At 34.5% G+C, this 72089-nt stretch overlaps 1 protein-coding gene and 1 pseudogene across 1 annotated transcript; one reads left to right on the top strand and one right to left on the bottom strand.

Moving 5' to 3' along the window:
- Positions 1 to 47843: 47843 nt before the first annotated feature.
- On the bottom strand, positions 47844 to 49988 carry CSNKA2IP (casein kinase 2 subunit alpha' interacting protein). The gene has a single exon (XM_054585298.1). The coding sequence runs from the start codon at positions 49986 to 49988 to the stop codon at positions 47844 to 47846; it is 2145 nt and encodes a 714-aa protein (XP_054441273.1).
- A 10755-nt stretch (positions 49989 to 60743) lies between these two features.
- Positions 60744 to 61284, top strand: LOC129079963 (ADP-ribosylation factor 4-like; annotated as a pseudogene).
- Positions 61285 to 72089: the final 10805 nt, after the last annotated feature.

The following is a 72089-nucleotide window of genomic DNA, read 5'->3' as shown; positions in this document are numbered from 1 at the left end:
CCTTGGGGAGGCCAGTGACACTAATGAAACAGCTGGAGTGGGAAGGTACCGCTTCTGCATGTCTTTTACTCAGAGAGTGGTAGACAAACCAATCTGCAACTGTCAGTCAAAAACATAACCTTCACACTCACCTTTGCAAATTATCAAGACTATATCCTCCTAATAACGGGCATGTCCGCCCATGGATATGGATTGGAGTGACACCTGACTTGAAAGGTAAATCCACATTTTAAAATGAACGTCTTATGCTGACATCACACACAATGAATTATTTTAACATTTATTTTTTCCCTTTTTATACTTTCCCCAACATAATTAATAGACTTTTGATCTCATTCGTTCCCTTTCTATCTTTCCCTCTTCTTCTTTCCCTCTTACTTTTTCCTTCCCCCAAAGTCACAGGTCAAAGAGCATGATTAGACGAAGACAAGAGGATACCTAAGCAAACTCATAATTTTACAGCTTTTGCAAATATATGGATTCTGTATATTTTCCCAACATTTCTGGGTTGAACTTGGGAGCAATTGTTTGTCTCTCTATGAAAATTAAAAGCCTCTTTATTTGCTACAACCCACAATCAGGACATCTCTTTATGTTCTGGCTCCTCCAAAACAGCTTCCCTTTGTAAGAGCAGTTGCAATTGCTAGAGATTTACCTAGTATTCTAAATGGAGCTGGAAGAGGGAACGTACTAACAAAACACAACTTTTTTCTTTTTTAAAATTCCCAAGAGTCTCGGTCGTCAGCCTCCAGCCAGCAATCCTCTGCTTTGTCTTTCCCCGCCAGCACTCAGGCTTCTGGGCTCCCGTGACTCCTTTTGATATCTCAGCTGTTCTGGCGTTTCTCGACGTTTTGTATCTTTTTCTCACCTTAATCTCCAAAGTCATATACACAGACCCACTACTTAATATTTTTTTTAAGTATGGGAAAGCCAGTAGAGCAGAATGAAGCTTAAACAATAGACCCTGATATAGAAATTCTATCAAACCATGAGAGTGTATGCCGAGGAAGGGGAAGTAGAAGTTTTGGCACCTCAAGTTTTAAATTTTAGGGAGAGTGGTAGAATATTCTGTCAGGCTGATTTCTTTTGCAACACTCCTGCCCTTGAGAACTGCATACAAGACTGTCTTTATAATTTTTGTGCCTATTGAATTAAATATATCTGTGTATATGTAAATGTAGATGTCAACCCAAATAAATGTAGCAACTGGTTTCATATTGAGAAATCAGTATGGCATTTATTTAACTGCTCTGTAATTAGCAAGATGTATTCCCTTCTATGGCATTAGTGAGTTTTATTCTTTTTTTTTTTAATGTAGCAAAATTTATTAATAATTACATTTATGTATCTGGTTAAAAAATCCCTCCCCTAATTGGGTGTAATTAAAAAAAGAACCCTCTGCTTTTAATTCTTTTTTTTTTAAATTAATTTATTTACTTTTTAAATACATTTGTCTCTGCCTTCAGTGAGTTCTATTCTTATGCCAAAATAGTTTTGGATTTCTGCTGCTTTTTGAGCCTGCTGGAAAAAATAAAAGCACACTTTCAAAGTTTGCTCTTTTTACAAGAAAGATTCTGATTTGCAAATCCTGGTAAAGACTCAAAGCGTTTTGTCTTGGTCAGACTCTCCAGTTTGTTGATGTGTGGTAGAGGTAGGGAGAGGTGAAGAAACAAAGTGACTAATTAGTCCAGCTACAAAGGCAAAATCTGACACTTTCCAATTGGTTAATATTTTTGTCTATGCATTTTTACCAATTTTATCTCTAATTGTGAATTTTCTAGTCATGAATTTTGCTCATTTTCATATTGGGGCATTAATAATTTTCTTTTTTAAGTGAATAAAGAATTTTATTTCTTATGTAAATTTAACCTCTCTTGTAACACTTGCTACTGATCCATGTTGCCCATTCATTAGTTGTCTTTGTTTTGATTCTTTTTTAAATATATGAACAGTTATGATTTTATAGAATCAATTCATATCTTTATGTTGTGAATACTTGTATCATTCCCAAGTTAACATAGAAAGTCACCTAGGCTTGAAGATATAATATTGACAAATTTATAATGAGATCATGTACATGTCCCAGGTATAAATTAGCTGTTCCTCAATTCTACATCTGCAATCCACTATTCTGCTTTGTGAAATCTGAACTGGACTCTGTATACATGTCTCCTTTGCAAGCTGACACAATGCTAATGTGATCAGTAGAAGGACGTGGAGGGGTTATTGCAGTAAGGATAATCTTCTCTATCTGCTTCCATTGTGCTTACTCTTTTTTTGCTCCTATTTCATAATTGCCAGCAATATTATACCAGAAACCCAGTGATTCTTACCCTCCAGCAAGTTGTGGGGTTTTTTTTCATTTTTACAATTCCCAGCCCCTGGTTCCTGTTTTCAGAAAAAGGTTTTATTTTTTTAGCAAATGTATTTCTTTTTTTTAAAGATTTTATTTATTTATTTTTTAGAGAGAGGGGAAGGGAGGGAGAAAGTAAGGGAGAGAAACATCAATGTGTGGTTGCCTGTCTCGGGCCCCTTACTGGGGACCTGGCCCACAACCCAGGTATGTGCCCTACTGGGAATCGAACCAGTAACCTTTAGGTTTGCAGGCCAATGCTCAATCCACTGAGCCACACTTGCCAGGGCCAAAAAGTATTTTGTTGATAACATTTTTTTGGTCCATTTTGTCTGGGGTTAGAGATAGTTAGATGTGCAGTTCTACACTGATTGATTGGAAATCAATAATTTGGCTGAATGACCTGAGACTTAGAACAGGATTAGAATATTGGTAACAAGGAAGTCTCGGGAAAACAGATATGGCTGGAACTCTCAAAATGAAAACAATGAAGATATTTTTGCTTGTGTTGTGAATGCCTGCCAAAGTGCATCTACCTCAAAGGATGCTCTTAGTAACCAAGTAAAAAAATGGCAAGTTGCATGGATGATTGTCAACCTCTTTCTCAAGCCATCCCAAGACTTGCTCAATGTACAAATGAAGAAAAGTGGCTATGGTGCTATGAGCTGAACAATACAGACTTCTCCTCACCAAAACTGACCAGCATAACACCAATGATCATTGGCTGACCTCTATCAGCAGAAACCGACTAAGTCCCAATATGGTACTAGTTAAATATAAAATATTTATTTTCCATTTACCAAATAGTTAAAGATTTAAAGTTGTAACTATAAGCAGGTTGACAAATCTAGGGAAATGTGTCTTGATATCTTTTGTCAGTGGGTATGTAGGTTGGTATAATTTCTGGTGGCTAAATAGAAAAAGTGCCTCCTTTTCCAATAATCTAAGGATTTTCTAACAACCCACCGAGGTAGATTTACTCTGAAGGGTAATGATGCGAAAGCATAGCCTCACACTGTGCTGAATGTTCTCCAAGACTGGGAGGGTCTTAGCAAGTTATTCATATGGTCACATGGTTGTGGAATTTTGCAAAAGAGGTATCTGTATTCTTACCCACTGAATATTCCCACCCAACAAAATTGTGTCAGCCAAAACCTCACAAAATTGAATTTGGCCCGAAAGTACATTTATTTATTTATTTATTGTTTACATATTTTATTTATTTTTAAAGAGAGGGGATAGGAGGTGGAAAGAAAGGAAGAGAAACATCAGTGTGTGAAAGAAACATTGATCAGTTGCCTTTCGCAGAAACCCAAACCAGAAACTAGCCACAGCCCAGGCAGGTACCCTGACCAGAAATCAAACTGGGGATCTTTTTCTTTGTGGCATTTGGATGACACTCAACCACATGAGCTACACCAGTCAGGGAACTTTCTCATTTAAAAAAGGGAAAACAAAAAAATTCAATCAGAAATTCCTCAATGCAGTTATGTTTGGTAGATAATTTTAATGGACTTTTGAGAGGCCTAAAAGATCCTTTGGGGGATATCAAAATATGGTTTCACTTTTATTTAGCTTTTTAACATTATTTTTACTATGTAAGCATTCTTTTTTTATTCATATGGCCCTTTTTTACAATGCACTTAGCCTGCTTCTATGTGCGTTAAGTTAGAAAAAATCAATATGTAAAGGATAACCAGATATTCTGAATTTATATAAATATTCTTCTTACTCTATGAAAAAATAAGTATAGGGTTGCTCTACAAATGCAGGGTGATAACATTAGTATTCATGAAAGCACATACAATGAGAACATGAGGCTGTTCTTACTTCTGTGGAAGAATGACCTTGACTATGTCCACAACACAGGATTAATTTACCACAGATGAGTTTACAAATACCAAGGAAAATTAATATTGCTATTCTAAATACCTACAGATTCTGAAAGCCTTACAGAATATCAGGCATTATAATAATTTTGCATACTGATTTAAAATTGCATAATGATATACAATTTTATAAAATATTTGTTCTCATTGTCTTATAAGTATTTATAAAAGCCTTTTATGGGCTTGCCAAAGTATCAGTGATTTCTTGCTATCTGCAGTAGGTAGCACAATGTTAAGCACGAAGTGTCAAGGCAGTCAGAGCTCCCCTTTGGGGATGACAAGTGACAAAAGCCACTTTAGACTGAGGGTTCCTCCGTTTTGCAAGGGATCAGAATACAGAAGAGTACCGGTTCCTCCCATCTTTCATGCAGACACATTGCAGGTTGAAAGCTGGCTTTATGAAAACGCATCATTTTCTCTTTTTCAACAAAACTGCACTGGATATTTTAAAACTAATTTTGCTAGAATAATAATAAGTGTCAGGGGAAAGAGTATGATTTACACTAGAACATATAGCTTTTCAGAAATGGCTTTAATTACAACTATAATATTACAAATAGTGGGCAATTCTTCCACTCTTTTATAAGTGAGGGTTGTATCTCACACCCCCAAATCCTAATGGATGCAAAATCTAAAAGATTGAGAGGCATATTCATGAAATATTGTTTTAAGCCAAACTTCCATGTTAATGTAATTTTTCTCTTTGCAGTACGGTTTGTTCAGTATTACCCTGGTTTCTATTATATTCAATACTCAAGTGGATTTTGTTTATTTCAAAATTATCACTTTTACATATTAAATCTATAAACTAATGATACAAAGAGATTAAACAACCCGTAGAGCAAGAAATAAATGTATTTTCTTTCATATAACATCTCTACATGTAACAAATTATCATGAAAGAACATATTTTTTCAAAATAAACAGATCCATAAATATTTTTAAAAGTGAAGTGAAAGCATTTAGTTCTTACAGTTACCACTTGCTCAAATATTGTATCTTTTGAATAGAAAACTTTAAGGGCATAAAAAAAAATGAGTGAGATATTATGAGCCAATGCTTTTCTGAGATATGAAATCTGAAAGTTTGGGAATCTTCCCAGACTAAAACTTAGTAACAATTTATATTAAATTACCACAAAATAAATAATATAAAAGAATAGCATATTATAGGGTAAGAACAGTAATATTGAAAAGGATCAGATGAAAATATAATTATCTCCTGGTGAACACACACATACACGAAAGAAATATAAATCCACCTCTCCTGCCAGACCATTTTTCCTTTTTATGAAACAGGAAATTTAAAACACACAATTTATTCTACCTGTTGAAGTAATGTAAATGAAGGTGGATCCAACCCGATAACTGCATTCCTCTTTAGATTTACCGAATGGAAACTAAGCAATTGTTTTGCATATAAGCCATCAAATAAGGCTGGCGTTCAACCAAAATCTTGTAAGATATCATGTATCATAGGAGAAAAAAGCATAAAGCAATAATCATAATAGCTAGAGAGTGAATTGTGAGAATTTGAATGTTTAGCCTTCCAGAAATAAGAAGAAGATATGCATGTAATTTTAGTATTTGCAGCAAATTATGTGACTTAAACACTCCGAAAATCAGTTTTTATATCTGTAAAATGAATTTAATAATATCACTTCCTCATATGATTACTGTAAAGACACATAAGGTAAAAACTGCAAAGAACTTAGGACAGCTAATTCACATTTATAAATATTAATTGTTGTTATTTGGTAAATTAGTTTGCTAAAAAACAAAGCCAGGTTTTTCTGTCCCCATATCCATGATACTTCCATTGCTTCTATTGGTCAGAATAAAGTGGGTTAAGTATATATTGGATTTTTTTCTTTCTTTAAATTCAATTAAACCTGAGTTTAAGTATGGTATTCCCAATATCCATACTATCTGGAATAAAAATAAACTTTCGTATCCATTAATACACACACTTTGTTATCTCTACTTCCTGTGTACTCTCCACTTATTGAAGTACCTAGAAGAGACTTAAAGTTAATAATCCAATAGAAGCCTATCCTGTCTGAAGCAAATCTTAACCATTGTATGTGTTAATCATGTCCAAAGAGCAACCTTGAGCACCTATTATTTACAAAATACTCTGTAAGGCATAGCATGAAAAACAATCCAAAAATTTGATAACGCACTCTGTTGGTGAGTGTGTGGGAAAATAGATAACCTCGTCTATTACTGAGAGGGTATTTGTACAATCCTCATGGAGGCCAACTTTAAAGATTTCTCACTAAAATTTAGAGAAAACATTATTTATAATAGGAGATGTGGAAACATACTAAATATACATCAATAAAAGAGAGAATATGTAAATTATATTATAATCATGTAATTGACTATAAAGCAGCTTTTTAAAGGAAAATGCATTGTATGTAGTAATAGGAAAATCTTTTTAAAGTACATATTTATTACTAACAAATATGATGCTGTGAATAAATAAAAATACGCAAAAGTTTAGATAACATGTCAATAAATTAAAAAAAAAAAAACTCTAAGAAGAATTGTACCTATGGAGAGCACAATAGGAACTAGACCAATGAGAGACTGTTTTTTTTTACCACATGCCCTTTTTATATTTTCTGCATTTGGAATACGGTAAAAATTTTACTTTTTCAAAAGAAAATCTTCCTAAAAGTGACTATTCTGAACATTAGTGGCTGCTACTGAAGAAAAAAACTGTAAGGAAGTAGGAAGCAGAACGATCAGTTAGGATGTTATTTCAATGGTTAGATAACAGACAGTAGAGTTGATTCTAGGTGTATTTCAAATAAAAGCAGGAAGGATTTGGTGATGATTGAGTGCAGGGTTTAAAACAAAAAAGAGAGGAAAGGAATACATAATGGATGATATCACAAAAAAAATGGGCTATAGAAACAAAAACTTTCAAGTCTGTACTTTGTATATATGATGCTAAGAATAAAAGAAACTGAAATTAAGATGGCATCGCTGTGTAGAATGAACTAGACAAATTAGTGGTTAAAGATAAAACAATTGAAGATTATTTTATTCATAATTTATAATTATTACATCTTTAATGAGAGTGGGAAGTGGTAATGTAAACAAAATAATTAGATGAAATAAATTTCAAGATATCATGGAATTGTTTATTTGTCTAACTATCCATTTATATATTTGTTCATTGTAGTTATTTGCTTACATGTCATTACAAACTTTGAGAAAAGTATCACATGCTTCCACAGTTTGAATTTGTCTCAGGGATGTCATTTGTTGGTTGGACTGGAATTCTAATTGAAGTCATTTGAATTTGAATGCATTTGGATATGGAAGTAAGCATGGGTTCATGGGGCCTTCCCTCACTTTCTCATACCACTAGTAGTTACATACATTAATGTCCCTTCCATCTATAAGCACTGAGTGTATGACTCCAATTTACACTCTGCCTTTACTCAATGATTGTGATATAGTTTTAAAAATGTATATGTATGTATATATTTTGCAATAAAACATGATAAAACTAAGGAAAATGAAAAGAGTAGGAAAGTTCTATGTAGTTTTATTCTGAAAATACATTCTATATGGCAGAATAGAATTTTTACTTTGCCAGCTACCCACCCTGGGAGGAAATCCATGACTTGTAGTACATAGGGGATAAAAACAAAGAGAATTCTATAAGAAAAATAATTTAAAAAATAAGGAATGAAAGTAGAAAGATCAAAAAATAAAAATAAAAAGATTTTTCTAAACTAAGATATTTAGATAATTCTCCAATGAGCCTTTACAAATATCATCAATAACATTGCTGGCACAAATGTAATATAAACATTTGGAAATAAATGTCAAGATACCTTTCAGTGTAAAGAAGCTAAAGTTCAATTTCTTAAGTGAAATTATGTAAAGGGTCAAAATGTGTCTTAATAAGCAGTTCAGACAAAATAAGATTGGTGGAATGGGAATCTTCTAGATATCTATCCATAGAAACTATTTATTTGAATTACTTTTTTAAAGTTTTTATATACCAAAGGTTTTGAAAGTGCCTGAAATTATTTATCTGCAGATTAAGGCAGACTTAAGTTTTTTTTCTTTTTTTGAGGTAGTCAAGCTAGGTAAAGATTAAGTGCTGGAGATAGACACAAACAAACAAACAAACACCACTGCTTTTTAAAGTACCAAAGTCTGTATCATCTCTGCAGAAGATTACTGGGGAAAATATTCTGGGTCTGTCCAATGGGTAATTAAGGTTCCCAAATTCCAACTGATATAACTGCATTACTTAAAGTGTTGAAACACTATAATGCATTGTTATTAATTCTGAGGTATGTATTAATTAATGTGTTAAAATATAAAATACAAAAGCTTGTGATAGATGACAAAAGAGTAAATTTTTATAAAACATTCTCATTAATTTAAGCTAACACTTCAAAAGAGTTACATACTCAAGTTTTCAAAAGATATGATATTTCCAGTTCCCCATACCATCCACTAACTCTGTTGTCTCATTTGAGGCCAAAGCCAGTTGCCTTTTATCATAATGCTTACATTATTGTTTATTTTAACATAGGGAAATCTTATGAATACCTAGGTATTTAGCAAAAGAGAAAACACTACATAGAAGTAGGTCAAAAAATTCAATAAAAATGGAGTAAGCATATTTCTTTTATTTTCATATATAACCATCGAAGCATCCTACCTCATTTGATTCCCACAGGCACTTCAATTTGTCTAAGTGCTTTCAGCCAAGGGAGAGAAGTAACTGAAATAATGTCATGTGGTTAAACAGTAATAAATGAAGGTAAGAAGTGTCAAGAAAGCAAAAGAGAATGCAGATCTCTAACTTTTAAGCCATCATTATAGCCAAGTTGTGCAAAGCAAGTCAATGTCACCTAACACTATACAGAGCCTTCACAGAAAGCTTCACAAAGAATGGTATCCTGGAAGCTCATCTTATACAGCCAAAGATCATACAAAATTTTGTTTGGATCATACAAAATCAAGATACCTCCAAAGTGCTATAGATTTCAAGTGACTGGTTAACAGTGTGTAATAGTTATGGTTCTCCAGAGAAATGGAAACAATAGGGTGTATATTTATATGAAGGAATTAGCTCATATGATCATGGAGACTGGCAAGTCCAAACCCTGCTGGTGAGCCCACAGGCTGGAAAACCAAGAAATGCCCATGTTGCAGTTCAAATCTGAAGGCTGGGCCCTGGGGAAATCCCATCTTGCTAAGGAGAGGTCCATCTTTGTTCTTTCTAGGCCTTCATTTGATTGGATGAGATCCACCCACATTATAGAGGGAAATCTGCTTTACTCAAAAATCTACAGATTTAAATGTAATCTCATCCATTTATACCCTCACATAAATATTCAGAAAAATATTTGATCACATACCTGGCCACTGTGACCTAACCAATTTGATGCATAAATTTAACCATCACATAGCTCATCTTAGCAAATTCTACATCAGCCAAGAGTTACAGTCTAATGAATGTTCACATTCTCCTTCATGTAAAAAATTTCTTGTGATACATGACAATATGAAGAACAACATTCAGTATAGAAAACTTCAACCTCCCAGAAATAGTTCATGTGGATGTTCCCCGGAAATCTTGAAGAAATATCAGCATTTGTTTATTTATTTAGCTGATTCTAATTTGCAGATTTAAGTGTTCAGTGAACTATATAAAAAATTCACATGACATCAATGTATGAATTTATTATTGCCACTAATATTTACCTTTATGAAAGCATCAAATAGTATTAGCTCTAAATTGTATCTACATATGTAATTTTATTAATAGCTATAGCATGTTTTCCTGACCCAGTTCATAACATGAAAGATTTTTCAGGTGGTGTGAAATAAGCATTTTTATAAACCAAATTCATTTCAATGTGTGCTTTAGAGATGTTAGCATTTCCACCAGTGGCTTCTGTTTTGAATTTAATAATGCTTGTAAATATTTCTCTTATAAAGTGATGCTGTGTGGTAATAATTAATTGTGCTAATTTTAGACTGCCACTTGAATGAACTTGATAATTATTTAGAAACTTGGATTTAATGGACTTCATGCTTCTAGTTTTCAGTAGTTAGAGATGTGCTGGCAAAAGTAAGTTTATTTAGTCACCTTTGAATATAGTATAAAATATTTCAAAGCACCAGTATTATTTACAATAGCAATATTACTGAAAAGTTATGTTGTCATTCTTTCATTTTTAGGTATGACTGGGAATTCATAAAGATGATTATGCATGAGAAATTATGGCAGATATAGCTAGATTTGTGGATAGAAAAAAGACATTTTTACATCATTTAGTAAAGAAAGGATACTAAATGAGTAAATTCTATAGCATGCTAGCGCAAAGATCTCCAAAAGTACTTAAAAAGTGTTATTTAACTTGCCCACCAAAATATAATGTATAATTATTAGTAGTAGTTTCCACAAATTAAAAAAAAAAATGCAAAAAGCTGTTGCCATTGTTTTTTTGTATAGAAGTATTCACCTAAAGAGGATTTTAAGAAAATAAGTCATACAACAATTTTCTTTTAAAAAACATTTTCAGTATTTAGAAATAAAACATTTTATTTTGTTTTTACTATTTATTTATTTATGTAATTTTAGAGAATAGTAAAGGGGGAGAGAGAGAGGGAGAGAAACATTGATGCGAGAGAGAAACACTGATTATCTGCCTTCTGCAAATAGGGACAAAACTTGCAACCTAGGCATGTGCCCTGACCAGGAATCAAACAGGGAACCATTCAGTTTGTGGGACAATGCTCAGCCATCTGAGCTACATTGGTCATACAACTATTTTCTAATATACTTTTCTATATGTTCGTTTCCTCTTAAGCTTTCTTTGTTGTCAGCGATTTTATTAGATATTAAAGATTCATGGTCATCACATAAAATCTTTAAGAGCATGATGTTATAGCGGTTTGAGTCTCCAAAGTATGAGGCTTTAAAGAAGCATTGCTCTCTTTTAATATATTAACAAATATTTCCTCTATTTTTTAGTTTAAAAATTAGATTTCCAGTTAAATTAAAATTAAGTCTCTCGGTGGATCTATTAACTCTCCCATATTAGAATATTTATAGAAATATATGAGTTAAGTTATTAATTCTGATCATTAACATTATATAAATATGTTGTGGTCTAAGCAGATACAGGAAAAAACTTAGAACTATAATTATCTTGCTTATCTCGCTAACTTATATAAAAAAGGAATAAAAGTTAAGAAATCTTCTTTCTCCTGCTGGAGTCTGACTAGTGTTTAATTTGTTTATTCTTTGTCAAACAAAATAACCATAATTCAATCAATATCAAAAGGCTGAACACCTGAAAAAAAAGAGGGTATCTTACATTGGTGAGGCTAAGAGAGGTCTAAGATTATGGAGGAGTAAGTGGAAGCTACACAAACATCCTCCCAGCACCAATCTGGAATTACAACTACGTTGTAAAAAGATCATCCTGAATAATGAACTGAACACCAGCTGGAAAGAAGCCTTAGAACCAAGCGTAGACAGAAAAAAACACTTCACCACAACAAGACTGGTAGGGAGTACAGAGGAGGTGCAAAAGGGTTGGGTGGCAACTGAAGTTCTGGAGAGATATTTCAACAGCCAAGGGGGTTCCCCCTGAGAAGTAAGGTCTAAACCCCAAACTAGGCTCCCCAGCCTATAGCACAAGAGCAAGAAATGAACCGGGATAATGTCTATCTATGAAAAGCAGCAGAATTTCTGTCTGCCAAGGAGAGATAGCTGAAGATGCAGAGTCTCTAAAGGACCAATGTACAAAATTCTGCTTGCAGCTACTTACCTTGGGGTTCTGGCAGAGAGAGGGCAGAGTGGACTAGAGATGCTTGAGGAGAGATTGGGGATTGGTGGCTCTGGGGAAAAAAATGATGCCAGGATCCGTGCTGAGTCATTCCCCATACTGCAGAAGCCATCTCTCTCAGGCAGAACACTCTTCTCCAAATGGCATCAGCCTGAGGGGAAGCAATAGCCCTGCCCACAGCAATTACTCTGCCCCACCCCGTGGAACTTAAGCCCAGCTGCTGATTACAGCTTGATTAAATTAACAACTGATCAGCTTGACAGCTGATTAGTTTAACAACTAAGGTTTAAAATATAAAGAAGTAGCCAAAATGGGCAGACAAATAAATATTCCCTAAACAAAAGAAAAAGAGAATTCCCTCAGAAGAACTACATGAAATGGAGGCAGGCAATTTATCAGGTAGAGAGTTTAGAGTAATGATTATAAGGATATTCAACAGGATGAAAAAAAAAAAAGATAGAAACCATAAAAAAGGACCAGTCATAAATAATGAATTCAATATCTGAAATAAATAATACACTGGAAGGAATAAACAGTTGGTTAGATGAAGCAGAGGATCGAATCAGTGATTTGGAAGAGAAGGTCAAAAAAAACACCCAGGCAGATCAGCAAAAAGAAAAAATATTTTTTAAAAAAATGAGAAGAGTTTAAGAAACATTTTGGACAACATAAAGTTTAACAATATCCACATCAAGGGAATGCCATAAGGAGAAGAGAGCAAGCAAAATACTGAGAATCTATTTAAAGAAATAATGTTCAAAAACTTCTATAATCTGTTGAAGGAAAGAGACATGCAAGTCCTGGAAGCTCAGAGATTCCCAAACAAGTTGGACCCAAAGAGGTCTATGCCAAGACAAATCATAATGGAGAGGACAAGGTTTAAAGATAAGGAGAGAATCCTAAAAGCTACAAGAGAAAAGCAGGTAGTTACCTAAAAAGGAGCAACAATTAGACTAGCAGATTACTCTGATTACTCAACAGAAATATTTCAGGCCAGGAGGGAATAGTGTGAAATATTCAAAGTGATGAAAAACAAAGACCTACAACCAAGACTACTTTATCCAGCAATGTTATTATTTAAAATCGAAGGGGAAATAAGGAACTAATCAAACAAGAAAAAGCTAAAGGAGTATGTTAACACCAAGCCTATCCTGCAATAAATGTTACGAGCTTGCTTGAAGAAGAAAAAGAAGAAAAGAAAACAGAGGAAAACAGGCTAACAATAAAATGGCACTACATACAAATCTATCAATAATCACCTTAAAGATAAATGGTTTAAATGATCCAACAAGAAGACAGCATTGCTGAATGGACAAGAAAACAAGACCCATATATATACGGCCTCCAAGAGACCTATTGCAAATCAAAAGATACACACAGACTGAGGAAAGAGTTGAAGAAAGATATTTCATGCAAATGGAAATTTAAAAAAGCTGGTGTATCAGTATTTATATGTGACAAAATATACTTTAAAAACAAGGCTATAGTAAGAGACTACTACATAAAAATAAAAGGAACAGTCGAACAAGACATAACTCTAGTAAATATGTACACACCCAACATAGGAGAGACTAAATATGTAAAGCAAATCTTGATGGACATAAAGATAGAAGTCAAAAGAAATACAGTCATAGTCATAGATTTTAACACCTGATTGACTTCAATGGATAGAACTTAGAGGCAGAAAATCAAAAAGGAGACAACAGTCTTAAACAACACCTAGATCAAGTGGGTTTAATTGATATCTTCAGAGCGTTTTTTCCCAAAGTGAAAGAATATACATACTTTTCAAGTATACATGGAACATTTTCTAGGATAGACTACTTGCTAGGACAGCAAATAAGTCCCAATAAATGTAGGAAGATAGAAATCATATCAAGCATGTTCTCTGACAACAATGCTATGAAACTAGAAATCAACCACAAGAACAATGAAAAACATACAAAGACATGAAAGCTAAATAATGTGTTATTAAACAATGAATAAATCAACAAAGGGATCAAGGAAGAAATCAGAAGATACCTTGAAATAAATGAAAATGAAGACACAACAATCCAAAATCTGTGGGACACTGAAAGCAATTCTAAGAGGAAATTTCATAACATTGCAGGTCTATCTCAAAATACAAGAAAAGCTCAAATAAACAAGCTAAATTTAAACTTAAAGGACATTGAAAAAGAAAAACAAACAACACTCTAAGTGAGTAGGAGGAAGGAAATAATAAAGATGAGAGCAGAAATAATAAAATCAAGTCTAAAAAATAATACAAATTTCAATGAATCCAAGAGCTAGTTCTTTGAAAAGATAAACAAGATCAACAAACATTTAACTGGACCCATCAAGAAAAAAAGAGAAAACAATCAATAAATAAAACTAGAAATAAAAAAGGAGAAATAACAAATGTTACCAAAGAAATACAAAAGATTGTAAGGAAATATTATAAACAACTATATGCCAACAAACTGGACAACCTGAGAAAAATGCATATACTGCTAGAAACCTACAGTCTTCCACAACTAAATCAGGAAGAATCAGAGAATCCAAATAAACAGCTTACACCTAGTGAAATTGAAGCTGTAATTGAAAAGCTCCCAATGACAAAACCACCTAGACTGGATGACTTCACAGGTAAATTTTACCAAACATCCCAAAAGAACTAACACCTCTCCTTCTCAAAGTAGTTCATAAAATTAAAAGGGAACGAAGGTTCCTAAACTCATTTTACAAGGCCAGCATTATCCTAATTCCAAAACCAGATAAAGACAATACGAGAAAGAAAACTATAAGCCAATATCACTGATAAATATACATGTTAAAATGCTAAACAAAGTATTATCAAACCAAATACAGCAATACATTAAAAAGATCATATGATATGATGAAGTGGGATATATTCTGACACTGCAAGGTTGGTACAACATTTGCAAATCAAAAAATGTGATACACCACATAAACAAAATGAAAGACAAACACCACATGATCATATCAATAGATGCAGAAAAATCATTTGTTAAAATCCAGCACCATTTTTGACAAAAATCTCTCAGCAAGGTGGAATAGAAGGAAAATACCAAACATAATAGAGACCATATATGATAAACCCACTGCCAGCATCATGCTTAATGGGCAAAAACTACAAGTGTTTCCTTTAAAATCAGGAACAAACAAGTATGTCTGCTTTCATGCCTCTTTTTCAACATAGTACTGGAAGTCCTAGCCACAGCAGTCAGACAAGAAGAAATAAACGGCATCCATATTGAAAAGGAAGAGGGACACAGAGAAGGCAGTCCTGAGAGGGAAGTTCATAGCAACACAGGCCTACCTCAAAAAGATAGAAACAATTCAAATAAACAACCTAACACTATATCTTCAAGAACTGGAGAAACAGCAACAAACAAAGCCCAGAGCAAGTAGATGGAAAGAAATAATCAAGATCAAAGTAGAACTGAACGACATAGAGACGAAAAGAACAATTCAAAGGATCAACAAATCCAGGAGCTAGTTCTTTAAAAAGATAAACAAAATCAACAAGCCTTTAAGCAGAATCATCAAGAACAAAAGGTAGAGGACCAAATAAATAATATCAGAAATGAAAGAGGAGAAATAACAACTGATACCACAGAAATATAAAGGATTGTAAGATATTACTATGAACAATTACATGCCATGAAATTTGAAAACCTCGATGAAATGGACAAATTTTTAGAAAAGTATAATCTTCCAACACTGAATGAAGAAACAGAAAGCCTGAACAGACTAATAACAACTGGGGAAATTGACGCAGTGATCAAAAACCTCGAGGCACACAAAAGCCCTGGACTGGAAGTTTCCACAAGAGAATTTTACAAAATATTTAAGGAAGAGCTAACCCCTGTCCTTTTCAAACTATTCCAAAAAATCCATGAAGAGGGAAAACTCCCAAACTCTTTATATGAAGCCAGCATCATCCTAATCCTAAAACCAGATAAAGACACAACAAAGAAAGAAAACTACAGGTCAATATTGCTGATGAACATAGATGCTAAAATCCTCAACAAAATATTGGCCAACTGCATCCAGGAATACATTAAAAATATCATCTACGATGATCAAGTGGGATTCATCCCAGGGATGCAAGAATGGTTCAATATTCACAAGTCAATAAACGTAATACATCACATAAAGAAAAGGAAAGACAAAGTCACAAAGTCATATCAATAGATGTAGAAAAAGTATTTGATAAGGTACAGCACCCATTTATGCTAAAAACACTCAACAAAGTGGGATTAAACGGGGCATGCCTCAACATATTAAAGGCCATATATGAAAAACCTACAGCCAATATCATACTCAACAGGCAAAAACTAAAAGCTTTCCCACTAACATCAGGAACAAGAAAAGGGTGTCTGCTTTCACCACCTCTCTTCAACATAGTATTGGAAGTCCTAGCCACAGTGATCAGACAAGAAAAAGAAATTAAAGGCATCCAAATTGGAAAGGAGGAAGTAACACTGTCACTATTTGCAGATGACATGATAGTGTACGTAGAAAACCCCACAGACTCCACCAAAACACTACTCAACCTAACAAGTGAATTTGTCAAAACAGCAGGATACAAAGTCAATATTCAGAAATTGAAGGCATTTTTATACACCAATGATGAAATATCAGAGTCAGAAATCAAGGGAAAAATCCAACTTACTATAGCAACAAGAAAAATAAAGTACCTAGGAATAAACTTAACCAAGGAGGAAAAAGACCTGTACTCAGAAAACTACACAACACTGAAGAAAGAAATTAAGGAAGACACAAATAAATGGAAGCATATACCATGTTCATTGATTGGAAGAATTAATATAATCAAAATGTCCATGTTACCCAAAGCAATTTATAGATTCAACGCAATCCCTATTAAGATACCAATGACATATTTCACAGAAATAGAACAGACATTTCAAAAATTTATATGAAACCATAAATGACCCCAAATGCCGCAGCAATTTTGAGAAAGAAAAACAAAGTAGGAGGGATCACAATACCGAACATCAAACTATGCTACAAAGCCACTATACTCAAAACAATCCAGTACAGACACAAGAACAGACCCATAGACCAGTGGAACAGAGTAGAGAGCCCAGAAAAAACCCATGTCTCTATGGTCAATTAATATTTGACTAAGAGGACAGAGGCACAAAATGGAGTAAAAATGGCCTCTTCAACAAATGGTTTTGGGAGAGCTGGACAGGTACATGCAAAAACTTGAAATTCAACCACCAATTTACACCATACACAAAAATAAACTCAAGGTGGATAAAAGATTTAAATCTAAGTTGTGACACCATGCGGAGAACAGAGGAAGGAAGTTCAGATATTCCAGGCAGCAGTATTTTCACCAATATGTCCTCTGGAGCATGGGATATATGGAAAGTATAAACAAATGAGAATTCAACAAAATAAGAAGCTTCTGCACAGCAAAAGAAAACATCAGCAAAATGAAAAGGGAATCAACTGTATGGGAAAATATATTTGCCAATGATACGTCAATCAAGGGTTTGATCTCCAAAATATATAAAGCTCACATGACACCACTCCAAGAAGACAAACAATCAAATTAAAAATGGGCAAAGGACCTGACAGACACTTCGCCAAGGAGGACATACACAGGGCCCAGACACATTCGAGAGGATGCTCAACATCATTAGCCATCACAGAAATGCAAATTGAAACCACAGTGGGATACCACTTCGCACCAGTCAGAATGGCCATCGTACGCAAATCAACAAACAACAAATGTTGGCGAGGTTGTGGAGAAAAGGGAAGCCTAGTACACTGTTGGTGAGAATGTAGACTAATGCAGCCACTGTGGAAAACAGTTTGGAATTTCCTCAAAAACGGAACTTCCTTTTGACCCAGCAATTCCACTCCTGGGACCATACCCTAAGAATCCGAAAACACCAAACCAAAAGAACCTATGCACCCCAATGTTCACAGCAGCACAATTTACAATAGCCAAGTGCTGGAAACAACCTAAGTTCCCATCGATAAATGAGTGGATCAAAAAACTATGGTACATTTACACAACGGAATATTATGCAGCAGAAAGAAAGAAAGAGCTACCACCCATCATAATAACATGGTTGGAAACTGGATAGCGGAATAAGCCAGAGGGTGAAAGACAAATACCACGTGATTTCACCTATAAGTGGAACCCAATCAACAAAACAAACAAGCAAAAAAAATATAACCAGCAACATTGAAAGAAAAAACAAACCAACAGCAACAAGAAGGAAGGAGGGACGTGGGTAATGGGAAAACAAAGGAGGAGGGTCAAATAAAGGAACATGTATAAAGATCCATGGACAGAGCCAAAGTGGGGAAGGATTGAGGGTGGGAGGTAGGGGTGGGTGGGGCATGGAAAAGTGGTAGCAGGAAAATGGAGACAAATGTATTTGAACGCTAAAATTAAAAACAAAAAAGAAAAGAGAAAGAAATGTTAAGTAAACTGGGAAAAAATAAGAGGTAAAACTGTCTTTATTTGCAGATGACATGATACTGTACATAGCGAAGTCCAAAGGTCCCACCAAAAAACTACTAGAACTGATAAATGAATTCAGCAAAGTAGCAGGATACAAAGTTAATATCCAGAAATCAGTTGCATTTTTATATGCCAATAACTAAGTAACTTAAAGAGAAATTGAGAAAACAATCCCATTCACAATTGCTTCAAAAAGATTAAAATATCTAGGAATAAACCTAATCAAGGATGTAAAAGACCTGTACCCAGAAAACTATAAGACACTGAAGAAAGAAATTGTAAAAAATACAAATAAGTGGAAGCATATACCAGGTTCATGGATAGAAAGATTTAACACTATTCAAATCCGTGCCATCCAAAGCAATCTCTAGATTCAAAACAATTCCTATCAAGGTTCCAATGATATATTTTACAGGACTAAAATAAATATTTCAAAAATTTATTTGGAACCACAGAAGGCTCTGCATAGCAATAACGATCCTGAGAAAGAATAACAAAGTTGGAGGGATCGTGCTACCTAATATGAAATTATACTTAAAGACCATCGTAATCAAACCAGCATAGTAATGGCATAAAAACAGACACATAGATCAATGGAACAGAATAGAGAACCCAGAAATAAATCCATACCTTTATTATCAATTGATATTAGACAGAGTAAACAAGCACATACAATGGGTTATAGACCGTTTATTCAATAAATGGTGTTGGGAAAACTGGACAGGTACCTGCAGAAAAATGAAACTAGACCACTTTCTTACACTGCACACAAGAATAAATTCAAAATTGATCAAAGACTTAAATGTTAGACCGGAAACCATAAAATCCTTGAAGAAAACATAGGCAGCAAAATCTCAGATGTTGATTATAGAAATTTTTTACTTCATATAACTTCCCAGGCAAGAAAAAATAAGCAAATTGGAATGTATTGATCTAAACAGTTTTTGCACAGCAAAGGAAAACATCAACAAAATAAAAAGACAACATATAGAATGGGAGAACATATTTGCCAATACATCTGTAAGTGGCTAATATCCAAAATTTGTAAAGAACTTACAAAACTCTACACACACACACACACACATACACACACACACACAATTAAAAAAATGAATAGACGCTTCTCCAAAGAGGACATACAGATGGCCAATAGACATATGAAAACAGCTCAATGTCACTACTCATCAGAGAAATGAACATTAAAACCACAATGAGATACAACTTCATACATGTCAGAATGGCTATCATCAATAAGTCAAGAAACAACAAGTGCTGGCAAGGATGAAGAGAAAGGGAACGCTTTTGTACTGTTGGTGGGATGCAGACTGGTGCAGCCACTATGGAAAGCAGTATGGAGAGAACTCAGAAAATTAAAACTAGGTCTGCTTTTTGATCCAGGGGTCCCACCTCTGGGAATATATCCAAAGGAGCCCAAAACACTAATTTGAAAGAACACAAGCACCCTTATGTTCATTGCAGCATTATTTGCAATAGCCAAGATATGGAAGCAGCCCAAGTGTCCATCAATAGATGAGTGTATAAAACAATTATGAGATGCTTATAGAATGGAATTCTACTCAGCTGTGAAAAGTAAAAATGTTTACCCTTTGCAACAGTATGGATGGACCTGGAGAACATTATGCTAACTGAAATAAGCCAGGCAGAGAAAGACAAATACCATATGATTTCACTGATATGCAGAATCCAATGAACAAACTGAACTAACAAGCAAAACTGAGACAGACTGATAGATGGAGGGCAGATGACAGCCAGTGGTGGGAGGTTAGGCTTTGGAAGGATTGAGCATAAAGGAAAAAGAACTCATGGGCATGGACAACAGTGTGGTGGTGGCCAGAAGAGGGGGATATAAGGGGACTAAATGATAATGGAAAACATACAAGATTAAATTAAAAATGGATAAAAAATAATAAATTAAAAATGGAAAAATGAATAAATTGGTGTGAATGACCTAATACTTTGTAAAGCCAAAGAAAATTCACTGTCTGTGAAAGGAATATTAAAAATCAGTGTGTTGCAAAATACTAATAGTAATAACCAAAGTGAATTTCCAATAAAAGAAAAGTCATTTTCATATTTTATTGCTCAATCTAATGAATGTTTTAAACTGGTTTTTAAAGTATATATATATTTGAAGGTTTGCCTCCTGTTGTTATAAATTTCTTCTTAGGTAAATTTTTCTTTGATTCAAATACTTATCAGTCATCTTCGTATCAATGAGAAGCCCAAATTTTTTTTCAGATTAATTAATACACATTACTTTTCTCATGAAGCCTACATGTATAATAGTTTTGCTTCTTCAGATTATCAAGAATTGATGACAAGCTTGCATTACAAAAGCTTCCAGAGAGTATTTTTAAAAGTAACATTCCTAACATCCCAATGCTCATTGTTAATATGGCCTGAATTTTGTATAATTAAAGATCCCCCATGTGAGTCACTCAGTTTGTGTCTAATGAAGCCAATGAGAACTAAATAATGACATGGAAATTAACAGTGAAGTATATTTTGATATGTGCATACATTAATTGAATGTCCAAAGTCACAAATTACCAATTTAACTAATTTATCTTACAAAGTTGTGGGGAAAACTAAATATGCCTTAGCTGCATATGGATGAAAGAGCAATGCTTATTGTAATGCATATTAATATTTTTAAGTCACAAATTTTTCATGAAAATATACTTTCAAACATATGAAGAAACCCTTAGACAATAAGAGTCAATATTTGAAATATTTTAAAGCATGTTACATGGAATGCAACTTTCATATGAAACATAACATATTTTTAGTAAAGTGAAATAAATTTAAAATGAAAATATATATAGTGATAACTTCATTTGATGGTTCAAATTACACTCTTGATGTTTTCAAAAATGTTGATTAAAGAAAAGGTGTATTAAAATATGTGTATATGGATGGATGAATGAACAAGTAGACTGATGAGACATAGATAGAAAAGCAGGTGTTTCAGGAATATAATAAAAAATACTCTAATGTTTGAAAGTGGGGACAGAGATAAATATGTCTTACTTTGACAAAACTAAGATATTAAAAAATGGAATATACAAGTAACACTTAAAGAAATTAAAATGATAAATAATAACAACATAATTTTATCAGGAAGTTTTACAAAACTTTCAAGTAACAATAACTAATTTATATAATTTTTTGGCAGAAAATAAAGCTCATTGATAAGAGGGTTGTATAGATGACATCAAAGATTGATCAAGGCATTAAAAATAAAATATAATATTACTTATAACCAAGTTGCACAATCTATATATAATTAGTTGATCAAATATTTCAATGTGTTAAAACATAATTAGTAATGTCGATGTCTATTGGCCATCTGAATTTCCTTTTTTGAATAGCGTCTATTCGTGTCTTTTGCCCATTTTTTAATGGGATCATTTGTCTTCCTGGTGTTAAGTTTTTTGTATATTTTTGAAATTAACACCTTATCAAATTTATCTTTGGTTAATATGTTCTCCCATACAATGGATTTCCTTTCATTTTGTTGATGGTTTCTTTTGCTGTGCAGAAGCTTTTTAGTTTTATGTAGTCCCTTTTGTTTATTTTCCCTTTGTTTTCCTTGTCCTAGGTGACATATCAACAGAAATATTGCTATGAGATGTCTGTAACTTTTGCTTGTATTCTCCTCTAAAATGCTCAATGATGCTAATCATCAGAGAGACGCACATTAAAACCACAATGAGATATCACCTCACACCTGCCAGAATGGCTACTACCATCAGTAAATCAATAAACAGCATGTGCTTATGAGGATGTAGAGCAAAGGGAACGCTAGTGCACTGTTGGTGGGAATGCAGACTGGTGCAGCCACTGTGGAAAACAGTATGGAGCTTCCTCAAAAAACTAAAAGTGGAACTGCCTTTGGACACAGTGATCCCACTCTGGGAATATATCCTACGAATCCTGAAATTTCAATTCAAAAGAATACATACACCCACAAACCTGAGTATTATTATGCCAAGTGAAATAAACCAGTCAGAGAAAGACAAATACCATATGATCTCACTTTATATGTGGAATTTAATGAATTAAATCTAACAAAGTATAATATAATTTACACGCACACACATGCGCGCGCATGCACACACACACACACGCATATATATTTTACATTACCTTGGGTGATCCCAATGCCAAACTTTCCAGCACTCATAGCACAGGTTACATTTTTCCAACCTTCAATGACATTTCTTTCTCTATCCTTCCAGCCTTTACTAACAGTCTCCTTGAGACCCTACCAACTTTTCGTTTTTGTTGAATTTAATAGTGTGACAAAGTTTAATAAAATTATATAGGTTTCAGGTTTACAATTCTATAATACATCATCCATATAGCAGGTTGTGTATGTACCACCTGAAGTCAAGTCTCCTTCCATACCTTTTACCCCTCCCTTTAACCTCTTTAACTTCTCCCCACCACCCCTCTTTCCCTCTCGTAATCACTATACTGTTATCTGTGTCTATGAGTATTTTTGTTAATTTTTTTTTTGCTTAATCCCTTAACCTTTTCACCAGCTACCCAATCCCCTCCCCTCTGATAGCTGTCAGTCTGTTTTCTATATCTATGAGTCTGTTTCAATTGTGTGTGTTAGTTTTTTGTTCATGATGTTTCACATGTTATGTGAAATCATGTGGTATTTGTCTTTCTAGAGTAGATTATTTCAGTTATCATAATACTCTCCAGAGCCATCCATGCTGTTACAAGAGATAAGATTTCACTCTTTTTTTTATGGCCATATGGTATTCCATTGTGTAAATATACCACAGCTTTTTTATCCACTCATCTACTAATGGCCACTTGGGCTGCTTCCAAATTTTGGGTATTGTAATAACACTCCAGTAAACATAGTAATGTATGTATTCTTTGTAGTTAGTGTTCTGGGTTTCTTTGGCTATATTCCCAGAAGTGGAATTGCCAGTTTATAAGGTAGCTGCATTTTTAATTTTTTGAGGAAAGTTGGGATGGAGGGGCGGAGCAGAAGGCCTTACTGACTTTTGATCATAATCTTATCCCAAAGCCAATGCAACAAACATGTGTTAGTTTTTCTTATACTAACAACTAGTGAGTTTTGTAAGTTTTTTATAAGTTTTGGATATTAGCCCCTTATGAGATGTATTGGCAAATATGTTCTCCCATTCTATGGGTTTTTTGTTTTGTTGGTGTTTTCCTTCGCTCTGCAAAAACTTTTTTATTTAATGTAATCTCATTTGTTTTTTTCTCTTATGTTTCCATCTCCTGGTAAGATATATCTGAAAAAATATTGCAATAAACAATGTCCAAGATTTTGCTGACTTTGTGTTCTCCTCTGATATCTATGGTTTTAGGTCTAACATTTAAGTCTTTAATCCATTTTGAATTTATTCTTGTGTGTGGTGCAATAAGGTGACCTAGTTTCATTTTTTGGCATGTATCTGTCCAATTTTCCCAACACCATTTATTGAGTAAACTATCTTTAGTCCATTGTATGTGTTTGCTTCCTCTGTAGGATATTAATTGACTATAAAGTTGTAGGTTTATTTCTGGGCCCTCTGTTTCTCTGATCTATCTGTTTTTATGCCATTACCATGCTGCTTTGATTACTATGGCCTCATAGTATAGTTTGATATTAGGTTGTATGATTCCAAATGGACAAAGGACTTGAATAAACACTTCTAGAAAGAGGGCATATAGGTGGCCAATAGACATATAAAAAGATGCTCAATGTCACTAATCATTACAGAAATGCAAATTAAAACCATAATGAGATATCACCTGACACCAGTCAGAATGACTATTATCGTTAAATCAATCGATAGCAAACACTGGTGAGGATGTGGAGAAATGGGAACCCTTTTGCACTGTTGGTGGGAATGCAGATTGGTGCAGCCACTGTGGAAAGCAGTATGGAGATACCTCAAAAAGTTAAAAATGGAACTGTATTTTGACCCAGTGACTTCATCTTTGGGAATTTATCAGAAGAAACCAAAGTGGTGGCAGGTAAATAGAGACAAATATATTTGAAAATAAAAAAAAAAAAGAAAGAAATTTTAAAAAGAAGAGAGGAAAAAAAAAAAGAGACCAAAAACACTAACTCAAAAGAACATAACGATCCCTTTGTTCACTGCAGCATTATTTAAAATTGCCAAGATATGGAAGCACCCAAGTGTAGATGAGTGGATAAAACAACCATGGGATATTTACACAATGGAATACTACTCAGTCATAAAAGAGAATAAACTTTTACTTTTTTTTACAGCACAAATGGAACTGAAGAACATTATACGAAGTGAAATAAGCCAGAGAAAGAAAAATGGCATATAATTTCATTTATATGTGGAATCTAATGAACAAACTGAATTAACAAGCAAAATAGAGAAAGACTCATGGATAAAGAGCAAGCTGACAGCTCAGAAGGTATGTCAGAGGGTGGAGGGATCAAGCAAAAAGGAAAAACTGCTCATGAACATAGCTAACAGTGTGTTGATTGAGGAGGAGAAGAGGTTATAAGGGGGTCAAATGGTAATGGAAAAAATACAATAAAGAAAAAAAATAATATCTAGAATCATAATTACATGCTGTTGACCAAGACACTCAGCTTATATTATGAAAGACAAAAAGGAGGTGTGATTAAGGTCACAAATGCTTCTAATCCATCCCTTGCTCATCTCAAAACATATTCGCAGAGAATAAAGAAAAGATGGAAATGCTTCAGTGCTATGGCTGACACTTTCAGAAAATGATTTAACCAAGGATCTAAAGAGAAGTTTGTTGGTTTTGGGTATTGTTTTCCACATAACGGCCCAGGTTCCACGTATTTGACACAGATTCTTCATAGTTTAGGATCTAAGGTTATGAGTATTTTTTTTTAATTCAAGATCATATTTATCTCTCTTTGTTACTTTTGTTTGTTTTCTATATTTCTAATAAGATTTAGAAGACAATAAATCAAATTAAAATGCTTTTTTCCTTTACATTTGTTTGCTATCCCATCTCATTATTTTTATTTTAGGTATATCTAACACCTTATTTTATTAGAAAGTATTATATATTAATGAACTCAATACTTTGAATTATATAGCCTATTAATATCCTGATCGTTTACTTTCTAATTGTTTTTCTACATTTGACTTTTAAAGTTCAATTTACATCATTAGAATGTATGCAGTTTAATATTATTTTGAATTTGAAACATTCATATATTAGATATCTGTCTCAAAGTAGTGAACAAAGTACCATATTTTAGAGTATATAATGCACACTTTTTGCTCAAATTTCTGAGGGAAAAATAAGGATGTGCATTATATATGGGTAATACCTGAAATACCTTGTACCTGTTCTTGTGTTTTGTAATTATTTGTTACATAAATTTTTTTGTACCATATATGTTCAAAAATAAATGCTAAAATTCTTTTATGGTACAAAACACAAATAACTAAATATAAATAAATAAATAATTGAATTAGAAGATTAAAATGAAAGGTTTTTTCCTGAAAGTTTGGGCCAAAAATATGGATGTATATACAGGAGTACACTGTACACAGCAAAATACAGTATATTTCAAGTGTAGTATTTTATTTTAAAATATTAACACTACTTAAATTACTTAATACAATATGAATACGAGAAACATTATGATTGAATTAAATAAAGAAAAATATAAGAAATTCATAGTTAAAATACATACATACATCTGTTCTCAAGTCTACAATCATGCCAAGGTCTATTTCTGATTTTATTTAAATTACTATGTTACAAACTCTTCCTTCTGTCATATGCATTCACCCTAACTTAGTTTCCCAATTAACTTCTATATTTACTCACATTTAAATAAGACCAAGGATTTGATTATTAAAAAAAGGATTTTTAAATATCATAAAATGTAAATTTATTTCTCATTTTGCATTTTTTATTATTCTCTTAGGACCCTTTTCATTTCTTAATTCACTCAGCTATTTATGTGTAAATGAGAATTTAGCATGTGCCAAAATATGCACTCATTTGCTGTAAAATTAGTGCTGAGCAAGATGAATACAGTCTGTCCTTGTATGAAAATTAAAATATAGTAAGAAAGTTATAACAAATTTGAAATTATAGTACAGCTTGATAAATGCTATAGTAGAGGAAGTATAGTTCCTAAGATGTTATATAGAAAGAACTTCTTACTCAAAGTTAGAATGTCAGTGAAAATGAAAAATAAAGAATACTTTATGAATAAATTGACATTTTGCATAAGAACCATGTTAATTTTCTCTGTATAGTTTTAACTTTAGTGAAGTTCCTGGCTTTCCAGGGCAAAGTTTATGCTTTAATTCTGAAGTATGATGAATTATGAATTCAAAAGGTGAATTTTCTATTTTCCCATTGGCTCTTCTATTTTTTCCATTATTTTTATATATTGAAATGAGGTTAATGTAAAAAGACAAAGTTGTATCATTACAGACATAGTAAAAAAATCACTCTTTTCCCAAATAGAATCTCTGTTTTAAGGGTCATGGCTTTACTCATTGGCATCCCCCAGCTTTTTCAAATATTGAAAGGAAAAAAAATTGTATATTTTCCTATAATACGTAAAACATCAGCTTTATAAACTCTCTCCAATATTCCTCTTTCTGGACCTTTTGCAAAGTTGCTTTTGGTATTTTAATTAATGGAAAAGAAGAAAATTGATTTAAATTATTACAAAATGATTGTACTGGGAATACTTTAAAAGTATAGGAGAATTTTTTGGTCAGAGTGAGATGTTGAAGATATTCAAAGAGCTAGGTCTACTGGGATATTGAAAAAAAAAATTAACATGAATGACTCCGGAGGTAGGAAGGTCAAGGACTACATATGAAGATAGATAAGTCACTAAAGTGTAAGCCTGGAAAATGGCAGTGCTTCTGTTCTTAAGAAGTTCTGTTAAATATATGTCAAAATCGTGACAGATTAGAGTGAATTGTCTGGAAGCCCTCAAATGACAGCAACAAGAAAGGAATAGTTAATATATGTGAAAGAATTAACCAGGTTCTCATTTTTAATGATCTGACTAGCTGGAGCAGCTAGGAATAGCTGCTAGGAATAATACCAATCTTACCTCAAATCTTTGGCTTTGAAATACATATACTTTTTGAAAATATTTTGCCAGATAAATTTCTCATGTGAGAGAGAGTTACACTTAAGACAAGGATGTTAAATAATCATGAAAGTTTTTGCAAATTGAGGTTTGGTCGGTATGAAGCTGTGATTTTAGTGGGCGCAGTGAGATTTGTGTAGTGGGATTGCACAAGTATATTGAAGTATGTCAGGAACAATAAATAATCAAATGACAGTGTTTTGGAGAATCCATGATGGGAATTTTGAAGAAGCCATTACATATTTTTGCTGACCTATAAAAAAAGAGATGGAGAAAATGTATGAATTTAGCCTAAAAATTTGCCTGAAGGACAATGGACTCTAAACTCAGAAGTTGGTGGCCATGTTCCTTCTGGTGGAAATGATGGAGAATCGCAAAAATCAACATATTCCTCCTGCTGGTATGCAAACTGTTCAACCCAGAATTCAGGTTGACACTCTGAGTGTGTTGATTGTTGATGTTAAATTCAAATGCTATCAGTAGCATCGGTATCAATAATATAGCACATACTATAGGCCATGGTAATGTTCTAAGTGTATAACAAATATTAAATTATTTACCCCTCTCAACAACTCTAAGAGGTTGTATCTGCCACCATTACCATATTATGAAGTGAAAAGCTTGAAAATGAGAGATGAAGTCACTTCCCTGGGCCCTAAAGGCCAGGGTCGAGCTGAGATTTCAAATCTGGCAGTCTGTATGTAGTTATTGTGAGATAAATTAGTATTTAATATATTTAAATATTAGTCATAATAAGTTTGTATAAAAGGTGAAGTTGCAGAGACAGAAAAGAGAGGACATGTGTAACTGGAACAAGGATGGGTAGTTGCAATGAATATTCCACTTGCCCTTATTCTTTAAAAGAATTTTAAAAATTTAAAAATATATTTTATTGATAATTTTATTACGGTTGTCTCGTTTTATTCTCCCCTTTTATTCCACTCTGTCCTACACCCCTCTCCCACCAGTCCCCTTAGTTCATGCCCATGAGTCACACATATAAGTTCTATGGCTTCTCCATTTCCTACACTGCTCTTAACCTCCCCCTGTCTATTTTGTACCTACTATTTATGCTTATTCTCTGTACCTTTTCTCCCATTCTTCCACCTCTCCCTCCCCACTGATAACCCTCTCCATTTGTCCATTTCTGGACTCTATTCCTGTTCTAGTTGTTTGCTTAGTTTGTTTTTGCTTTTGTTTTTGTTTGTAGGTTCGGTTGTTGATAGTTGTGTTTGTTGTCATTTTACTGTTCATAGTTTTTGATCTTCATCTTTTTCTTAGATAAGTCCCTTGAACATTTCATATAATAAGGTCTTCGCAATGATGTACTCCTTTAACTTGACCCTATCTGGGAAACATATTATCTCCCCTCCCATTCTAAATGATAGATTTGCTGGATAGAATAATCTTGGATGTAGGTCCTCGCCTTTCATGACTTTGGATACTTCTTTCCAGCCCCTTCTTGCCTGCAAGTTTTCTTTTGAGAAATTAGCTGGTAGTATTGTGGAAACTCCATTGTAGGTAACTGTCTCTTTTTCTCTTGCTGTTTTTAATATTCTCTTTATCTTTAATATGGGGTAGTGTACTTATGATGTGCCTTGGTATGTGCTTCCTTGGGTCCAACTTCTTTGAGACTGAGCTTCCTGGACTTCCTGGAAGTCTATTTCCTTTGCCAGATTGGTGAAGTTCTCTTTCATTATTTGTTCACCTACATTTCCAATTTCTTGCTCTTCCTTTTCATCCTTTTCACCTTACCCCTATGATTCGGATATTGGAAAGTTTAAAGTTGTCCCAGAGGTTACTAAGCCTCTCCTTATTTTTTTGAATTCTTGTTTCTACATTCTGTTCTGGTTGAATGTTTATTTCTTCCTTCTACTCCAAATCATTGATATGAGTCCTGGTTTCCTTCCTTTCACTGTTGGTTCTCTGTATATTTTTCTTTATTTCACTTTGCATAGCCTTCACTTTTTCCTCTATTTTGTAACCATACTGAACCATTTCTGTTAGCATCCTGATTACCAGTGTCTTGAACTCTGCATCTGATAGGTTGGTTTTCTCCTTATTGCTTACTTCTGTTTTTGGAGCTTTGATCTATTCTTTCATTTGGGCCATATTTTTATGTCTCTGCACACATGTTACATTGTAAGGGGCAGAGCCTTAAGTATTCACCTGGGAGGGGCAACCCAAGTAAGCTGCCTGTGGCGCCGTATATCGGGAAGAGGTCCAATAGGGAACAAGGCCACTTGCTTGGCTCCTTGCCAGCTTTCAGTCACTTCCTCCACTACCCAGAAGCAAATTGGGCCCTTCTAGTGCTGATTCCCAGGTGGGTGGGTTTGTGTACATTCTGATTCCCAGGTGGGTGGGTCTCTCCAATGAACTCTCCTGTGAGACTGGGAGTTTCTCTTGCTACCACAACCCCCATCGGCTTTTACAGCCAGAGATGTTGAGGCTTTATTTCTCCAAGCTGGAGCCCTGGATTGCAGGGTCTGCCACAATCCTCAGTTTTTCCTCCCAGTTTCTCTGAATACAAATGTGGGACTACCAAGTCCTCCAGCAGCCATCTTGCCATGCATCCTCTCCTTCCCGGCTGCCCATCTCCACCCTTTCTACCAGTCTAGATGAATATTTCTTCTTTAACTCCTTGGTTGCTGGACTTCCATACAGTTCGATTTTCTGGCAGTTCTGGTTATTTTTTTGTTTTTAAATTTGTTGTTGTCCTTCTTTTGGTTGTGCGAGGAAGGAAAGTGTATCTACCTATGCCTCCATCTTGGCCAGAAGTCCAAGAGAAGTTAAATTTTATTCTGGATTGTAATGTTCCTCACATCACAGTCTTATTTGTCTTAGGCATGATCATAGGACTTTATTCTCTCAAGGATTAGAGCGTGAAGTAAGAAGAAACTCGCTTAAAGGAGTTGACTGAGTTGGAAGGAAGAACACTTCTGTCTTTCCCATCTGTCTTCTGCTTCTGGTTTTCACTGTATACATAATAGCTAGAGCTCTACTAGCCACAATTGACCAGGAGGTGCCCATGAGAAATGGCACTGAAAAATAAGATCCTGGATCCTCATTAATACCCTGGAGCTACCAGACTGTCCTGGACTTCCTAACACTAGAAATATTTTATATGAAAACAAAATGTACTTCTTGTTTTAACCATTATTTTAAGATTTTTCTGATAAATGTGGTCAATCTTTACCTAAAGCCAAGAAAGCATGATGTCCAGAAACCAGTGAAAGATATGATTTTGTAAATGAGGAAAATGCAAGTTGGCAATAGCAGAATAATCACAGAGGATTAAATTACAGAATGTAGTTTGTAGTACTGTAATACCTATGTTTGGGTCTAGGTGGGAACTTCAAACATCGCAGGACCACACTGTAAAGTACATGATTCTCTAACCACTGTGCTGTACATCAGAAACTGATACAGAATAGTACTGAATATAAATTGTAATTAAACATATTTTAAAAATAAACTAATATTGAAATGTTAGGTACTTTATTAAAGTATTGTAACTTGATAGCTAGAATGTACTTATTGATTAAGCAGAGGAGGTCATTAATAATGAATGTAAAACAACATTTCAAGAGCAATGGAGTTGAAGTGAAGATAGTAGATTGAATAAAAAGAAAAAGCAATAAAATGAAGATAATTTGTGTATATGATGTATTTGAAGCTGCTCATGAAGGGCAGTATAGACATAGGGATGGCAAATAGAGGGAGCATAGGGTTTAAAAAGATCAGTGTTTTGGAGTTGTTGATTTTGTTTTGTATTAAGTGGAGGAAGAAGGTAGAACATGTTTGACCTACTTTCCACATTAAAATCTTATGCATTTTCTTTTTGGCCTTTCCTGCTATCTCCCTCTCTCTTCCTCTCCCTCAACAAAATGTTAATAAACCAGGTCTGGCAATACATCAAAAAGGCCATACACCAAAATGAAGTGGGATTTATTCTGGAATACAAGGTTGGTATAAAAACTGCAAATCAATATACATGATACACCACCTAAACAAAATGAAGAATTAAAACTAGATGATCATATCAATAGATGCAGAAAAAGCATTTGATAAAATGTAGCACCTGTTTATGATAAAAATACCCTGTAGGGTATTCTTTATTTCAGATATTATGTTCTTCATATCAGACTAATTATTTAACATTTTATTGTTTATGCTATTACAGTTGTCCCAGTTTTACCTCCTTCACCTCCCTTCTATCCAGCCAACTCCCATAGCCATAGTTAATTCCCACACCATTGTCCATGTCCATGGGTCCTTCTTATATGTACTTTGACTAATCCCTTCACCTTCTTTCAATCAGCCCTCCTCCCTCCTCCCCGCATACAGCTGTTAGTCTGTTCCTTGATTCCATGCTTCTGCTTCTATTTTTCTCATTGGTTTATTTTGTTCATTAAATTCCTCTTATATGTGAAATCATATTCATCTTTGACAAATTGGCTTATTTCTCTTAGTATAACAGTCTCCAGTTCTATCCATGCTGTCCGAAAAAGTAGGAATTCCTTCTTTTTTTCTGTTGTGTAATATTCCATTGTGTGAATATACCATGGCTTTTTTATCTACTCATCTGCTGATGAGCACTTAGGCGGTTTCCAACTCTTAGCTGTTGTAAACAGTGCTTCTGTGGACATAGGGTTGCATAAATTCTTCTGAATTGGTGTTTTGAGATTCTTATTTTCTCAGCAGTGGAAGTATTGAGTCAAAAGGCAGTGCCAGGTTTACTTTTTGTGTGGAATTCCATACTGTTCTCCACAGTGGTTGCACTAGTCTGCATTCCCACCAACAGTGCATTACAGTTCCCTTTTCTCCTCATCCTTGCCAGCACTTGTTTGTTGACATTAATGATAAGCACTTTGGTAGGTGTGAGGTGATATCTCACTGAGGTTTTAATTTGCATCTCTCTGATTCCTAGTGATGTTGAGCATCTTTTCATATGCCTATGGGCCATCAGTATGCCCTCCCTGGAGAAGTGTCTATTTGGGTCCTTTGCTCATTTTTTAATTGGATTGTTTTGTATTCCATTGTCCAATATATCACTGGCAAATGTGTTCTTCCATTCAGTTAATTCCCTTTTCATTTTGATGATGGTTTCTTTTGCTGTACAGAATCTTTTTAATTTGATGTAGTCCCATTCGCTTATGTTGTCTTTTGTTTCCTTGCTCAAGGAGATGTATTGGCAAAAATATTGCTATATATCTAAAATTTTACTGCTTATGTTTTTCTCTAGGATTTTATAGTATCACAACTTATTTTGTCTTTTATCTATTTCGAGTTTATTCTGGTGTGTGGTGTAAGTTGGTGGTCTAGTTTCATTTTGTTGCATGTATCAGTCCATTTCTGCTAACACCATTTACTGAAGAGACTGTTTTTACTGCATTGTATGCCCTTGCCCCGCTTTGTCAAATATTAATTGACCATAGAGATGAGAGTTTATTTCTGGCTTCTCTATTCTGTGCCATTGATCTATGTGTCTGTTCTTATGCCAGTACCAGACTGTTTTGATTAAAGTGAGCTTGCACTGTAATTCAATAACGGGTATTGTGATCCTTCCAACTTTATTCTTCTTTCTCAAGATTGTTAAGGTTATTTGGGGTCTTTTGGTTCCACGTTAATTTTTGGAGTGTTCATTCTAGATCTGTGAAATATGTCATTGATATTTTAATGGAAATTGTATTGAAATATAGATTTCTTTTGGATAGTATGTACATTTTAATGATGTTAATTTTTCCAATCCATGAACATGGCATGTGCTTCCATTTATTGGCATCTTCCTGTTTCTTTCTTCAGTGTTCTATAATTTTCAGAGTATAGGCCTTTTACTCTCTTAGTTAAATTTATTCCTAGGTACTTTATTTTTTTTTTATGTTGTTGCTATTGTAAGTAATATTCCTTAGTTTCCCTTTCTGCTAGTTTATATACCAATATGGTTTATAAAGTGCAATTGATTTCTGGATATTTATTTTGTATCTTACTACTTTATTGGATTCATTTATCAGTTCTAGTAGTTTTTTTGGTGGGATATTTAGAGTTCTTCATATACACTTATCATGTCATCAGCAAATAATGACAGTTTTACTTCTTGCTTTCCAATTTGGATGTCTTTTATTTCTTCTTGTCTAATTGCTGTGGCTAGCATGTCCAGTACTATGTTGAATAATAGTGGTAAATGCAGACACCCTTGTCTCATTCCTGATCTTATGGAAAACCCTTAGTTTTGATCCACTAAGTATGATGTTGGGAGTAGGTTTTTCATATGTGGCCTTTATTATTATGAAGTATACTCTCTTCTCATTTTGCTGAGGATTTCTATCATGAATGGGTGCTGGATTTTATCAAATTATTATTTTTTGCATCTATTGATATGATCATGTGATTTTTGTCTTTCATTTTATTTATGTGATGAATTACATTTATTGATTTGTAAATATTGTACCATTCTTGCATCACTGGGATGAATCCCACTTGATCATGGCATATGATCTTTTTAAGGTATTGCTGGATCTTGTTTGCTAATATTTTGTTGAGTATTTTAGTATATATGTTCATCAGAGATATTGGTCTGTAATATTCTTTCTTTGTTGTGCCTTTGCCAGGTTTAGGAATTAGGACAATACTGGCACACAAAAAGAGTTTGGGAGTTTTCCTTCTTCTTGAATTTTTTGGAATAGTTCGAGAAGGATAGGTGTTAGTTCTTTCTTAAATGTTTGGTAAAATTCACCTGTGAAGCCATCTGGATCAGGGATTTTGTGTGCCTAAAATTTTTTGATTACTGCTTCAATTTTGCTAGTTGTTATTGTCTATTCAGGTGGTCTGCTTCTTCCTGACTCAGTTTTGGAAGATTGCATATTTCTAAAAAGTTACCCATTTCACCCAGGTTGTCCAATTTCTTGGCATATAGTTGTTCACAGTAATTTTTTTACAATCCTTTGTATTTCTGTGGTATCACTTCTACTTCTCCTCTTTTATTTCTGATTTTATTTAATTGGGTTATCTTTCTTTACTTGCCAATGTCTGGTTAATGGTTTGCCAATTGTATCTCTTCAAAGAACCAGCTCCTAGATTCATCTATCCTTTGAATTTTTTTTTGTCTCTATGTCAATTAATTCTGCTCTGATCTTGATTATTTCCTTCTTTCTCACCTGGGTTTTGTTTGTTTTTGTCCCTCTAGTTCTTTTAGAGGTAGTGTTAGATCATTTGTTTGAGATTTTTCTATCTTCTACAGCTTGGCCTGTATAGCTATGAACTTCCCTCTCAGACTACTTGCACTGTGATCCGTAGGTTTTGGGTTGTTCTGTGTTCATTTTCATTTGTTTCCAAATATTTTTTGTTTCCTCCTTGATCTCATTGTTAACCCCTTCATTATTTAATAACACATTATGCAGCCTTTATGTATTTAAATGTTTTTGAGTTTTTTCCCTTGGGGTTGTTTCAAGCCATTGTGATCTGAGATGTTTGGTATGATTTCAATTTTCTTGAATTTGTTAAGGCTTATTTTATGTCTTACCATATAGCTTATCTTTGAGTATGATCCATGTGCATTTGAGAAGATTGTATATTTTGCTTCTTTGGGATGAAATGTTTTGTAAATACCATTAATTCCATATGATCTGGAGTGTCATTTAAGGTGACTATATCCTTCTGTTTTTTGTTTGGAAAATAAATTCATTATTAATACCCTACAGTAACTTTATTGATGTTGATCTTTTTTATTAACATCCTCCAAGATATTCTCAAATATATTGGTGTTCCTGTATTTGGTGCATGTTTACAAGGGTTATATCCTCTTGTTGGTCTACTCCCTTAAGTGTTATGTAGTGACTTTCTCTGTCTCGTTATGGGCTTCATTTTGAAGTCTATTTTGTCTGAAATAAGTATTGCTACCCCAGCTTTTGCTCATGTTCATTTGCATGGAATATTTTTTTTCCAACCCTTCATTTTCAGCCTGGGCTGATCGATTGTTCTGCGGTGGTTGTGTTGCAGGCATCATATATGCAGGTCATGTTTATTTATCCATTCCACTAACCTATGTCTTTTGATGGGAGGTTTTTCTCCATTTACATTTAAGGTTATTATTGATAGATACTTGCTTATTGCTATTTTTCCCTTTCTTTCTGTGTTCCTCTGTATTTCTTCTTCTTCTTAAAGCAGTCCCTTTAACAATTCTTGCAATGCTGGTTTGATGGAGATGTACTCCTTCAGCCTTTTTTTTTTTTTTTTTAAATCTGGGAAGCTCTTTGTTTCACCTTCCATTTTAAATGAGAGTTTTGCTGAATAGAGTAGTGTAGGCTGAGGTCCTTGCTTTTCATTACTGGAATATTTTGTGCCAGTTTCTTCTGGCTTATAGTGCTTCTGTTGATAAATCAGCTGAGAACCTTATCAGGGTTTTTTTTTTTTAATATATATATTACTAGCTGTTTCTCCCTATCTGCCTTTAAGATTCTCTACTTCCTCTTTTAAATTTGCCATTTTAATTGTGATGTGTCATGGAGTAGGCCTCTTTGGGTTCATCTATATTGGAACTCTCTGTTTTTCCTGTATTTCTATATTTTTCTTCACTAAGTTAAGAAAAATTTTCTGTCATTATTTTTTCAAACATATCTTCTAGCTCTTGCTCACTTTCTTCTCCTTCTGGTATCCTTAAGGTACAAATATTGTTACATTTCATGTCCCAAGGCTCCCTTAAACTATCATTGTTCTTTTTTAGTCTTTTTTGGTTTTTTGTTCTGACTGGGTATATTTTTCTACCTTGTCTTCCAACTCACTGATTTGATCCACTGCTTCATTTAGCCTACTTTTCCATTCTTTCTACAGTATTCTTCATGTCAGATATTGTATTCTTCATTTCCATCTGGTTCTTATTCACAGTTTCTATGTCCTTTTTCATTCTGATGTATTTCTCACTGGGTTCGTTGTAGTTCTCACTAAGCTCCTTGAGCATCTTTATAACTATTACTTTGAACTCTATGTCTAATAATTTGCTTGCCTCAAACTTATTTAGTTCATTTTATTGAATTCCTCCTTTTCTTTTATTTGGGTTCTTTTTCATTTTCTCCCCACTTTTTCCTTTTGATTGATTGACCTACTTTGACTTTCTGTCTGGTAGAGTGGCCTTATGTGGTAGGATCCCTGTCACTTACAGCAGAGAAAGAACCTACAGCCTTTCACCGTTTGTTTTATTACATGGTGGGCTGATCTCAGCACTGGCTCTCTGTGCTTGGGAGCCCAGTCCAGTTTTGGCTTCACTCCTCTCAAGCGAGAGCTCCCACAGCTTCCCCACCTTGGTCCACACTTGTATGTGTGGGGCCAGCTCCCTTAAGATGTCCCTACCCTTCCTACTGGTCTAGTGTGGTTGTTTTCACCATCCTTATTTACAAGTCTCTTTTTCAGGTAGCTTTTAATTAAACTCAGGTGATTGTTCTCCTATTTAATTTAATTTCCAGTCTGGTTCTGGGAGGCTGTGCATGATATAGTCTTCTACTCTGCTGCCACCTTGGAGCCCCCAAACTTGACTGATTCTTTTTCATGGTTTCCATGTCTTTTTTTCATGCTGCTAAACTTCTAAATTCTTTGAGCATAACTATAGCCATTTTTTTTTAAGTCTTTGTCTGGTAAATTGCTTGCCTCTGTTTCATTTAATGCTTACTTTGGCAATTTCCTCAGTTCTTTCATTTGGGGCATGGTTTTTGTCTTCCCATTTTAGCTGCTCCTTTGTGTTTTGTTTCTATATATTAGGTACATATGTTATGTCTCCCAGTGTTAGTAGGGTAGCTTTATGCAATAGATGTCCTGTAGGACTCTGGCACAGTCTCTTTGATCTCCTGAGATGGGTGTTCCAAAAAATATCCCTTATGTTTGTTGTGTGAGCCCTCCTGTTGTAATTGAGTCTTGATTACTATTGGCCCATTCATGAATGAGGTCAGCCCTCAGGCTGGGTGACTGTGAGGATCAACTTGAACCAAAGTGTGTAAATTGCCAGTGCTGATCACTCACAGTGTAACTTGCTACAGCAGGGTCTTTTGCCTGCCAAGCTATTCCTTTATATGTGCCACTTGTGAAACTACTTGGATCCTGCTCTGATATTTTCTAATATCTAAAGCTGGCACCTGAGTGTGTTGGTTCTGGGGCCTTTTGGGAAGGACGCTGCTGCAGTCAATATCAGACACTGCCTGTGACTGGCCCTAGGCAACCTGTGTGGAAGTACAAAATGATTCACAGTTCGTGGCTGCCTCTGCAGTCCTGGATGTGCATGTAAAGGACCAAGCTGTGCACCAAGGCTGGCTTCCACTAGCGCTGAGCCTAAGGGCAGGTTAGCAAAAGGCCCAAGTAATGCTAGATCCACTTCTCCCTAGTTCTGCCTGCTGGCAGCCTGTTAGACTCAGTAGCTGAATGAGCCTCTGACAGTACTTAAGGTTCATACAATACTTTTTTTTTACTAGATTTTCTATACATACATTATTTCAATCTTTGCACACTCAGATCTACCACTTTTTTTCCTTTATGACAGTTCAGTTTGATTTGTGTTCAGAGAGGTTATTCCATCTCAAGGTCATAAAAGAGGATATGTTTTTATTATTTTATAGCTTCATTTTTTATAATAATTTCAGTCATCTGAAATTTGTCTCCCTCTCAGAAATGACTTTGAATACTATTCTCCCTAATATGGCAAGCCAGTATTCCCAGTTCTATTTAATGAATAATACTTCTTTTGCAACCAATGTGGAATTTCATTTTTATTTTGAAATTAAAATTTAAGTTTAACATCTGGATTCTATATTTTGTTATATTTATTTGATATTTGTATATGCTAAGAACTCCATAGCTATATAATGTTTTTCAATTTCTCTTGGAGTTGGTTCCTTCCAGTTATTCTTCATTGTTTTCTCAATGATATTTGCAATTTTTAACCTAAAAACAACTTGGCTATGTCCAAAAATATCTCGCTGGTACTTTATTTGAATAAATTTTAATGTGCATATGAATTTAGATGTAATTAACATCATTAAAACTTCAAAAATGTTATGCAAAATAAACTATATCTTTCAATAAAATTACTTTTTGCCTCTCTGTATTATTTTAACTGTTTTTTTTGTTTTGCAATTTCTTGGTTTTTTTTAAATTTTTTATTGTTCAGGTACAGTTGTCTCCATTTTACCCCCTTTCCTTCCCACCCCACCCATCCCCCCCTCCCATCATTGATCCTACCCCCTTTTGGCTTTGTCCATGTGTCCTTTATACATGTTCCTTGATGATCCTTCCCCAATTTCTCTCTGTTATCCCCTCCCCCATCTCCTCTGGTTACTGTCAGTTTTTTCTTTATTTCAATGTCTCTGGCTATATTTTGCTTGCTTGTTTGTTTTGTTGATTAGATTCCCCTTATAGGTGAGATCATATGGTGTATGTCCTTCACTGCCTGGCTTATTTCACTTAGCACAATGCTCTCCAGATCCATCCATGCTATCATGAAATGTAGGCACTCTTTTCTTTTTGTTATACAGTATTGTATTGGGCAAATGTACCATAGTTTTTTGATCCTCTCATTTACTGATGGGAACTTAGGTTGCTTCCAGCACTTGGCTATTGTAAATTCTGCTGCTATGAACATTGGGATGCATAGGTTCTTTTGAATTGGTATTTCTGGATTCTTAGGGTATAATCCCAACGATGTAATACTGGGTCAAAAGGAAGTTCCATTTTCAGCTTTCTGAGTAAATTCCATAATGTTTTCAAAAGTGGCTGCACTATTCTGCATTCCCACCAATAATGTAGTAGGCTTCCCTTTTCTCCACAACCTTGCCAGCACTTGTTGTTTGTTGATTCATTTATCATGGCCATTCTAACAGGTGTGAAGTGTCATCTCATGGTTTTAATTTGCACCTCTCCAACAGCTGGTGATGCTGAGCATTCTTTCATATGTCTCTGGGCGCTGTGTACGTCCTCCTTGGAGAAGAGTCTGGCCAGGTACTTTGCTCATTTTTTAATTGGATTTTTTGTCTTCCTGGAGTGAAGTCGGGTGAGTTCTTGACATATTTTGGAGATCAAACCCCTGTCCGAGGTATCATTTGCAAATATATCTTCCCATATGATTGGTTCCCTTTTCATTTCGCTGATGTTTTCTTTAGCTGGGCAGAAGCTTCTTATTTTGATGAAGTCCCATTTGTTTATTCCTTATGTTCCTTGCTCTCGGAGACATATTGGTGAAAATGTTTCTGCGTGCAATATCTGAGGTGTTCCTCCCTATGTTCTTCTCTAGGACTTTTATGGTGTCACAACTTATATTTAAGTCATTTATCCTTCTTGGGTTTACTCTTCTGTATAGTGTAAGTTGGTGATAGACTTTCATTTTTTTTTTTGCATGTAGCTGTCCAACTCCCCAAACACCATTCGTTAAAGAAGCTATTTTTACTCCATTTTATACTTCTGCTCCCTTTGTCAAATATTAATTGACCATAGAGACATGGGTTTATTTCTGGGCTCTCTATTCTGTTCCATTGATCTATCTGTTCTTATGCAGTACCAGACTGTTTTGATTACAGTGGTCTTGTAATATAGTTTGATGTCAGGTATTGTGATCCCTCCTACTTTGTTCTTTATCAAAATTTCTGCAGCTATTTGGGGTTGTTTACGGTTCCATATAAATTTTTGAAATGTTTGTTCTACATCTGTGAAATACGTCATTGGTATTTTAATAGGGATTGCATTGAATCTGTGGATTGCTTTGGGTAGTATGGACGTGTTGATGATGTTAATTCTTCCAATCCATGAATATAGTGTATACTTCCATTTATTTCTGTTTCCCTTGATTTTTCTATTTAGTGTGATGTAGTTTTCTGAGTACAGGTCTTTTACTTCCTTTGTTAGGCTTATTCCTAGGTATGTTATTTTCCTTGATGCTATAGCAAATGGGATTTTTTTTCCTGATTTCTGATTCTGATATTTCATTGTCAGTGTACAAAAATGGCTTCGATTTCTGAATATTGACTTCATGTCTGGTTGTTTTGCCAAATTCACTTATTAAGTCAAATAGTTTTTTGGTGGAGTCTATAGGTTTTTCTATGTACACTATCATGTCATCTGCAAATAGTGACAGTTTTACTCCCTCCTTTCCAATTTGGATGCCTTTTCTTTCTTTTTCTTGTATGATCACTGTGGCTAGGACTTCCAATACTATGTTGAATAGAAGTGGTTAAAGTGGACAACCTTGTCTTGTTCCCAATCTTAGTGGGAGAGCTTCTAGTTTTTGCCCATTAAGTATGATGTTGGCTATAGGTTTCTCATATATAACCTTTATTATGTTGAAGTATGCACCCTCTACTTCCACTTTGCTGAGTGTTTTTATCAGAAAATGGTACTATACATTATCAAATACTTTTTCAGCATTATTAATATGATCATGCAATTTTCAATTTAAATTTATTTTTATTCTTTATTATTGCTTCATATTGTAGATTATAGTATTTATTTTTGCATCATTGCTGATTTGTATATTAGGTTAATGATTTGTATATACTAATTTATATTTAACATACTATGTTTCTAATTAGCTTTTTCAGGTTGATTCACATATTTCCTTTTTTCCTTCTTGTATTTTAAAAATAAATGTTTACAAAACATGTTTTAAATAATGAGGTGAATTTTATTACATTTATGGTGTACATATAGCAGTTTTAATTTAAGTATGGCCAATTATATAAATCTCTTTTTTGAATAGAGCCTTTTATGTTCATTTTACCTTCTCTACTGCCTAACTATTCATATTCAAACATATACCAAATATGCATGTAGTAATGCACAATTAATAAATCACACATTTATAAAAAGATAATTATATAACTTCAAAGATTTGAATAATGACTACAAACTTAGTTCACTTTTAAGACTAATATATGTAATTTACTTAAGTGTTTTAAACACTCAGAAATGCAGGTAAAGTCATCATGCACTTTAAGGATGATTACAAAATTAATAATACAATGAGATTACATTAATTTCTTCATTTTTTTGTTTTTTATTTTTACTTTTTTTTCCTTGCAATTAGCTAAACTATAGAGTTAAGAGGAATCTTTTCAGAGTAGCTAATGTAACACATGAAAAATGTGGATGGAAAATTATTAGAACTAGAGGATTTGGTTTTGCTCTTCCTAGTGGCTCTCCTTAGTCTTATATCCCTTTGGACTATTTTAATAGACTAAAAAAAAAAACTAAATATTTGAATTTCTTAACCAGACATATACTCAAGTTGGTGACCTTAATTTTATCATTTCTGACCGAGGTTTGATCTGTATCAGTTAAGTATAGACTTTTATCAATTCCTTTTACAAAGCTAGACCTATTTTCCCCTTGATAAACCAATGAGACCTATAATATCAACACCTTTATAATTTTATTTTCATGAAGAAATATTTTATTACTCTGACCTTATAAAAAATTAAGTGGCAATTTCTTCTAAAATTCAATTTTAAGACATTTCTTTTTATAACTGGTCTTTAATGATAATTATCTTACATATTTATGATATAAGACAGGAACTTAATTTTTTTCCACCTGGAAAGCCTATTTTCCAGCAACATATGAGATCTGTCCAGGAGGTATCCAGTCATGTACTATGAAAAATAGAGACATTTATTGAAGAAGATACAAGATACAGGAAACATTGTATATAACAATGATGCCTCAGTCCTCTTCAGATTAGGTATCATGGGGCCTCATACATTTCTCCCAATCACCATCAGCTGCCCCATTGTGTTTTCTTAAATCTCATTGACAGTCTGAAATCCCTCTCTTTTCAAAGGTGATTTTAGTTACTAGAAAAGCCAGAAGTCACAAGGTGCTAAATTTGGGCTGTAGCAGGGCTGAGTCACCCATGTGATCTGATGTTTTGCAAAAAAATATTCTTCACAAGATGTGATGCATCAGTGGGTATGTTGTCATGATGAAGCTGCCAATCACCAGTTGCCCAGAGTTGCCATCTTTTGAATCACCTGAATAGTTTCCATGGAGGAATATTCAAGCTTAATGCAAAATTTGATGCAGATTCGTTGCTCTGCTCGCTCCGTCATTTTGAATGTGTCGGCCACACAGTACATATGCTCAGTCAACAACATCTACCACCCCCACTAACTAGTACAATGAAGTTGTCATTGTTCACACATGTGCATTCCAGTCCATTCTTCTTGGCTACCAGGTTACATCAATGTTGGGCAAACTGTTCTCATTACATTAACAATGGCTGGACATTTTCTGGAGTGCTTTCAGAAAAGCATATGCAGTGCTTTCTGTGAGCTTTCTATGCCATAATCTAAGAAATCTCCCTGTGTATGCTTGATCCCAACTTCTTTTAGCTACAAAAGGATAATTATCATTTGTCCTCTATATGATCAATTTTCTCTTTCCCAATTTATTCTTATTAGGAAACAAAAAAGAATATATGTTTTAACATCGTACAAAAAGAAATCTGTTTTACTCCAGTTCCAGCTACCACCTAATTTGATCACTTCTCTTACTATTCAAAAAGTTGGTATGCTGTTCTAAATACTTTTTTTGAGTTCTTTCATATACCCAAACTAACTGGCTTATGACTACACTGTTACACCAGAGTTACTGTACTATTTTCAAGGACATTATAGGCCATTGTGTTGTTAAGCAAAACTCTTAATCTTCATCTTAGTTGTATTTTCATCAGGAGCTCATTGATAAATTAACCCTTCTTCCCTGAAAGACATTCTTGTTTGGATTACTTGGTACTACCTGTTTATGGTTTTCTTTCTTTCCTTCTCAGTCTCATTTGTGACTTTCTTCCTCATAACTGTAATATCTAAATACTATAGAGTCCAACATTCAGTCCTTATACCTGTTTTATATCTAGATTCACTTTCACAGTCTCTTTTTAAATTTTAGATAGGTAATAGATTTTAAATAATTTATATATAAAACAAATAGTTTATATATACAGTTTTATATATTTATATAGTTTTAGAGAGAGAAAATGTTTTAGAAACACCAATGAGAATCAAGGAGTGAACTCTCCATTTCAAAATGAGTCAAATAAGCCATGCTGAAGAAAAATGCTGAAGAATGGTGTCCGCAGTAGAGAACTGGATTTCATCCAGTGAACTCCCTGGGAAGGGAATGATAAGAGGAGAGTTGAGCATGCAGTGCTGGAGATGTTGCTGAAGATGGACCATAGCATAGGGCTGAGAGAAAGGGATTTAGCACTTTGGTTAGGGGTAGGAAGAGAAGCTATAAGAAGCAGTGCCACACAGGATGGGAGTATTGGTGATTTTTCTCAGTGATTGACTGAAAAAGCAAATTAAGATTAATTCTTCCCATATCAAGACAGAAAACAGTGAAGAAATACACTCATTCTATTCTAGTATAATGTCACTTATTTTACAAAAATTAAACATGCTTATATTTGCAGAGGCAAAATATGGAACAATATATTAAAATTTAAGAATTTTTTAAGAGGGAAACAAGGCTAGATTTCTAAAGTATATGCTTGGTTATTGTCTGAATTTTTACAAGCATGTACTATACATATATATACATATATGTACTATGTATATATTAGATCTGTATTTAGAATTAACATTTTAAAAGTTTATATATGCAAATTTCCCTTAACATATTTCAAAGATTTCAAATAACTGAATAAATTATAAAAACCATTTTGTTTTAAAATTTCTATTTAAGTTAAAGTTTCATTTAACTTTTATAGAAAATTTTTTAATTTTGAATATTGGTTTCAACACTATGTTTGTCCAAGTTAAATACTTTTTTTTAACTCTTGAGTCAACTCAGATTAGTGTTCTTCAACTTTTTCTTTTATATTCTGTGGAAAATTTACATAGTGTCAAATATAATTAAAATCTGCATATTGATTCATGTCAGAAAATGTATAGTCATTATTTTTGACTTGTCTTATGAAAAGTTTTCATTTCAACATAAATTCTCTATTTGTTTAACCAGATCATAAATAAGCTTTTCCTTTCTTTGATACTACAAATTTCACTTGTATGCAGGGTCATATCAATGAAATATATAAATCACACTGACATTTTGTCTTAAATTATTGTATATTTGGAAAATACCCATTTTGCTTAAGGAGATTTAGAATTAACAGCACAGTAAATTTTCTTTTGTTCACAGCTAAACCAACACGAATTGGTAAAGACAAAAGATCATTAAATTCATTGTGTCCTCTTTCTTTTAATGGGTTCCATAAACTGGCAGTGATTTATAACACTTCTACTCATATACTTAATGATTTTAACAACTACATGCACTATATTTTTAATTGTCTCACAAAAACTGAGCACAGATATTTTTAATATATATTATAGAGTGGAATAAAACAATAAATTAACCATCAGATTTAATTATTATATATAAAGGATTTTGAATTAAGTATATGTTTTTATTGATGGAAAATTTTCATATTCTGAGTCATTTTTCATGGTTTAATTGGATTTCACCTTGTAAAATTTTTAGTCTTTTCTCTTAATTTTATAACAAAGTTTCTATCATTGAAATAATTTCTTCATCCCTTCATGTAAAAATACTTTTTTTATTGTTCAAGAATCCAAGACATCCTAAAACCTGTCAAAATTACAAATTTTAAATCTTGTTTAAAAACTATATAAATAAAAAAATATATTATTTCTTTTGTATTAAGTTTTATTTCCTTTACTTTTTAGGCAGATTACTGGAAAGCAACATTTACCTAGATTGTTAAATTCTATTTTGAAGGTATTTATAGTTTGTAGATTTATTTAAAGTATTGTTTTTCAATGACTGGTATGTTTGGACTTAGATTGACCCTCTTATTTTGTTTTCTCATTAATTTTTTTAAAAACAACTTTAAAAAAACTTTTGCTCATACTTCTTTTTAACTGGACAAATTTTATTTTTGTTTTTCCTTTTCAATTATTGAAACATCCACAATTGTATCTTTACAATAGTTGTTCATGTAATTTTAATATCATACATAATATCTCAGAGAATCTAACATAATATCTTTGCTTTTTAAAAAAATGTAAGACCGTTGGCATTGACTGGCATGGCTCAGTTGGTTGTGTGTTGTCCTACAAAGTGAAAGGTCACCAGTTCAATTCTTGGTCAAAGAACACGCCTGGGTTTGGGGCCCAATCTCCAGTTGGGGCACATAGGAGAAAGCAACCAATCAATATTTCTCTCTCACATAAATGTTTCTCTCTCTCTCTCTCTCTCTCTCTCTCTCTCTCTCTCTCTTTCTCTCTCTCCCCCTTCTTTCTTTCTGTCCTTTTCTGTTTCTCAAAGCAATAAAAAAAGTGTCCTTTGGAGAGAAAAAGATGAATAGCTTCAATAGTATTAACTCAATATCAACACATATCTTTAGGGTATTACTCTACTCTGAAGACTAGGTTTTAAAAAATAACAGATATAGTGAACAGGGTTTTTCAGTCTGGTGAATAAAGGTAGACAACAAATGATTGCTTTATAATGTGGTTAAGAGAAGTACAAAGAGTGAATACATAGTTCCATGGTAATAGGAAGGCCAAATAACTGTGTCATAAATGGATCAGAACAAGATTTCCAAGATGTCAAGAAAGACAAATAGAGCTTTGTAGGATAAAAATGTAAAGATGGAAAGATCATTTTGAACAGCAGAATTATTCATTTAAAAGTACAATGTAAGGAAGTCCTTGGCACATTTTATAAGTTTTAAAGAGTTTAGTGTGGCTGAAGCATTCAGTAACAGACTAGGGAATGAGAAATCAGTTTTGAGAGGCAAAAATAATTCAGTAATAAAAGGAATTCAGACTTTGCCTCAGAAAACTCTGTGCAATGGTAAAAGGAATATAAGCAGTGGAGCAACATTATCAAAATTGTGTCTCAGACATGCATTCAAAAGTTAAAATACATGTTTAGGAGTTATTGCAGTAATACAGGTGACAAATAGATGTGACCATAACTAGGATAGTGGCAATGGGGTTGTGGGGAGAAAAAAAAGGCTGGATTCTACAGGTAAAAAAGACATAGAACTCATGGACTTGGATGAGAGTAGGCAATAAAAAAAAACAGTCAAACATTACTCTGTGATGGATAGTGGTACGTAAACTGAATTTGAGAACATAGGAGCAAAGGATTGTAAATGTAAAAATATAAATTGTAAATGTAAAGATGATAAAATTTGGTTTGACCATGGTGAGTTTGAGATGCCCGTGTAATTGGAAATGGCCACAATGTAGAACAGTGAACAGAAAGACATGGTGTGCAGGGGCAGAATTATGAGTCATCATAAAAAAGATAATATTTTTAGCCTTTAGAAATAGAGATAATTACTTAAGGTAAGTAGGTAAGTCAACTCCCTTCTCTTCCCATTACCAGTAGACCCAGTGGGACAAAGACATTTTTTAAACATTTTTATTAACCCTCTTTGAAAGTGATGAGCAGGTGACTATAGAGCTCATTATTTCAATATTGTCACAGTCAGCATAAGATAGGATTAGGTGTACCAGTTAGTTATTCATTCTGAGATTTGTTAAGTACGGTTAAATAAATCATTGGATTTCAGAGAATGGAATAATAACACAGAATTTTCCCTAGAAACACAAAACTAAGAAGATGACTCTCTATTTATATTCTTACCTGTTAAACATGATCTGAAATTTCTTTAGAGATAGGAAACAGATTAGTATACATGGATGAAGGATACTGTCATTATCATGTCTTATGAGGAAAGAGAATAACAATGAGTTGGATACTATTCTGGGCAAGACAGATAAGGTATTTCAGGTCTATATCCAATTATAATTAATTTAACAATAATTATATAATGGCTACTCTAAGACAGGAATTCACTTAAAAACAAGAGATTTAGTTTTGGTTTCCAGGGATCATAGTTTATTATTTATCTAAGAAATAGACTTGAGAGTAATAATTCCCCTTAACTAGGTGTATCATCAGCTAAAATATAGTCTCATTCAGTCGTTACTAAGAATTTTAGTAAGTATGATAAGGGAATCAAATTTTAGTCTCAAAGAACTAAGAGATCAACTGCTTCCAAACAAACAAAAAATTAATTTAATCAAGATTTCTCTCATTTACTTTGTCTGGAATAATTTGAACAGTAGACTTGGCCCCTTTGGCCCTTTCACTGTGGTGCTATCCCTCACAGGATTTGTTTTGGGAGGTGGAGACTGACTTTGATGTGTTTTTCCAGGAAGTAGCTGGTAATTTTTGCTACATATAAACTCAAGCCAGGAGATCCCTGGAGGCAACCGGTGGTAACTAACTAACTTAGTGAACACACAACCTGAAAAGTTAGATGTGGTAGACTCTTTGCAAGGATAGGGTGAGGAGGGTGCAATGGAACAGGAAGAGGAGGAAGAAGATGAAGAGGAGGATGAGGAGAAAGATGTGGAAGAGGGAGAAGATGGGAGCCTAGTCTGTAGTTGAGGATTACTTTTCTTAACATAAAGCAGCCAGTCAATAGCCTGGGCCTGTTGACTTACAACTTTGTTTTCAGGGGCTGCTGTCAGCAAATTTTTCTTCACATTAAGCCCATGGGTGTTATCAGGTTCAAAGGGAGAAAACTGTGATATCTTCTTCATTCCTTCAACACTCTCTTCAAGGGCTTCATCAGGTTGATTTTCTTTCACAGGGAATGGAAGATAAGATGAGAAAGAAGTCTCTGGTAGAGAAAGGATAAAAACTAATTTCACCTCTACATCTCTCTCAGAACTGGGCTCAGGTGTTGGTACGACAGACAGTATTGCACCACGAGGATCTTTTTTTCCTGTAAGATGCTTACACTGAGTTTTTATGCAGGAAGCACAAGCTAAACAAACCATGTAACGTGATGAAAGGCGGGGACCAGGATGAGGATTTGGCTTTCCTCTCATCCTTCGAAAGAGAATTTGCCTAGAGAGATCCCTTTGGATTCTGGTCTTGGAAAGAGAATTGATAATTTTATTTACAACATCATCAGGGACAGTTCCACCTTTAACAATGCAAGGATAAATATAATCTAAAGTCCATGGAATTTTTTTATTTGAATATGTTTTTGCATAATGATCAAAGCTGCGCTTGCTCTGGATTCTGGAACCCCGTGTTGTAGCAGCTATATTTTTGGAGCTTGACAATGATCTACGTGAGACATTTAGTTTGAGATGGGATGAAGATACATATGTGGCTCTGTGATTTTCATCAGGTGAAGTGGTGTTTTGAAACTTGGAGTCATAAACTGGTGAGCTCTGAGTCCTATGGGTATGATTCAGAGTAAGCACTGTCTGGGATTTGGACTGGAACAATGGAAAACTCTGAGTCTGGCGAACAGAGTATGATAAAGGTGATTTCCTCGGTCTTGAGTTAGAAGATGGTAAACTCAGAACACAAGGATTAGGGTTCAATATAGGTGGTGTCTGGGGTCTGGAGTCAGGTATCGGAGATCTAGAAGCCATTTGACTGGGCTGCAATGAAGGTGATATCTGAAGCAAGTCATTTGTTCGGCGTATAGACGTGAGAGAGGGGGAGCTCAAAGATCTTTGATTATTCTCCAATAAAGATGCCCAAAGGCTGTCCAATGAAGATAATTTCTGAGTCTTAGACTGAAGTAATGCTGCCCTAAAGGCTCTTTGATTAGGTCCCAAAGATAATGATGCCTTGTGGGTAACAAAGGGAGGTGTTTCTTGATGTTTGAAGGGGATGAATGAAGAACTTGAGACCTTTTTATTAGACTTCAGTAAAGGTGATTTCCAACAAAGGTCTAAGGAAGTTGTATTCTGAGGTTTGGGGAGGGATAATTGTGAGTTCAAATTTGTTTGATTGAGCTCCACTGATGACGATGATTTGTTGAGGTCAAGTGAAGATGTTATTTGAGGTTCAGGGTGGAACGAAGATGAGCTCAGAGATCTCCAATTAGGCTGCAATGGAGTTCTCTGGTGGAGGTCTAGTGAAGGTGTAGCCTGACGTTTGGACTGGGGTAGCGGTGATTTCAAAACCCTGTTACAGAAACCCTGTGAAATTGTATCCTGAGGCTTGGCAGAGAACCTCTGCACCTTCTGGCTGGATCTTAGTGGAAGTGCTGCAAAGTGATTACTATCAGATTGTACTCTGACCAAAGACTGATTATTGAGTTGATTTAGATTTTCACCTGTGTACTGATGGGTTAATGAGTTGGTTGTGGCCAGTTTGTAAGAGTGTTCTAAAGGCACAACACATTGATCATAATATGCTAGTGGCACCATTCTATAGTGGTAGAGGTCTTTTTGAAAGCAATTTGTTTGTAGAGATGGTTTAGTAACTGATAGAGTCTTTTAGCTGGTTTCCATGGACAATATATACTTTAAACAAAGTCTTTGATAGTTTGTGACTTTTATCGTGTAAATGCTCTGATAATTCTCAAATATTATAAAGTATCTCAAATTGAGTTTTAGATGTGGTTGAAAAAAAAGTGTTGAAAAACAATTTCAGATTCTCCTGTTCTTTGTAGTTTCCTAGAGTTTTTTTCTATCTTCTTTTTAGTTTCCTAGATTTTTTTTTTACCTTGAGGAAATAATTCCTGTTAAAAAAAAATAGTAAAGAGAGTTCAGAAGAGTTCCTAATAAAGATGAAAACTTTCACAATTTGTTATAGTGACTAGAACACAGGCTTTATGTTAAATCTCAGTCACGGTATGTGAAAATTTTGAGTTAAACTTTTTGAACTCATTTGTCCATCTGTAAGATAGCTAAATATTATATTTAATTAATTGGGCTAAAGACTAAATTTGTGTGTGTGTGTGTATGTGTGTGTAACAGTGTGTAACCACGATATAAGTATTTATAGTATTATTTTAATTATTGCTTTGGTAAATTTAGTAAATTCACTAAAATTTTAGTAAATTTTAGTAAAAAAATGTTTTAGTAAATATGTATAAGTATATATAATTTGATGCATGACATAAAGTCTTAGAGGAAAATGAAATGGAAGTTCTGAAATGTTGGTTTTCAATTTAAATTTGATTACCCATCATTGTCATCTTTTAGTTTAAGTCTATTGCATACTTTTAGCATTTTTTTCTCACAGAACTCTCCAACAGGTTTCATATTTACTGTTACTGTTATTCTATTACAGTTGTCCCAATTCTTCTCTCTTTGCTTTCCTCTGCTCAGCCCACCCCCTGCTCCCACAGTCAATTCCCACACTGTTGTCCATGTCCATGGGTCATTCATACATGTTCTTTAAATAATCCCTTCCCCTTCTTTCCACCATTATCCTCCTCCTCTGACCTCTCTGGCAACTGTCAGTCTGTTTCATGCTTCCATGTCTCTGGTTCCATTTTGGTCATTAGTTTATTTTGTTCATTACATTCCCCTTATAAGTGGGATCATATGGTATTTGTTGTGACCCAGCAATTTCACTCTTGGGAATATACCTAAGAATCCCAAAACACCAATTCAAAAGAACTTTGGTACCCCAATCTTCACAGCAACATCATTTGCAGCAGCCAAATGCTGGAAACAGCCTAAGTACCTATCAGTAAATGAGTGGATCAAAAAACATTTACACAATGAAATACTACACAGCAGAAAGAAAGAAGGGACTCCTACATTTTGTGACAGCCTGGATGGATCTGAGAATATTATGCTAAGTGAAATAAGCCAAATGATGAATGTCAAATAGTATTGTTCTTATTTGTCAAAATTACAGCTTTTGAAAATGTAGACTACTATCTTTTAAAACTAATGGCTTTGAGAAGATCCAAGATTATTGTGAAGTAGGTGGAAAGTACAAGAACCCAGGACCGAACTAAAATTACAGCTAAATTATGGAAGAATCATTCTGAATAGCCAACTGAACATTAGTTGGAAATAAGTCTTATAACCAAGGACATACAGAAGAACCACTTCACCACAATGAGACTGGTAGGAAGTGAAAAGGTGCAAAGGGCTAGCTGGGCTCACACAGGTGGCAGTTGAAGTTCTAGAGGGATATTTCAGTGGCCACCAGGAGTTCCCCCTTGAGGAGTGTAGGATGGAAACCCCAGCTCACCTTCCCAGCCTGCAGCACTAGAGCCTGGGAAGAAACCCAGATAACACCCAGCTATAAAAAAGCAGTGGGTTTTTTTCCACCAGGAAAAGACAGCTGGAGATACAGAGAGCCTCTTTAAGAGTCAATGCACAAAGTTGTGGTTGCAGCCACTTACCCTGGGTTCTGGCAAAGTGAGGACAGAGTGGTCTAGAACCATGTGAGGAGGCTCTGAGGTTGGTGACTCTGGGGCGAGAGCTGAAGGGTCAGTTGCCAGGATCCCTGTGCTGAATCATCCCCATATTGCAGAAGTCATCTTTCTTGGACAGAACACTCCTTTCCAATCAGCATAAGCTGAAGGGGAAGCAATAGACCCACTCACAGGAATCCTCTTACTTCACCGAAGAGCTTGTGCCAGGCTACAAAGGAATACAGCCAGATGCCTTTTCAGTGATTAAACCTAAGAGCAAAGGTGAATCTCTGGGAACTCTGAGACTTTAGCTGATACTTCCCTGGGTCTGCTACTGATAAAAGCTGCCCAAGGTATGCAGTGCTGTTCTTTCTGCACACAACCATAGTCAGCAGAAGAAACCACAAGCTATGAATCACCAATAGCTCCAAAAGGTTGCCCAGGTCCAGTCACAAGCAGCATCTGTCATAGATCCGCAACAGAGTCTTTGCAGATCTAACAAATACATAGAGACAAATACAAAGAGGCAGCCGAAATAGAAAAAGAAATGGGCCCAAAATGAAAGAAAAAGAAAATTCTACAGAAGAACTACATGAAATGGAGGTAAGCAATTTAACAGATAGAGAGTTTAGTAATGATTATAAGGATACTTAACAGCATGAAAAAAGACAAAGAAGCTACAAAAAAGGACCAGTCAGAGCACAGAATGCAATATCTGAAATAAATACTACACTGGAAAGAATAAATAGTAGGTTAGATGAAGCAGAGTATCAAATCAGAGATTTGGAAGACAATATAGAAAAACATCCAAGGAAAGCAGCAAAATGAAAAAGAATTAAAATTTATGAGGAGAGCTTAAGAAACTTTTGTGACAACATGAAGCATAACAATATCTACATCATGAGAAATACCAGAAGGAAACAAGAATGAGGAAAGGATCAAGAACCTATTTGAAGAAATAATGACCAAAAACTTCTCTAATCTGGTGAATGAAAAAAAACACACAAGTCCAGGAAATGCAGAGAATCTCATACAAGATGAATCCAAAGAGGTATATACCAAGACACATAACAATTAAAATGGTAAACCCTAAAAACAAGAAGGTAGTCTTAAAAGCTGCAAGAGAAAAGCAGATAGTTACTTACAAGGAATGGGTCAACAATGAAGGGTCAACAATAAGGTCATGGAAGAAATCAAAAGATATATTGATACAAATGAAAAAGAGAACACAAGAGCATTTTGATGGTTGTCAGATAGGAGATGGGTGTGAGGGAATAGGTGAATAGTTGAGGGGATTAAGAACTAAGAATAGGTAGTTACAGAATGGCCATGGGGACATAGTATATAACATAGGAAATGTCATAGCCAAAGAACTTATATGCATGAGCAAGGACATGAACAATGGCATGGGGATTGCCTGAGGGAGCAGGGAGCGCTGGATGGTGGTTGGTTGCGGGGGGGAGGGGGCAAAGGGAAAAAAATTGAGAAAACTGTAATAGCAAAATCAATAAAATATAATTTAAAAATAAAAATAAATTAAAACTCAGCTACTCAAATTTGTGGGACACAAGGAGAGCAATGCTAAGAGGGAAATTCATGACATTACAGGCCTATCTCAAGGGACAAGAAAAAACTCAAATAAACAATCTAAACAATCTAAATTTACACTTAAAGGAACTTGAAAAAGAACAACAAACAAAGCTTAAAGTGAGTGGAAAGAAGGAAATAATAAAGATCAGAGCAGAAATAAATGAAATAGAGTCTTAAAAAATGATACAAAAAATCAACTAATCCAAGAGCTGTTTCTTTGAAAAAATAAACAAGATTGACAAACCTTCAACCAGATTCAACAAGAAAAAAAAAGAATGACTACTCAAATAAATAAAATCAGAAATGAAAGAGGAGAAACCACAACTAACACCAAAAAAATACAAAGAATTATAAGAAAATATTACAAACAACTATATAGCAACAAAAATGGACAACCTGGAGGAAATGGATAAATTCCTAGAAACATTCAGTCTTCCAAAACTAAATCTGAAAGGATCAGAGAATCTGAATAGACAGATTAAACCTAGTGAAATTGAAGCAACAATAAAAAAAATAAAAAATAAAAAAACCTCCCAACAAACAAAAGCCCTGGACTGGAAGTCTTCACAGATGAATTTTATCAAACATCCTGAGAAGAACTAATACTTCTCATTCTCAAAAATTTCATAAAATTCAAGCGGATGAATGAGTCAAAAGTATATTTTACAAGACCAGCATTTTTCTAATTCTAAAACCAGATAAAGACACTACAAAAAAGAAAATTATAGGCCAATATCTATGATGAACATAAATGTTAAAATCCTGAACAAAATATTAGCAAACGAACACAGCAATGCACCAAAAAGAACATATGACATGATGTAGTTAGATTTATTCTGGGAATGCAAGGTTGGTACAACATTAACAAATCAATAAATGTGATTCACCACATAAATAAAATGAAATTTAAAAACCACATGATCATATCAATAGATGCAGAAAAAGCATTTGATAAAATCCAGCACCCATTTATGATATAAACTCTCAGTGAAGTGGAAAGAGAGGGAACATACATACGCATAACAAAATCTGTATAGGACAAACACGCTGCATCATGCTCAGTGGGCAAAACTATAAGCATTCCCCTTAAGATCGGAAACAAGACAGGGATGACCACTTTCCCGTTCTTATTCAACATAGTGCTAGAAGCACTAGCCACAGCAATCAGACAAGTAGAAGAAATAAAAGGCATACAAATTGGAAAGATAGAAGTAAAAATCTTCTTATCTGCAGATAACATGATACTGCACAAAAAGAAGCCTAAAGATTCCACCAAGAAACTCCTAGAACTGATAAATGAATTCAGCAAAGTAGCAGGATACAAAATTAATATCCAGAAATCAGTTGCATTTTTACATGCCATTAATGAACAATCAGAAATGGAAATTAAGAAAACAATCCGATTCACAATTGCTTCAAAAAGAATACCTACAAATAAATCTAACCAAGGATTTAAAAAACTTAGAAAATTATAGGACACTGAAAAAGATACAAATAAGTGGAAGCACATATTATGTTCATGTATAGTAAGATTTAACATTATTAAAATGTCTATGTTGCCCTACGCAATCTATAGATTCAAGAAAATTCCTATCAAGATACCAACAATGTATTTCACAGAACTAGAACAAATATTTTCAAAATTTATCTGGAACCACAAGGGGCATTGTATACCAACAGTGATCCTGACAAAGAATAAAGTTGGAGGAATCGTGCTACCTACTATGAAACTATACTATAAGGCCATAGTAATCAAACTAGCATGGTACTGGTATAAAAACAGACATTTGATCAATAGAATAGAATAGAGAGGTCAGAAATAAATTTGCACCTTTATAGCCAATTAATATTCAATAGAGGAAGCAAGTACATAAAATGGACTAAAGAGAGTTTATTTAATAAATGGTGTTGGGAAAATGGGACAGATACATGCAGAAAGATGAAACGAGGCCACTTTCTTACACCACACAAGAATGAATTCAAAATGGATCAAAGACTTAAAAGTTAGACCTAAAGCCACAAAAATCCTAAAAGAAAACATAGACTATAAAATCTCAGACATGGCTTGCAGCAACATTTTATCTGATATCTCCCCAGACAAGGAAACAAAAGAAAAAAATAAATTGGACTACACCAAAATAAAATGTTTTTGTACAGCAAAGGAAACCATCAACAAGATAAGAAGACAACTCACTGAATAGGTGAATATATTGACTGATGCATCCAATAACGAGTAATACCCAAAATTTATAAAGAACTTATAAATCTCAACACCAAGAAAAACAAACAATCAATTTAAAAATGGGCAAAAGACCTGAATAAACACTTCTCCAAAGAGGACATACAGGTGCCCAATAGACAAAAGATGCTCAACGTCAGTAATCATCAGAGAAATACAAATAAAAACCACAATGAGATATCATTTCACATCTATCAAAATGTTGTAAGAAGGTGGTCTAGTTTCATTTCTCTGCACCTATCTGTCCAATTTTCCCAACACCACTTATTGAATAAACTGTCTTTAACCCATTGTATGTGCTTGCGTCCTCTGCCAAATATTAATTGACTAAGGTGTGGGTTTATTTCTGGGCTCTCTATTCTGTTCCATTGATCTATGTGTCTGTTTTTATGCTTGGACCATGCTGCTTTGATTACTATGGCCTTATATCATAGTTTCACATTAGGTAGTGTGATTCCTCCAACTTGGTTCTTCTTTTTCAAGGTTACTATTGCTATGCAGGGCCTTCTGTGGTTCCATATAAATTTTTGAAATATACATTCTTGTTCTGTGAAATATGTCATTGGAATTTTGATAGGAATTTTCTTGAATCTATAAATTGCTTTGGGCAGTATAGACATTTTAATTATGTTAATTCAGCCTATCTATAAACATGGTATATGCTCCCTCTTATTTGTATCTTTTTCAATTTCTTTCTTCAGCGTCTTATAATTTTCTGAGTACAGGTCTTTTACACCCTTGGTTAGGTTTATTTCTGGGTATTTTATTCTTTTTGAAGCAATTGTGAATGGGATTGTTTTCTTAATTTTCCTTTCTGATAGTTCATTATTGGCATATAAAAATACAACTGATTGCTGAATACTAATTTTGTATCCTGCTACATTGCTGACTTTATCAGTAATCCACCTTTTTCTATCCAATTCCACTATTTTGGGATAGACTATCAACAATCTCACCTAGATTAGTAGACTCACTCACTCTCTTCCTTTTTCTCTACCAGACACCCAACAGGAAACTCTTGCTGGTGGGACACTGCCTCTGCTCACTCAGGGATTTCCTTTGGTCTGCTTATTTCTGCATAAACTATGAACACCGAAGTTACTATGTTTGCTGGATTTTGTGAGATTTGTGTGGTGTGACTTGACATCCAACGTTTAAAAGAGAGGGGCAAGTGGCATGGCCCACCGTATACTCTGTGGCAAACTAACAAGCTTCTAAATGGTAATATGGAATAACTCCATGACCTTGTGGTGTGTAAGGATTTAATAAGCAAAGTATGAAAAAGATTAATTATTACAAATAGAGAAATTAAAACAAGGACTCCCAATCATCAAAAGATACCATTATTTAGAAAGAATAAAGGCAAATAAAATGAAAGAATATTTATGATACTTATATACCAAAAAACTTATATCCCTGATAACCTTTGCATGTTGTTAAAAAAAAAAGACAAACAATGCAATTAGAATAATGGCCAAAATCTTTGAACAAGCACTTCACAAATGAGGGTATCCAGATTCTAATACATATATGAAAAAAAGAAATGTAGCCTCATTGGAAAGCAGTGAAGTGAATATTTAAACCACAGAGAGAAACTACTACACATTATCATCATGTGACTAAAGTAAAATTAAAACTGACAATGTCAGGGACCAGTGATTAATTTTATATATATACATGACCTTCTGTGTGTGTGTGTGTGTGTGTGTGTGTATCTATATCTATATATCTATACACACACACACACACACACACACACAATATTCCACCCCTGAATTCCAACAAGCATGCAATGCACAAATATTTTACACCCAAATACATGTACTAGAATGTTCATTGGAGCACTATGTAGAATATCTCCAAACTAGATTAACTGTCAATCAATAAAATATATAAATAAGTTGTGATATACTCATTCAATAAATACCAAACAACAATAAAAATTGACAGAAAATAGGACCATGCTACTACATAGAAGAATCTCACATAAAAAATATTGCACAAAAAAAATCATATGCTCACAAAATACTTCATAATTTTATATATGAAAGAACAAAATAAGTTCATACTTACTATGGTGTTAATAGTTAAGATAATAATACATTTGAGGAAGTAGAGATTAAGAGGGAACACTAAGCTTCTGGGATGATGATAATGTTGTTTTCTTTGACCTGAATGAAGATTGTATGAGTGAATTCACATTCTGAAAATTGAGCTCTAACATTGATGCTATGTGTATTTTTCTACGTTTCTTAACCCTAATAAAAAGTTTTAAAATAAATAACTTGATGCTAATTTGAAAAGATACATCTGACACAAAATTGCACTGAAACATTAAAGGATGAATCAAGTTCTGGTACACAGATGCAATGAAAACTTAAAAAAAGAAAAGAAGAAGAAGAATACAATGTACAAATCCCGCTATCATATGGACACAAATAAACTGAACAACTGAAACTAATAAAAATGTGTTTAAGACAACAGAAAAATAACATTTCTAAATTTATTTCCACTTTCAGACATCAAATGGCATTCCCATTTTAAGGAGTATGTTTTCCTAAAGCCTATAAACATTAAAGGTAACTCAAGAAGTGGTAGAAATTTGAATGACGCTATGGAAGCAAATTTTGAATGACAACTATGGAAGAAAATTAATACCATTTATGAAAGAATTAACTTACAAGTAGTCTCTGTGTTCAAATTCTTTTTATACCTGATTTTTTTTCAAACTTTCAGTGGAGAGATATTTATGTTATGAACTTTTTCAGACTTTGATATAGAAATATCCTAAATTTTTAATAAATTTGCTGTACATAATTCTGATGTAAAAATATGACAAAATAGTTAAAAATTAAAAAGAAAAATAATCAAATGATATCACTTATTCCATATGCAAAATCCTAAATAAAATAAACATTTAATTTAATATTACAATAATCAACTGTCACCAATTGATCTTATTCAATGTAATGATGATTTATTAAGAAACATTATAATTTATATTAATAATTTACAAATATATTGTAACAGATGCTGAAAAAGTCATTTTATATATCCAATCATCATTCCTCATAAAATTTAAAAAACTACTAAAAGAAAACTAGTTAATTAAAACAAATATCAATTTGAAAGGAAAATAAAATCATTCAGTTGGTATTGAAATATGAATTAGTCCCATTATAAATTGACAATAGAAAAGCACATCTACTATCAGTACTACAATTTAATATCTCTTCAGTATGTTTGGCAAATGCATTAAATAAAAATGTACAAAATTATAAGAACCAATTTAGAGTATAGAAAACTAATAGAATCGATAATATAATTCAGAAAGTTTAGTAATGTCATTATTTACTCTGTCATGATATATGGATCAAGAATTTTCCTAAATAACATTTAATAGTATATATGACCATAAATAATCTATATAAAATTAGCTTTAACAATTCAATAAAAACACAAACATTTTATTAGAAAAAAAGAGCAATTACTTAAAATTTTTACAGAAAAGCAATATGAATGCTCAGTAATCAAAGACAACAGTTTGCTATGTCTAGTTCTTTTGTATCTTTCATTTCCTTTCCATTACACAAATACTCTTTGTGTCTTCATTTTCCTTTTTTTAAAATATATTCCTGGTAGATAGAAAAGATAAAATTGGAAATTGCAGTAACTTTTCCACTAATGAAAAGAAACAAGAAGAAAATCAGTAATGGTGTATAAGATTTTAAAGACACTCTCAACTAATTTGACTTAATTGATATTCACAGAACATTTCATTCCAGAACGTTCTTTTCAAGTATACATGGAATATTGACCAAAATATTACAGACCACACAACAAGCCTTAATAAATTTAAATGGGTTCAAATCATACATAGTGTGTTCTTGGGTTTGGCAACGAAATTAAATTAAAAACAGTTGTTGGGTATCACCCCACAAAGCAAAGTGTCACCAGCTAGATTCCTGGTCAGGGCACATGCCTGGGTTGCAGCCTATTCCACTTGGGGCATGTGCAAGAGGCAATCGATGTTTCTCTCCCTTTCTTCTCTTCTCAGATCTCTAAAAAAATAAATAAATAAAATCTTTTAAAAATTTTTGAATCAATACAATAATATCTGTGAAAAATAACTAAATATATAAAATAGAGCAATATACTTTTAAATAACCCATGGATCAAATAAAGAAACAAAGAAAAATTAAAAATTCTGTTGCAATAAATGAAAAGAAAATAAATGTATAAAATTGTGTGGGATACTGCTAAAACAAAATTTAGGAGAGGAAGCTATCTGTGGTAGTAAATTACTATACTAGAAATAAAGAAGTTCTGAAATCAATGGCATTAGTTTTTCCTTAGTCAACTAAAAAAGGGAGTGTATTAAACCAAAATTATGTAACAGAGAAGAAAAATAATACAGATCAATAAGATAGAAACCAGAAAAGCAAGGATAACAAAAATTGGTGCTTAGAGATCAATTAAATGAAAGCATTTAGCCAGACATACGGGGCGGGGAGGGGGAGACAAATTACAAACACGAGGAAGCAGAGAGCTGACATTACTACAAAATCCACCAATATTAAAAAGAATAATAAGGTAATCCTGCGAATAACACTATGCCGATATGTTAGGCAACCCAAATGAAAAGGACATATTTCTTGAAAGATGCAAGTTGCCAAAGTTCACTCAAAAACAGAGGCCTGGCCACTGCCGCGGTCGCGCGCCTGCCGCGTGACTGGCACAGCTTGAGGTCAGCACCAGAGCCCGAGCCGAGCCGCTGCTGTGTCGGGGGTCGGGTGTCGCGCAGTCCGCACCCTGCTAATTCCTGTTCTGGAGCTTCGACCGATGTGCCGGCTGGTTAGCCATCCCCGCCACCCTCTTTCTCCTTCAGCTGGCCACGAGCGTGAAAGAAGGCAGCCAGGGAAGTGCCAAACTACTTCTATTCCTGCGCATCGAAGGTGCCACTGTCTCCTCGTCATGGGCCTCACCATCTCCTCTGTCTTCTCCTGTCTCTTCTGCAATAAGCAGATGAGCATTTTGATGGTTGGCTTGTGTGCTGCTGGCAAGACGACCATTCTGTATAAACTGAATTTAGGAGAGATAGTCACCACCATTCGTACCATTGGTTTTAATGTGGAAATAGTAGAAATATAAGAATATTTGTTTCACAGTATGAGATGTTGGTGGTCAAGATAAAATGAGGCCTCTCTGGAGGCATTAATTCCAGAAGACCCTGGGTCTTATTTTTGTGGTAGATAGCAATGATCATTCAGAATTCAATGATCAGCAAAGAACTGCGTGGGGGGGGGGGGGTGCAGCTTCAGGAAGATGAGTTGCAAGATACAGTGTTGTTGTTTTTTGCAAACAAAAAGGATTTGCCAGATGTTATCGCCGTCATCAAATGAAAGATGAATGAGGTCTTCAGCCTACTTCCAACAGTACATGGTGTGTTCAAGCCATTTGTGCTACACAAGGAACAGGTTTGTATGAGGGACTTGACTGGCTGTCAAATGGCTAGTTTGGGCAGAATATTACAGCGTTTAAACTTACTTTGTTACCAGTTAGTGTTTACCAAGTATAATGTGGCAGTTTAGTAATATGCTTGGTTTTAAAGAAATTCTTCTTAATTTGGGAAGGGGGAGAAGTGTCCTCTTTTTATTTTACTTCCCTTAAACCTAAATGCCTGGACATAGCTGTTGTAATGTCTTTAAATAAATTCATTTTGAATGTTTCTTGAGCCCACAACAAATAATGTCTTAAAGTTATCCTCTTGTTACTTTACTGATACCCTTAATATTCCTTGGACAGCCTGCTAATTTAAAAAAAAATAGCATTCCATTTTTATTTATTTTTCTCACTTGCCAAAAAGATTTTCTAATACTGCTTGTACCAGCCAGAGAAATACTCCAAAAACACTAGTGAGAAAAGGTTGCACTCAGGAACCTTTTTTTTTTCCCTATTATTGACTTCTGACTTCTGTCAGCCAAATTCACTTTAGTATGGTTTGGATTTGATAGCTAATTAGTAGTGTGCTAGTAGCAAAGACTTCATATTGAGATTATTTTTTAATACCCATCAGATTGTCTTTCTTTATAGTGTATCTTTTTTATGTTGCATCTTGCTTTTGGTATCAGCCTGTTTGCTCAGTATATGATAGTTTCATTGATGTTTTACGGTTTATTGGTGAACATATCTTCATTAATAGTTTTTGGAAAACTCATCAAACTCAAATAAAAAAGTTTCCTTCATAAATGACTTGAAATTGTTCCTAATAAAATGATAAAATAAAAAAGAATAAATAGAAAACCTAAAGAGCCCTATTTCTATTAAATAATTTGAATTTGAGTTTAAAACCTTCCCACAAAGAAAACACCAGACTCTGATGCCTTCAATGGTGCATTCTACCAAGCATTTGAGAAAGAAATAACACCAATTCTGCACACACTCTTCCAAAAAATTAAAATAGAAGAATTTCTTCCTAAATCATCCTAAGAATCAAGCATTACATTTGGTAACAAATTCAAACAAAAACATTTTTAGATTAAAAAAACTATAGGCCAATATTTCTCATATAGACACAAAACTTCCAAACAAAATTTTAGCCAGTCAAATCCAATCATATACAAATAAGATCATTAAATGAACTTTTCCAAACTTATAAACCCAGTCTTGTGAAAAAGACATCACCCAAGACTAAAATGAGGGAAATTCTATAAACTATTTCACCAGTACTCTTTAAAGTTTTCAAATTCATAAATACCAAGAAAAGACAGAGAAACTGTTATAGATTTGAGAAATCTAAACATAATGACTAAAGGGAATGTGGTATGCTGGATAGGCGCTGGGTCAGCAAAAAGGCATCAGTGGAAAAAACTGGTAAAGTTTTATTAAACTCTGTTGTTCAGTTAATAGCATTGCACCTTGTTAATTGTTTTGTTGTAATAAATGTTTTATGATTATGTAAAATGTTAACATTGGGTGTATAATTCCAGTTTAGTAGAAATAAAAACTGTGGGCTTCCAGACAATCCATACAATAAAAACATAAATAATGCAAAGATGCTTTAAAAAGTGAAGACTGGCTTAGCATTTATAAATGCTTGGTTTTCTCATTATTGTAGATTATTTTTTAATAATTTCTACTTGAATTAATATTAAGAATATGAAATTTCTAAATTTTTTTGTTTTTATTTTAGTCCAGAGTAATCTAGCATTATTTTTAATCTGTACAATTGTTTGGTTTGTTTAAACCAAACTGACTCCCACATGCCAAACTGTCACCATCTAAAATCTTTTCTTTCTTTCTTTTTTTTTTTTTTTTGCAATTCTAGAGATTTGTGTTTAGATAATTTCTTGGAAGTCAATTCTTAATGTACCAGAACCTCAGAGTGAGGATTGATCACTGAGAGGATAATCTTCTTTTAAGCAGCAGGGGACCAACTGCATAAAATGGTCTGGCTCAGGTATAGAGAAGACTTTAAAAGAAACCTCTGTAATCTGAGGCTTACCTCTGGCCAGAAATGAGTCCTTGGAAATGAGTACCTGACATTTCTACCTTGTAGGCAGAGCTCAGACATTCCGCTGTTATCTCTTCCCAAATATAAACCTATACGAATATCTCTCTGATGACTGCTTCAAGGCTACCTTGTCTAAACCCTTTTGATCATACATATACCCTAATGTACACATATTTTTAACTGTGAAAGTGACTCTCACCAAGAAAACTTTCATGAAAACTAAAAATCTGGCTATTTCAATTATTCTTAGAAACTGGAATTTGAGCTACTGTAATGCTAGGTGATCTTGTGACTATATGCCACTTTCATTCCCCATGAAAAAAGGTAATCCTAAAAGGACTTTGCTATCATACACATAAAAATAAAAATAAAAAAATTTCTGAGCTACCATTTTCAGAAAAAAAGCTTTATCACTTTCTATTCCAGATAAGAGCTCTGAGCAAATTCTGCTACTTTTCAGGTCTGAATATGGAAGCAATTAGAGAGTAGAGGCAGAAAGTGGGAACTTGGCATGGTGTAAAGCAAGACAAATTGCTAGCACTTTTTTCTTTCCTATCCATAGTACCCCACCGTTGTCATAATTTTTTTTTTAGAAAATATGCCTGCACATTACATAAAGAAAAGCACTTTGGGAACACAGAAGACAGTTTTCTAAAATGTTGAAGGCACAGGAAAGGGAAGAAGAGGGAATTCAATTCAAGTAACTATTTTAAGGCCAGTTATGATAGGTATAAAAATACAAAAATTCTTAGGGCTTATGCAGTCTAAACCTAACCAAGAGGTAGTATGTCAGGTACAGATAGTAAGAATGACACATTTCAGTAGGAAAATAAAAAAAAGAATGCGTTTGGGAAATGAAGAATAAAGATGACTTCAGGAGTTGAAAAGAAAATAGGAAAAAAAGGAAGATTGCAAAGCTTAAAATATGAGAACTTCTGAGTAACACATTGGGAAGATAGAAAATAAAGGAGGAGAGAAATAGGGAGGAGGAACACACATGAAGGATACAGGAAAGGAGTAATAAGAGAGAGAAATGTAAAAGGAAATTTATAAGTGTCCAGGAAATAATTTTAATGGCATTAAATAAAATCAAATTATACGGAGATTTTGGAAGTGGTGACTGAGAACAAGTCGCTCAGTTCACTAATGACTTACTGAAACGATGGTTCCAAAACAGTAACGTATGTAAATTGGAGCCATTGCAGCTAGCAGACTTTAAAGTACTTGACTGTGAAGAGACAGTTGGAAAAGGTTACCATTGAAGAAGTCTGACTGCCGTTGTTTGGAATAGGGAAACATTCAATATATTGTTAGATAGGAAAAAATGAGGGAAAAGTGATGGTATGTGTCCTAGTCCAGAGACAGAAGGATAATTTGGGCCAATGGAAAACTTCTGGTGTCTGTTTTTTAAAGGAAAGTAATTCAGGAGGTTAAAACAAAACAAGTCCTTAAAATGAAATGAAAATTGTTCCTTTTTTTCCTCATTAATTAAGTATATTAAAAATGACAAGGAAGTGAAAGAGGAAGAAAGGAAGAAAAAAGGAGAGAGGAAGGGAGGGAGGGAGGGAGGTAGGAAGGAAGGAAGGAAGGCAGGCCAAAAGAAAATTCTCTTTTGGGGGACCTTTTAGAAAATATATAGTTTGTCAATGTCTGCACACCATGCACCAAAGCAGCAGAGAAGTCATTTTTACAGACACAGGCATAAACAAAATTATATACATCTCTGTCAAAATCAACAATTTATAACAGACATACATCCAACTCATTCCCTCTTAAACTCTACTGCATAGTACTTTATATATATTAAAAAAAAAAAAAGTCATTTTGTTTTCCTGGCAAAATCTCAAGCCTGCCACAAAGACTCTAAATTCACATACAGACTACGTGCACCTTGTGTACAGCACACATCAAAATGACAAAAGCTGGAGTGCGATGGTCTGTGTGTGATGGGAATCAGGGGAGGAGAGAACCTGAATCAATGTCAATGCAAAAACACTAGATCCAATAGGGGTCACTTTTCAACTCCATCCTGCAATTGTCATGACTTAAATGTCACAAACAGAAAGGATCCCCTTATGATTTGGGATAAACTATGGGCTTTAAGTATTCCAGTCTTGTCTCTTAATAGGATGGCCACAGGCCAACTAGGATCTAGGAATTACCTCCAACATTAACTGGCTTAGATATCTAGGTGTATGTTGAGATATAAAGGTATAAATACAGATACTCATATTCTGTTACAAGAGTATCTTCAAGCAAAATCTCTTTGTTCCACTTTGTGTAGGAATCCAGGGTTTCCTGCAGTGTATGACCAAGGATGTCAGAATCACAAACATGAAAGAATGTCCAATCTCCTCTACCAAGTACTTTAATGAGAAACTATGAAATATAGAAGATAATGTAAGTTGACTCCAGACAATAGCATTGGTGTGAACAAGGTTATTTCAAACACTATTCTTCTAAAATCAAATTTAATTTTTAGGAAACAAGTTAATTATGCATTATTTTGGGTCATCTTCTTAGTCAAGAAAATAACTCTTCTAATAGAGCTACATAGTAATGTAATATCTTAAAATAAAATTTATTTGCTTTTGTCTTAGCAAAGATAGGAGTAACTAACACCTAAATGATTAATCACTTAAACATGCTGATACTAAATGTAATACATATGTGTTGTAAAACATAGAAAAAAGGATCTATTTTAAAAAATAAAAATCACCCATAATTCCATCACCTTGAGTTACTGTGTATTAAATTATATTGTTCCTATGTATCTGCATTTTTATACAAATATGAGATACTAATTGTTTTCTTTTTAATTTGTTTATTAAAATAACATGAATATTTTCATATTACAAATATTCTCAAGTAATTTTAATCAATTTCAATAGCCCATCATTCTTTCCAAATGCCATTATTTAAAAGGAAGACTTTAAATATTATTATCCTGACCAATCTTTTTGGTACATCTCTCTCTTTTTGGATTACTTTCTAGAATTAGAATTTTAGGATGAAATTTTGTATTTTAAGGCTTTTAAATATATTGTTAAATTTTCTCCAGTAAATTTGTTTTAAAAATTCCATCAGTAATATAAAAGTGATATTTGGTAACCTTGATACTCTGGCTATAAAATATTTTAAGTATTTATCTTTTTCTTAACCTTCACCCATGACCATTTGTTTTAATATTTATACCTTGGGTTTCCAGCCAAGATGGTGGCATAGGCAGACTTGACTCACCTCTTTGCACAACCACATCAAAATTAAAACAAAAAGGTTTGTAGGCCGGCACTTAATCCACTGAGCCACACCAGGTAGGGCTAGAGCCATGCTTCTTAATTCTCATGTTTATAGATCCTTTGTAAAACATAGGAAAACAGGAGGAATCAAGAAGGCGGAGGAGTGAGTGGAAGTCACACTGACCTCCTCCCAGCACCAACCTGGAATTACAACAAAATTGTGGAGAAATCACCTGGAACAAACAACTGAACAATAGTGAGAGAGGAGCTTTGTAACCTCGGAGACAGAAAAAACAGCTTTAGTGCAATCTAACTGGTAAGGAGAGCGGTACAGACCTGAGAAGGTGGGTGAGGCACCAACAGGAGGCAGCACCAGAAGAATATTGAAACAGCCAGTTGGATCCCCCTGAAAAGGGAGGGATCTAAACCAAAACCAGGGCTCTCTAGCCCCCAGCACCAGAGCCCAAAAAGTACACAGAAAACAGCCAGCTGCAAAAAGTATCAGGGTTGCTCTCTGCTAGAGAGAGGCGGCTGGAGATGCAAAGAGCCATCTAAAGGGCCAAGGCAAGATTTTTATTTGCAGCCACTTATCCTGGTCTCCGGCAAAGGTGGGGGCGGAATGGGCTAGGGATGCCTGAGGAGAAACTGGGGAAGGGGGCTTTGGGGAGAGAACTGAGAGAGTAGCCAGTGGGATCCCAGTGCTGACTAATCCCCTATGCGGCAGCAGCCATCTTGCTCAGGCAGAGACTGCTCCCCTTGAGTGGGACCAGCATCAAAGAACCCAATAGCCCCGCCACCATGTGGGAATCCAGCCCACTTTGTGCTGTCTAAGTTGCCTGCTGAGTGCAGAGTGGCAGCCACAGACAGTAGATCCCTGGCAAAGGGGGCGGGGGGTGCAGAGAGATCTGGCGACACTTGAGGAGAGACTGGGGATGGAGGCTTTGGGGAGTGAATGGAGAGAGTAGCCAGCAGGATCCCAGTGCTGACTCCTCCCCCACATGGCAGTGGCATGAGAGGATCCAATAACCCCACCCCCAGGAAGGACTCTACCCCGCCCTGAGCTGTCTAAGGTGCCCTGCTGAGTGCAGAGTGAATAGATCAACAGCTGGAGGAGACAGCCACAAACAGTAGATTACTGGAGTCTCAAACAGACTGTCTAAGGTCAGACAAGGTCAACATCTGACATCATCAGAAGCAGATCCAGAAAGTAAAAACAGCAGTCTCCAACCATAGAAGTTCACACCTCAAAGTCAGGAAATCAAGACAGATCAACTTAAGAAGCAGAAGCAAAAGAGAAGAGTCTCACAAATAATGGGAAGACAAAGAATTATGCCCCACTCCAATGGAAAGGAGGAATCCCCACAAAGAGAGCTAAATGAAATAGAAGAAACTATCAGATATTGAATTCCAAACAACGGTTCTAAGGAAGTTCAATGAGCTCAGTGAGCTCAGAGAGAATTACCAAAAACTACAGGGAAACTGCGAAGAACTTACTGCAAACTATATCTGCATGAAAAAGGACATAGAAACTATCACTAAGAGACAAAAGGAAATGAAGAATACAATTTCTGAATTGAAGAACACAATAGAAGGAATCAAAAGCAGGCTAGACGAAGCAGGGGACCAAATCAGCGAGCTGGAAGACAAGGTTGAAAAAAGCTCCCAGAAAGAGCAAGAAAATGAAAAAAGGCTCAAAAGGAATGAAGAGGCATTGAGGGAAATGCAGGACAATCTTAAATGTAATAATATCCGTATAATAGATATACCAGAAGGAGAAGAGGATAAGAAAGGGATAGAGAACCTGTTGGAAAAAGTCATGATGGAAAACCTCCCTAAGTGGAAGAGAGAAAAAAGTCACACAGGTCCAGGAAGCACAGAGAAGCCCATTCAAGAGGAACTCAATGAGGCCCACTCCAAGACACATCATCATTAAAATGGCCAATATCAAAGACAAACAGAGAATCCTAAAGGCAGCAAGGGAGAAAGAGGTAGTAATATATAAGGGAGCCCCAACACAGCTAGCATCTGACTTCTCAACAGAAACACTGCAAGCCAGAAGGGAACGGCAAGAGATATTCCAAGTCATGAAAAGCAAAGGTCTGCAACCAAGACTGCTCTACCCAGCAAGGGTCTCAATTAAATTGGAAGGCGAAATAAGGAGTTTCCCAGATAAAAGAAGGCTAAAAAAAAATACACCTCCACCCAACCAGCACTGCAAAATATGCTAAAGGGACTGCTTTAAGATGAAGAAAAATTTTCCACAAATACCCAGTTCCTTTCAGAACTGCCAATGCTTGACATTAGCAATATTTTTAATACGTATTAATCTGATTATGACAATGATGTTATTTTACTTGTTCCTTTACTATTTGTTGAAACTAAACCTGTTTTAGTATATTTCTTGCCTATATCTCTTTTTTTTTTAAAAAAAACCTTTAAATGACTTTTTGGTATTCTTTATCCATTTATTGATTAAAGGTTTGTAGAACTTTTTTCCCTAAAAAAAAGGAAAGAAAGAAAAACACCTATTAACCATGTTTTAGATGTGTTGCAAATACTTTTCTATTCTAGTCCTTGTCCTTTAACTTTTTTAATATGTATATTACTATATAGTTAAATGTTTAATATAGTCATATTGTCATTATTTACTTTATAGCTTCTGGGTTTGAATACTTTATTTCAAGTCATGAAAAATATTAGTTCTATTTTCTTCTAAAACTCCTTAGATTCTACATATTGATTTTTAACTCACCTGAATATTTCTTGTATAATGTGTGAAATAGGGCTCTATATTTGTTTTATTTCAAGTAATAGTGGTCCATGCACCTTATTTGTTGAATAAGCCTTATTTTACCCATTGATTTGAAATATAAACTTAATCATATATTATATTGTTAAACAGATATATACATTTGTCTCTAGAATGTTCATTATATTTCATTGATCTACTTGATTACTTCTGTGCTGGTGTCATGTTGGTTTAATGGCTGAGACTTTATAATGGTTTTAATTTTTTTAAATATTTTATAATTAACTTTGACATTTAAAAAAATATATAAAATCAGTCTGCACTTAAGAAAGAAAGAGAGAGAGAGAGATGGAACTCCTACCTTTTGTGACAACATGGAATGAACTGGAGAATATTAAGCTAAGTGAAGTAAGCCAGTTGATGAAAGACAAATACCATATGATCTCACCTTTAAGTGGACTCTATTCAGCAAAATAAACTAATGAAAAAAATAAACCACAGGCACAGAAACATGGAGCAGACTGAAAGTGACCAGAGGGGATGGGGAAAGAAGACAATGGTGGAAAGAAGAGGAAGGGACTAGACAAAGAACATATATAAATGACACATGGACATGGACAACAGAGTGGGAATTGACTGTGGGAGTGGGGGGTGGGGCTGGGATGGGTGGAGGGGGGTAAAGGGGGAAAATTGAGACAACCATAATAGAATACACATGATTTATAAATTTAATTAAATAAATAAATAAAATCAATAAAAAAATTACAACAAAAATATAGAGCAAACATTGCTCATAGCTGTGAGTAATTGTGTTGAATAGAAGTCTCACAACTATGAAATTGAGTTGAATGGAAGTCTGAAAACTACAGAATTAAAGAAACCACATCCATCCAGGCTGGTAGAAGGAGTGCAGATGCACAACGGGCTGTTCCCATGCCCACTTGTGGTAGATAAAAATTCAGGAGGGAATATCTTAGGAGCAACGTATTCCAGCCCCATACAAAAACCCCAGCCCATTGTTCCAGGGCCAGGAAAATAGAGCCCCTACAATATCTGGTTGCAAAAACCAGTGGGGATTGAATCAGTGGAAGAAACTTCTCGAGCCCCAAGCAGTGCCTCTTAAAGAGCACACACACAGAATCTCCCACTTAGACTCACTCCCTCCAAGTTCCAGCACCGGGATAGCAGCTTGAAAGGCACCAATGGTACACAGGAGGAAACTGAAGTCTGGCATCAAGCTGAACAGAGGCCATTGTCCCTTTTCTAAAATCTCCCCCCACAGAGCTGTTAAGCTGGTGCAATATCTGAGACTCTTTGATCCTTGCTAACACTGTTTGACCCACCTTGGAGATCCCCAGAGACTCTGCCTCACCCAATTTACAGGCCCACCCAAGCTAGTTTTCCATATGAATGGTTGCTCCTGACTCATGTTTCACAACTTCCTAAATCCTATCAAACAAGCAACAGCTGGCTCTGCACTGGCAGCAGCCAACTTACACTCATAGCTTGACTTCCCCTGCGAATCTCCAAACCCAGAACAAGTAACAGCCATCTCAGATTGCTTTATAGCTCTGGCATGGTGGCCCTTGGCAAAAAAAAAGGTGGGGACTGACATTGGCCTGTACCACCAAGGAAACCCCAGAGCCAACACACCCAATGGACAGCTACAGATCATGTCAAAACACTACCACCCTTCCCCTGCATAGCTGATCTTCCATGGAGAGTAGCGGTTGGTGGTCAGTAGTCACAGCGAGTCCTTGTAGCTGACTGGCCTGGATAAATCCCTCCCATTGATCTGCCAACAGCAATCTAGGCTCAGCTACAAGAAGAGAGTATATTCAGCCAACATGAAGGGTGCACCTCAAGTACCCAGCTTGGATGATAGGGGAGGCTGGGCCAGTGGACCCTACAGGACACCTACTACATCAGGTCACATTACCAAGACATGGAATCAAAGCCTCTCTACCTGTTATATAAAAACAAGCACAGGGAAGATGCCAAAACGAGGGGGCAAAGAAACAGCCCAAATGAAAGAGCAGATCAAGACTCTAGAAAAAGAGCTAAATGAAATGGAGATAAGCAATCAGATGCAGAGTTCAAAACACTGATTATGAGGATGTTCAAGGAACTTAATGAAGACCTCAACAGCATAAAAATGATCCAGTCAGCAATGAAAGATACACTAACTGAAATAAAGAACAATTTACAGGGAAACAACAGTAGAATGGATAAAACTGAGAATCGAATCAATGATTTGGGTTAAGGAATCAAATATCAACCAGTCAGAACAACGAGAAGAAAAAAGAATCCAAAAAAATGAGGATAGTATATGCAATCTCTGGGAAACTTTAACAGGTCCAACATTTGAATCATTGGGGTGCCAGAAAGAGAAGAAAAGGAACAAGAAATTGGAAATGTCCAATCCAGGAAGCACAGAGAGTCCCAAAACAGATGGATGTAAATGGGCCCACTCCGAAACACATCATAATTAAAATGCCAAAGTTTAAAGATAAAGAGAGAATCTTTTTAAAAAGATTTTATTTATTTATTTATTTTCTGTAGAGACTCCACCCTTTTTATTTTTATTTTTAAATTTTTATTCTGTTACAGTTTTCCCAATTTTCTTAAGAGTTGCAAGAGAAAAGAAGTTAGTTACCTGCAAGGGAGTTTCCATTAGTCTGTCAGCTGATTTCTCAGGCTAGAAAGAAATTTTGCAGACTAGAAGGGATTGGCAATATTCAAAGTTATGAAAATCAGGGACCTACAGCCAAGATTGCTCTACCCTGAAAAGTTATCATTTAAAATTGCAGGGCAGATAA

This window comes from Pteronotus mesoamericanus, unplaced genomic scaffold (assembly GCF_021234165.1).
Source record: "Pteronotus mesoamericanus isolate MK-2021 breed Mesoamerican mustached bat unplaced genomic scaffold, CSHL_Meso_final contig_82, whole genome shotgun sequence".
Lineage (NCBI taxonomy): Eukaryota > Metazoa > Chordata > Mammalia > Chiroptera > Mormoopidae > Pteronotus > Pteronotus mesoamericanus.
The sequence above is the reverse complement of the archived record's forward strand: the minus strand, read 5'-3'. Positions and strand labels throughout refer to the sequence as shown.

What these genes read in the sequence shown, in the direction of transcription:
- CSNKA2IP (XM_054585298.1), bottom strand. Translation starts at nt 49,988, where the DNA reads ATGGTGCCACTAGCATATTATGATCAATGTGTTGTGCCTTTAGAACAC.